This window comes from Urtica dioica, chromosome 1 (genome assembly GCF_054948205.1).
Source record: "Urtica dioica subsp. dioica isolate 48M chromosome 1, U.dioica_male_clone48M_v1_H2, whole genome shotgun sequence".
In the NCBI taxonomy this organism is placed as follows: domain Eukaryota; kingdom Viridiplantae; phylum Streptophyta; class Magnoliopsida; order Rosales; family Urticaceae; genus Urtica; species Urtica dioica.
The window spans coordinates 21,211,578-21,283,666 of NC_142756.1; the positions used below are offsets into that span (position 1 = coordinate 21,211,578).

Below are 72,089 nucleotides of genomic sequence, written 5' to 3' on the forward strand. Positions count from 1 at the left end.
TTGATCTTCTTATCTTCCACAAGATCCCGAATAAAATGATGTCTGATTTCAATGTGCTTTGTCTTACTATGTTGGACCGGATTTTTTGAAATATTAATGGCACTAATGTTGTCGCAGATCAATGTCATGACATCTTGACCGACACCATATTCAGCAAGCATCTATTCCATCCAAAGTAATTGGGTACAACTGCTTCCAGCAGCAATATATTCAGACTCAGCTATGGACAAGGAAACGCAGTTTTGCTTCTTTCTAAACTAGGAGATGAGGTTATTTCCCAGATAGAAGCATCCACCAGATGTACTTCTTCTATCAACACTGCTACCTTCCCAATCAACATCATAATATCCCACAAGAGTAGAAGAGGTATCAAAAGTGTATAGAAGACCAAAATCAGCAGTTCCCGAAATGTACCTCACAATACAATTGGCTTGAGACAAATGACTAGCTTTGGGATTAGCTTGGTAGCGAGCACAAACCCCAATAGAATAGGCTATGTCAAGACGACTGTCAGTGAGGTAGAGAAGACAACCAATGATGCTTCTGTAAAGACTTTGATCAACAGATTCACCAAGCTCATCCTTAGTGAGTTTAACATGAGTAGCGGCGGGAGTTCGCTTATGAGATGATTTTTCCAAACCAAACTTCTTCACAATGTTTTTAGCATATGTACTTTGAGAAATGAAAATACCATCATCCATTTGTTTGATCTGAAAACCTAAGAAAAATTTAAGCTCACCAACCATGCTCATTTCAAATTCAGATTGCATTTATCGCACCAAAAGGTCCACCACCTTGTCTTACATTCTTCCAAAGACAATGTCATCAACATAGACTTGAGCGATCATGAGGTTTCCTTCCTTATTCTTTATGAACAAGGTTTCATCAACTCCACCTCTGGTATAACCATTATGCACAAGAAATTGAGTTAGTCTTTCATACCATGCCCATGGTGCCTGCTTAAGACCGTAGAGGGCCTTTCAAAGCTTGTAGAGATGTTGGGGCAAGCAGGGATCTACAAAACCTATATGCTGGGCAATATAGACCTCTTCATACAAGTACCCATTGAGGAAAGCACTTTTAACATCCATCTGGAAGAGTTTGAAGTGGAGATGACAAGAGATTCCAAGTAAGAGTCTGATGGCTTCAAGACGAGCAATAGGTGCAAAGGTTTCATCAAAATCTACACCTTCCACCTGTGTATAACCCTGTGCCAGAAGTCTAGCTTTGTTTTGAGTTATATTGCAATGCTCATCAGATTTATTTTTAAAAATTCACTTAGTTCCAATAATATTAACATTATCTGGTTTAGGAAGTAACTCCCAAACTTCATTTCTTTCAAAGTGAACAAGTTCCTCTTGCATACGACTAATCTAGTATTCATCATCAACTGCCTCATTCACATATTTAGGTTCAATTTTTGAAACAAAGCAGAGATTACCAATCATTTCTCGATAGCTTACTGGAGCTTTTGGGCGAGTGCGCATACCCTCTCCAATATCACCAATCACCTCCTCAACATGATGATTTTTCTGAACTCTCCTGGAGGGAACTCTTCTTTCTGGTGAAGATTCTATTTCCCCAGGGGAAGGCTCTTCATCAGGCACAATGTCATCCACCTTCTCACCAACATCTGTCCTGACATCTATGCTACTAGAAAAAACTTCATCCTCATCATCAGCACTTTTGGAATCATCAGAATTGTCATTAACAACCACATTTATAGATTCCATCTTAGATTAAGTGCGTTTATTAAAGACACGATAGGCCCGACTATTTTTGGAATACCTGAGAAAGATAGCTTCATCACTTTTGGGATCAAACTTTCGGCGAGGATCCCGATCAGCAAGGATGTAACACACAAAGTCAAAAACATGGAAGTACTTAACATTTGGCTTTCTCCCCCTCCATATTTCATAATGAGTGACAATAGTAGCTGGACTAACGGTGACTATGTTATGAATATGATAGGCCATGTTGAGAGCTTCAGCCCAGAAGTGAAGAGGAATGTCTTTGGCAAGAATCATCACTCGAGCCATTTCTTAAAGAGTGCGATTCTACCTTTCAACAATCCCATTTTGCTGAAGGGTGATGGGGGCAGAAAATTCATGAGCTATTCCTTATGCAATACAAAAGTTAGTAAAACTCATGTTTTCAAATTCCCTCCGATGGTCACTTCGGATTCTGACCACTTTGCCTATGCTTTCTCCCTTTTCTCTTTGCACTTGCATGCAGAAAGCTTCAAACACAGCAAAAGTGTTAGATTTCTCACGAATAAAATCAACCCAAGTATACATGGAGAAGTCATCCACACACACAAACACGTATATTTTTCCACCAAGGTTTTCTACCTACATCGGTCTCATCAAGTCCATGTGTAGAAGTTCTAAAACTCGTGAGGTAGTAAGATGTTGCACCATCTTGTATGACTTCTTAACTTGCTTTCCAGCTTGACAATCACCACAAATTTTTCCTTCAGCAATCTTTAGCTTAAGGAGACCGACTATAGCCTTGTCAGAGACAATCTTGTGCATGCTTCTGAGGTTCATATGGCCGAGTTTTTGATGCCATAGCTTAGCTTCATCTTCCTTGGACAAGAGACACTTAGTGATTTGAGAATTTTTGATCGGAGACCACATGTAGCAGTTGTCTTGAGACTTGGTTCTTTTCATAAGCTCATCATGTTCCTCATTTATCACAACACACTCATTAGAAGTAAAATTAACACGTAAGTTCAAACCACAGAGTTGGCTAATACTAATAAGATTAGCAGTGAGGCCTTCAACTAACAAGGCTTCTGTTAAGCAGGAAAAACCAGGATAATTAAGCTGACCTTTTCCAATAATCTTGGCCTTCACTCAATCACCAAATGTAACATGGCAATTATAGTAAGGTTTTATGTTAGGCAAAAGGCATGAATACCTATCATGTGACGAGAGCAACCACTGTCAAAATACCAATCGTTACCAGTGGTGGCACGCAGGGAGGTGTAAGCAATGCTGGCGCGATATGACATATTTTTCACTCTCAATTCCATCTGAGAAGAGGGGGAACGACTAGGTTGAGCTTGCCTGTGGGAGGATTGATGCCGATGAAGATTCCTCCCATATAGGCGATAGCAAAAAGGCCGAATGTGACCCCTACGTCCACAGTGATGGCAGACCTAACGAGGTTTGTTGACAAGAGACCTGGTTGATCTATGAGGATGTAACTAGTGCTGATTCCTGAAAATTGTCATGACCAGATGTCTGAGACATATTGCGCGGCATCAGGGCAGTAGACTTTTGAGGAACAAAAGTAGTCTGAGACGTGGAGGTAGTGTGAGTATACACAAGACCCTTCATGTTCCTCAGAGGCTTTCCAACTGTGAGAATTTCATCAAGTCTATCGGTGCCAAAGTTCAACATCTTGAAAGATTTTGTCATCTTTCCAAGTTCTCCATTTAAGCGGCTGACTTCGTGCTTTAGATCAACAATGGTCTCTAAGAGCCTCGTCTTATATTCAATAAGAGTCAGGATAAGAGCACTTTGCTTGTCAAGGACCTGAGACTCTTCAACCCATTTAGTATGTAGGATATTATAAGCATCATTCACATCATCATCAAAAAGTTCATCATCGATAACAATTTTCTTAGAGGAACCTGCAATATAATCAACACAATCAGAGTCATGAGTCAGAATAGAAGCTGTGAAAGCAACAAAAATGCTTATCTGGTCAGAGTCACTATCTTCTTCTTCCTCGTCAGAAAGATGGCATTGTAACCCTTTTCCTGCTTTTTCAGGAAATTAGGACATTCCTTCTGAATATGCCCAAAGCCTTCACACTCATGGCACTGTATACCTTTCCCTTTTCTAGCAGTGTCGTGAGAGCGTTCACCACCTTTGCCATTTCTGTGAAAATTTCCATTCTTCTGAAACTTTTGCTGAAAGTTTTCTTTCACATTTGAGGGACATTCTTCCCGGTCATCTGGCTGAATCTCTTCATAACCCTGCCATAGTTTTTGGCCAACATAGCAATTGTACCATCAATTTCCTTATCTGAGTCAGAGTATACCTGCTCCTTCTGATCATGAATAGAGCTTTTGAGAGCCATTCCTTTGTGTTTCTTCTCAATCTTGGGAAGAGATAGCTCGAATGTCATGAGGGATCCCATCAATTCATCAAACTTCAGAGTCTTAAGGTCATGAACCTCCTCTATGGCAGTGATCTTCATATTGAATATTGGGCTTAATGCCCTCAAGGTTTTTCTGACCAGGTCTTCATCTGTCATAGGTTTGCCAAGAGAGTAGGACTCATTTGCGAGATCTCGAATACGTGTTGTCGCTCGTTTTCAGACAACTATTTAGGAGCCCTAAACGGTTCAACCCAAGGCCGGACCTAGTGGTCGCGTTCGGGCCCGAGCGTGTCGGACTTGGTATCCCAAGTCGTCTCTTAGCTGTAGATGAAGCTCACCTCGTCTCGGTACCTGAAAAGCACCAGAGAGCGCGTGAACTACAAAGGGGAAACAGAGGGGTTGCCTCTGTTTACCTCTCCGACGCTCAACATTAGTAGGGTTGAGGTAGATTGTAGAGAGTTTAGGTGTTTAGAGGCCGAGACTTGAGAGAAACGAGCGAGGTACGAGTTAGACAGCGTTTTAGTACTCAAATTTCGGATTACCTGGACCAGAGGAAGGACCCTGGTATTTATAGGCGACCAAAGGGGCGTTTTGGGCATCCCCTTGGCCGAAGGCCGGCTCTGAGCCGGCCATGGAGGCGAAGGCCGACTCTGGGTCGGCCATGGCCGGGCGAAGGCTAGCTCTGGGTCAGCCATGGAGGCAAAGGCCGGCTCTGGTTCGGCCATGGAGGCGAGGCCGGCTCTGGGTCGGCCATGGCCGGGTGAAGGCCGGCTCTAGGTCGGCCATGGAGGCGAAGGCCGGCTCTGGGTCGACCATGGCCGGGCGCAGGTCGGCTCTGCGTCGGCCGTGGAGGCGAAGGCCGGCTCTAGGTCGGCCATGGCCGGGCGAAGGCCGGCTCTGGGTCGGCCATGGCCGGGCGTCGGCTCTGAGTCGGCCGGCCGAGCGCCGGCTCTGAGTCGGCCATGGCCGAGCGCCGGCTCTGGGTCGGCCGTGGCCGAGCGCCGGCCCTGAGTCGACCGTGTGCCGAGGGAATCCTAGGACGGCCGCTATCGTGGCCGTCGCCGCTCTACCGGGCCGAGACGGACCGGTAATAAGACGCACGTTGAAGTCGGCAACAGATTCATCTTCGAACATGGTGAGCGCTTCAAAATTCGTAGTGATGTACTGAAGTTTTTGCTCGCGTACTTTAGTGGTTCCCTCATAAGCAATGGAAATGATTTCCCAAGCTTCTTTGGCACTCGTGCAAGTGTTTATAAGCCTGAAAATATTTTTATGAACCCTATTAAAAAAAGCATTGAGAGCACGAGAATTACCCAGGGTTGCCACATCTTCTATGGGACTCCAGTCCTTTTCAGGTTTGGGACCGGTCACTGCCCCTTTATCATCAACAGTTATAGGGGCTTCCCAACCATGGATCACAGCCTTCTAGGTCTTGTGTCTAGGGATTTCATAAAGGCACTCATACGAGCTTTCCAATAACCGTAGTTGGTTCCATCAAGAATTGGAGGACGACTCACAGACACTTCTTCTCTGGAACTATCCATCTCTCGTAAACAGAATAAAATACCCAGGAAACCACCAAAAATCTAGGTGCCTGCACTGATAGCAATTGAAATTTTGTTTGGTTAGAGAGACAAGATGTTGTTGTCGGTCGTTTTCGGAAAACCCGAGACGCCAAGAAGGCACGTCGCTCAAAGGGCCGATGGTCAGGCCGGAGGTCCTGAAGAGCGGCAAATCTTCAAGCCCTCGCACAAACTCCTGACTCCTCGAGTCGAGCTTCGCTCCTCGAGTCGAGCCTTGAGTCAATCTCCTCGAGTCGAGCTTCGCTCCTTGAGTCGAGCCTTGAATGGTTCCTCGAGTCGAGCCTTTAATTGTTCCTCGGGTCGAGCCTCGAGTCATTTTCGAGTCAAGCCTCGAGTCATCCTCGAGTCACTCCTCGAATCAAGTCGCTAGTCGCTCTCGCCGGGCCGAGCCTTGCTCCTCGAATCGAGTCACTCTCATCAAGTAGAAAGCTTCATATTTCACGTGAGAAGAATGACATTCGAAGGCCCGCAAGAACCCGGCCAAGACGAGCCGTCCATCACGCACACAGCGCGCTACGCCGGCCGGCCGTGCAGCAGACGGCGCGCCGCGCCATACAGGCGCGCGCCGCGCGCTCCATGCGCCTGGTGACCCTCGCGCCGCGCCCGGTGACACGCGCGCCGCGCCCCTTGCGCCGCGCGCCGCGCGTTGTGCGCCGCTCTTTGTGCGCCGCGCGCGCCGTGCGCCTCCACTTGATGGCATGCGCGATCCTAGTCCCACATGGACGAAAAAGGGACCTTCTAAGGCTCCCAAACACCTATAAATACCCTCTCCCCTTGAGGGGAAAAGCCATCCCAAAATATCCAATAATTATCTTCATCTCTTATCGACAAGCTCGATTTCTCTGCTTCTCTGGATGCCACATTTGGCCTGAAGCAGGTTCTCTTCCCTCTCCCTCGTTCTCAAAGGTCCCGAAGCACTCACGGGAACTTCCCGGACGTCGCTCCCTTTGACCGAACGTTCTCCGGTGCTCAAGCACGCCCCTAGGGTTCTCAACTAGAGCTACCCTTGCGCGTCTAACACGCTAGACGCGTACGCGATCTCCGAAGTTCTGAGACGCTGCCGAGGACTCCTCGCGCCCCGTTTCCTTCGTCGAGCACGCCTCTTCGCCAAGGCTCCGTGCCTCATACTGCGTCACACACGCTTGAACTACGTTCTGACCTGATCCCACGCACGGGTACGTAGGCAGCCGACAACCAAGGCACGGTCACCCATCCTCCTCACCCCCTACCTCTCCCGAGAGGCGGGTTGATCGGAGAGAACCCTAGCTCGAGACTATCGAGTTCACACTCTTGGCCCGGGTGCGATCACTTGGTCCGGCCTTGGATCGAACCGCCCGAGGTTTTAAATAGTTGTTCATTTTCGTGCGACAACATTTTGGCGCTAGAAGGAGGGGACTTCCCGACCTATTCAGCCCGAAATCCCTTCTATTCATCTTCTTCTTTTCTTCTGCGAACTCAACCTTCTCGAACTTGAGAAACGATGAGTAGCCAATCACCCGTACGTTCTGAGGGCGCAAACAACCCCGAAAACGTCGCTAAAACCAAGAAATACTTCTTACGCTCCCGAGCGCATGGTGACGAAGAGTCGCTCCACGAAGAGAGCTCGACCCGCTCACCATCTCCATCTCCTGATAGCAGGGACAACCGCATCACGGAGTTGGAGGAGAGTATCCGCCGACTGAAGGCGAGGAACGCAAGGAATCACCGCCAACTGGCTGCGAAGCAACCTATGCGTGACACGACGATCCCCAACGGGGATCCTGAGAACCTCAACGAGGAAAGCCGCGACCCTGATTATGAGGATACTGGTGACTCGGAGGATGTCGAGACTTCTCTCACGAAGGACGGGGGACTCCCCGCCGTGTTTGAAGCCGGTCCGTCGAATCCCTTACCCCGAACAGGCGATGCGCCGGTAGCTTCTCAAGAGGGGAATTCCCGACGTTCGGCCCTCGACCGACTAGGTCCGAGGGAGAATGTTGCGGAAAGTCAGGGCGCGCGGAGAGCGCACCGCCGCAAGCAGAGCCGGCGCCTCCGTACGGCCAGCCCTGATCTTAGGGACCACCTCACTGCTCAACGCATTGGGCGTGGCAATGATCTGAGAGAGCGACTAAGCTCTAGACCCAACATCCCGCTGGCAGCCCCAACTAACGGGAACCGCCGCGCAGGACAGGGGTCTAACGAGAGGCTGCACGTGACTCCTCCCGATCAAGGGGTTACTCCAACGACCGGTCTCGATGTGGTCACTATGATCCACAACCTTCGAAATGAGGTACGAGATCTCCGAGAATACGGAATAGGTGGAAGTGCCTACGGAGTCGTTGAGGAGAACTCATCGCCTTTCACTACTCAGATATTGGCTGAGGTTTGTACGGGGAATTTCAAGCTCCCGAACCTCGCTCCCTATGATGGGAAAGCAGATCCTGCTTACCACATCCAGCACTATGAAACCTGGATGACGATGCAGGGTGTTTCTCCTGGTGCCATGTGCCAAGCCTTTAGTTTGACCCTCGCCGGACCCGGCTTTGAGTGGTTCAAAAACTTAAGACCAGGAAGCATCCACTCGTTCAAAGACCTGAAGGACATGTTCCTGGCACGGTTCGCTACGTCTATGGTCCAAAAGAAGACCAAGATGTACCTGTGGTCAATCAGGCAAGAGAGTGGCGAGTCTCTTAGACGATACCTCGCCCGATTCACAGAAGAGTCAAACAAGGTCGACCGCTTTGACGACAGTGACGCGATTGCCGCTATCATAGAAGGCTTGCGCACGAGTGACTTCCTCAAGTCTGTCGTCGGCCGTGTCCCTTCCACCATGGCCGAGTTAATGACTCGAGCTAAGACCTTCATGGGAGTCGAAGACTATCTCGACGGCCGCAAGAGCACTAATCAAAGCTCTCGCCGTCGAGAAGAACCTATCCGCGAGCAGAACGAACCTCGTAAGAGGCGAAACAAGGGGAACCAGGTTTCTAGCAACCAACCCCCTGTACCTCAGAAACCGCGACTTGCGGAAAACTTCAAAGGGTACTCGTCGTTCATGCCGCTGAACACGGCGCCGGAAAGGATCTTGGCTCTGGCACGTGACAAGTTCACGCCCCCGGCTCCAATGAAGAAGGATCCCGCAACTCGCGATCGGTCCAGGTATTGTGAGTTCCATCGGGAATATGGTCATTTGACCTCGGAATGCTACAACCTCAAAAGGCAAATCGAGGCTCTGATCCAACGGGGCGAGCTGAAGGAGTTCGTGTTGCGCATGATTGGCGCTGCGGGCCCCACCGCGAACAGACAGCAGTCTGGTCAAGGAGGAGGAGCAGCCGCCTCTGCCAACCAAACCCCGGCTACTGCCAACGCCAACCCACAACTGCACGTGGTAACCACCATACTGGGAGGTCCACAAGATGGGGATTCAGCCCGTCAACGGAAGAAATTCCTTAGGGCCGTGTCTCAGGAAGACGCTGCTATGCACGTCAACTTCACATATGAAGAACCTCCGTCCGTGCCTCACGAGACGATGTATTTCACCAATGAAGAGGCCAAGCGAGTTGTGCATCCGCACAATGACGCGATTGTGCTCAAAGCCCAAGTGGCCAATAACTTGGTAAAAAGGGTTCTCATCGATAACGGCAGCGCTGCCGACATAATTTTCAAGTCCACCCTAGAGCGCATGAAGCTCGGGGGGCTGCGCCCGACTCCGACCCAAACGCCATTGTTTGGGTTCACTGGGGAAAAGGTTATGACCGAGGGCATCATCGACCTGCCGGTCACCTTTGGGACCCCTGGAGGAATCGAAGCCGTTCACATGGTCCCATTCCTAGTGGTCGATCAAGAGTCGCCCTACAACTTAATCATCGGGCGACCCACGTTGAACCGGCTAAGGGCAATCACTTCCACGTATCACCTACTGGTGAAGTTCCCCACCGAAGGGGGAATTGGCATCATGGCTGGAGACCAATCCCAAGCCAGAATATGCTACGTGCAAGGAGTTGATGGCAAGTCCGCGGGAAAAGCGGTCAACACAATCTTCCAACTGGAAGACGATTACCCATGCAACCTAAGGGATGCAAGGAAGTTCGGAGAACTTGACCCCCGTGATGAAATCGAAAGACTTAAAGTGGAAACCTCTGATGATCTTGTGCCAATCGTCCTGGACGAGTCAAAGCCTGATCAAGTTGTAAAAATCGGCACCCGACTTCCACTCGCCATCAAAACTCAGCTTACCGCCTTCCTTAGGGAGTTCAAGGATGTTTTTGCATGGACTCATGCGGACATGCCCGGAATCGATCCCGAGGTAATAGTGCACCGACTGAACGATGACCCAAAGGTCGCCGAAAAAGTGCAGGCTAGACGAACGTTCAACCCAGAACGATACCTGGCCATAAATGAAGAGGTCGAGAAACTCATCACCGCAAACTTCATTCGAGAGGCTAAGTACCCCAAGTGGGTCGCCAACGTGGTAATGGTAAAAAAGCCCAACGGGAAGTGGCGAATTTGCATAGATTACAAAGATCTTAACAAAGCCTGCCCTAAGGATTGCTTTCCACTCCCGCGCATCGAACAACTGGTGGACGCCACTGCCGGCCATGAACTCCTAAGCTTCATGGACGCCTATTCAGGCTACAACCAAATTCGAATGCACGAGCCCGATCAAATTAAGACGACCTTTGTCACTGATCGAGGTCTCTACTGTTACAAGGTCATGCCTTTCGGCCTTAAGAACGCGGGAGCAACATACCAACGCTTGGTAAATCGGATCTTCGCCGATCAAATCGGCAAGACGATGGAAGTGTACGTGGACGACATGCTCGTTAAGGGCCTGCTGACAACTAATCACGTACGCGACCTTAGGGAGATGTTCACAATCCTCCGCCGATATAAAATGAAGCTCAACCCCAACAAATGCGTATTCGGGGTTGAATCCGGAAAGTTCCTCGGTTATATCGTCAGCCGACGAGGCATAGAAGCGAACCCGGAAAAAATCAAGGCACTCCTTGAAATGAAGTCGCCAAGACGAGTCAAAGAAGTGCAAAGCCTGACCGGTCGGATTGCCACTCTGACACGCTTCGTGTCTAAAGCCACCGACAAGTGTCAACCGTTCTTCAAAGCTCTTAAGAAGACGGACGGCTTTGAGTGGACGGACGAATGCGAAAGTGCCTTCCAAGAAATGAAGGCTTACTTTGGGTCCCCACCATTCCTCTCTAAACCGAAAGAGGGCGAGACGCTGTACGTGTATCTCGCCGTCTCTGAAAGAGCAGTAAGCGCCGTCCTTGTCCGCGAGGAGAACAAGGTCCAATGGCCAATCTACTACGTAAGCAAAGCCTTACTCGACGCGGAAACACGCTATACCGAGATTGAGAAACTTTCTCTGGCTCTCGTAACGGCAGCTAAGAAGCTACGACCGTACTTCCAAGCTCACCCAATTGCGGTGCGAACTGAGCATCCAATCGGTAAAGCTCTTCAAAAGGGAACGTCGACTCGCATGGCGATCTGGTCCCAAGAATTGAGCGAGTACGGGATTGAGTTCCACCCAAGAACGGCTATAAAGGGGCAGGCCTTAGCCGACTTCGTGGCAGAATTCTCCTACGCTCCCGATATGGGAAGAGCGGAAACTGACTTAAACGATAACGAGCTAACTCGGAAAAGGAAGGTAGACCCAACGGGTCCCATCTGGGAGTTATACGTAGACGGTGCATCTAATGCTCGGGGGGCTGGCGCCGGAATAATCCTGATTAACCCCGATGGGGAAAAGCTGCGATATGCCCTCCACTACGGCTTCCAAGCCTCCAACAATGAAGCTGAATACGAAGCGCTCATTGTAGGGATAGAGCTAGCACAGAAGCTCGGCTCCCATAACCTGCGAATACACTGCGACTCGCAGTTGATCGTAAACCAGGTTAAGGGAGATTACATCGCCAAGGAGCCCAACATGGTCGCGTACCTGGCTAAGACGAATTCCAAACTCGATGCCTTCTCTTGGTTCGAGATTCACCAAATCCCAAGAGAACAAAATTCGGAGGCTGACGCGCTTGCTCGCCTCGGATCTGGCATCGACGAAGACGGATTGGGGACCGTGCCCATTGAATCTCTCCCACGACCATCCGTCTCCCGAGACGAAGTCGGGACCATAGAAGTGGCATCTCAGCCCACTTGGATGGACTCAATTGTCGAGTTTTTGCGAAGAGGGGAACTCCCCGAAGACCGCAAGGAAGCCGATAAACTGAAGGCCTTAGCATCCAAATACACGCTCCGTGAGGGCACGCTCTATAAGCGCGGTTACTCGACACCGCTGCTCCGATGCCTCGATAGCGTTGAGTCGACCAAGGTCCTCCGCGAAATCCATGAGGGCATCTGCGGAAACCACGCCGCTGGAACTTCCCTTGCGCTCAAAGCGCTTAAGCAAGGCTATTTATGGCCCTCCATGAAGCGAGATGCTTGCGAATAGGCAAGGCGTTGCGATAAATGCCAGCGCTTCGCGGAAATTCCGCGACAGCCCCCGACCCCGTTAAGCAGCATCGTTGTCCCACGTCCCTTTGCTAAGTGGGGCGTGGACATCATTGGCAAGCTCCCTAGAGCGCCAAGGCAATACGAGTACGCCATTATCGCCATCGACTACTTCACTAAGTGGGTAGAGGCCGAGCCGCTTGCCAGAATAACTGAAGCAAACACGACGAACTTCATCTGGAAGAACATCATATGCAGGCACGGTATCCCCGCCTCAATTGTGACCGACAACGGGGCACAATTTGACAACGCGCGAGTAAGAGATATCTGCGATCAACTGAAAATCAGCAAGACCTTCTCCTCGCCGCGACATCCTCAGGCCAACGGCCAAGTCGAGGCAGTCAACAAGACTATCAAGAGTAACCTGAAAAAAGAAGCTCGAAGACAAGAAAGGCGCCTGGGCCGATGAATTACCATTCGTCCTATGGGCGTATAGGACAACCGCGCGAAACGCCACCGGCGAGACGCCATTCTCCCTTGCATATGGGGTCGAGGCCGTGGTTCCAATTGAAACCGAGATACCCACGTTCCGAGTCGACACGTTCGACGAAGCGGAAAACAACGAGGCCATGCGCCTTGAGTTGGACCTGATCGACAAAAAGAGGGCGGAAGCATTCCGACGCCTCGCCGCACAGAAGCGCAAGGTCGAAAGATACTACAACTCCAAAATCAAAAGGCGAACCTTTGCCGTCGGAAGCCTCGTCCTCAGACGGGTATTCCAAAACACACAAGTCCAAGGCGCCGGCGTCCTAGGCCCAAACTGGGAAGGCCCTTACAGAGTCCGCAAAGTCATTCACGACGGGACATATTACATCGAGCACACGGACGGGACTCCGATTCGCCACCCGTGGAACGCGGAGCACTTGAGGCAGTACTATCAGTAGCTAGCGTCCCCCGCTTTTTTATCGCTTTTATTTCCATTTTCAATAAGGCCTACGAGCCAATGTTTTAGGATTTAAATTTTCTCGCAAGTTTTTTTCGCAAAAGTAATAAAACTCAAGTTTTCCATTTCAATTTCGTTTTATGCAAGTTTTCTGGTTATCAACAATTAACTTATAACCCAAAAAACTTGGGGGGGCTAGCTATGGTAAGGAAACTCTCAAAAGAACATGCTCCACCAAAAAAAAATCGTAAGTCGCGTAAAGGCGCAACCCGTAAGACGCCTACATGGCGTAACCTAAGACGCCTACATGGCGCACGTAAGTCGCGTAAAGGCGCAGCCCGTAAGACGCCTACATGGCGCAACCTAAGACGCCTACATGGCGCACGTAAGTCGCGTAAAGGCGCAGCCCGTAAGACGCCTACATGGCGCAACCCAAGACGCCTACATGGCGCACGTAAGTCGCGTAAAGGCGCAGCCCGTAAGACGCCTACATGGCGCAACCTAAGACGCCTACATGGCGCACGTAAGTCGCGTAAAGGCGCAACCTGTAAGACGCCTACATGGCGCAACCTAAGACGCCTACATGGCGCACGTAAGTCGCGTACAGGCGCAACCCGTAAGACGCCTACATGGCGCAACCTAAGACGCCTACATGGCGCACGTAAGTCGCGTAAAGGCGCAACCCGTAAGACGCCTACATGGCGCAACCTAAGACGCCTACATGGCGCACGTAAGTCGCGTAAAGGCGCAACCCGTAAGACGCCTACATGGCGCAACCTTAGACGCCTACATGGCGCACGTAAGTCGCGTAAAGGCGCAACCCGTAAGACGCCTACATGGCGCAACCTAAGACGCCTACATGGCGCACGTAAGTCGCGTAAAGGCGCAGCCCGTAAGACGCCTACATGGCGCAACCTAAGACACCTACATGGCGCACGTAAGACGCGTAAAGGCGCAACCCGTAAGACGCCTACATGGCGCAACCTAAGACGCCTACATGGCGCACGTAAGTCGCGTAAAGGCGCAGCCCGTAAGACGCCTACATGGCGCAACCTAAGACGCCTACATGGCACACGTAAGTCGCTTACATGGCGCAACCCAAGATGCCTACATGGCGCGATTTGAGACGCCCACGTGGCACAATCCGGCACACGTAACACACCTACGTAGCATGGCTGACTCGCAGTTGAAAATACTTAAGAACGCAAACCATCCAAGTGACTGGCGTGTTTGAAAAAGTATCCTGCCGAGATAAAAGGATGGACAAAATCATCGACACAAACAAGTGACCGTCCATGCATGCCATAGAAGACAAATGTGCGAAAACACTCATAAAAATAAATGAATAACTCCTCATAAAAGAAAGGGGCAACTGCCTCAAAACCAAGAAAGCATGCGCTAAGACAAGTGCGCTAAAGGGAAATATCCTAGTAAGCAAGCGCTAAGACAAGTGCGCCGAACGGAAAAACCTAAAAAGCACGCGCTAAAACATTTGCGCAGGAAAAATAAAGAAAGAAAACGGTCACTCGGCGGGATCGTCACCCCCAGGGTCGGCCCCGTCGAGTGGTGGGAAAAGCGAGTCGAAGAAGTCGAAGGTGACCCCCCGAGAAACATTCTCGGCAGCTGTGGCGTCCCGACACTCCACCGCCGCTGCGTGCCTTGCCTCCTCGACTCCGACATCAAAGTCGTCCTGAAGGTCGGACGCAAGCTGCTCCGCCGCGGCTTTCTCCTCGGTGACCCGAACCACCTCCTCCGCCAAGGAATCGTGCTTACGCTCCGCACGAACACGGGCAGCCTCACTCGATGTAAGATGGCCCTGAAGAATGCCAACTTCTTCCGTGCGCGATTCCAACTGACGTCGAAGGTCCCGCGCTTCGCTCCGGAAGACCTCCGTCGATCGAGTCGCCACTTCAAGGGCTTGACGTTCCGTCGTTAACTCCTCAGCCATCTTCGCCACCGCTGCCTGAGCACGGTCGCACTTGCCGCGGGTAACTCCCAATTCCACGCGAGCCTCCTGAAGCTGCTTGCGGAGACTCGCAAACTCCGCCTTTGAGTGAGAACCTCGCTCGGCGTGGGCCAGCTGAGACTTCGCTTGAGCAAGCTCCTCCTGGGCGCGACTCATCCGCCTGATGAGGTCGTGAAGGATCTTCTCGCCCCGGGTCGCTCGAGCAAGCACCTGAGAAGGCAAAAAGACAGTTTAGCAAAAGACAGATTCATCGCAAACGAGGCAAGGGAAACTCACTCTCTGTGCATCGGAAACGCCGTGACGAAAGAACTCCACGTCACTGCTGGCCACAACGCTCTTCCACATCTTCATCGAAGATTGAGCAAGGCCCAGGGAACATTCCCCCCTAACCTCCGCGGCCTCCACGTCGACCAATGAATTCACGCGCTTAGAGTCCGAAGACGTGTCTGGCAAAGCCGAGGAGGAAGGTCGCTTCAAAGAAGCGCGAGGACCGTTCTCCGCCCGATGATCGGTATCGAGCCTCTCCCGTCCATCCCGCGCAGCAATCCGACGACGAACCGCCGCCAACGACTTCGGGTCCCGGGAAGCCTTCGCTAGACGAGCCCGAGCCCTCGCCCTAGCCGAAGAGACTGCAAAAGTGACAAAGTCAAAACCCTAAGCTAAAAACAAAAGCAAGAAGCACGAAACGTCAACATACCTTGAGGATCGCCGCTCGAGAGAGATGACGCGGCACTTGGGGTACCCTCGGTCCGCTGAGGAAACGGCGGGAACCACCCAGTGGAAGCCATCAGCTCAGGAGAACGAAATCGTTCAACGGCTTTCCGAGCCTCCGACATTCCCCGGATCTCCTTCACAAAGTCGAGATCGTCGGCCCCCTCGTTAGCGGGAAACTCGGACAAGGGGCCGAACCGGAGCGGGGCGTCACCAAAAGCCTCCGCCGAGACCCACACCCACGGTCGTCGATTGTACTTCTCTGAATCAATGATCAGCTTAGTATTCCGTCGATCGCGGGCCACAAAGAAACTGGGTTGCCCGGGCGCAGGGAAGACCGCGATGAGATTGCGAAAATCACTCACGGTCATTACCCGCTCGGTCTGGCAATGCCATTCCATATGGCACATCGCCACTATGCGGTAGAATGCCGGGCTCATCTGACATGCGTGCACCCCCAGACGGGCGAGAAGCTGCTGAATGATGGGTTGAAACGGCAGCCGCAGCCCGCAGTTAAGACTCGCAACTGAAACTGCGGCAAAACCACGACGAGGCCGGAAAGGACGGTCGTCCTTTAAAGGACGGAGAAGCGCCACGGACGACGGAATGGCAAAAGCCTCCCGGAGACCGACGAATGTCCGGTAGGTAAGCGTGCTCGAAGCATCGACCCCCGAACAATCGAAGTCCTCGGGAGCAGCAAGGCCCTCCTCGGGATACCACTCCGTCCTAGCAAGCGACCTCGCCGATACCAACGCCTCCGCGTCAGGGGTCTCGGGCTGAGAATCCCCTGGCTCCACGGAAGGGTCCCTGCCCTCCGACACGACCGCGGCAGCTGCCAACGGTACCTCGGGACACTCCGATGCGAGGCCTTCGGCCCCCGGACATGTCTCTGACTCACCTCCGGGATCTTCAGACTCGGGACCAAAGTCGTCCACGCAGTCTATCTCGTCGAGAACCGACTCTAACGGAGTCACCGCATCCGCGTCCGTAACATCTCCCGGCACGCCTTGAAAGCCCAAGTCGGGCTGCGGCACGTCGAGGCGAACTTTGTCACGGACCCCCCCGCCAACTAAGTTGATCACGAGGCGAGGGGCAGGCTCCCCGGACGCGGGACGATCAAACTCCCCGCCTGTACCGCGCCCAGTTGGCGCGCACTCTTCGAGAGGCTGAGCAGCGGGCACGGTCGCACCCAGCTCGCCTTCCTCCAACCACTGCTCTACTCCGCTTGGATTTTCTTCCACGTGCAGAGGAACTTCCCTTAATCCCGCGAAGAGATCGTCCTCTGCGTGTTCAGAACCCTGAAACAAGAGAGAGAAATCAATCTCGGGACTCTCAGCTGAGAAAAGGGGAGGGACACCCATAATGCAAGCGTAAAAGAAGAAAACAAGCGTAAGAAAAGAGAAAAAATAAAGTGAGGAATAAAGGGAAGGGGAGAGGTCTATTTATAGACTTCTAGGGAGGTATGAGTCGAAATCCTACTCCCACAAGGAGCAAAATCGGAGTAGGAACTCCAAAAAGTCGGAGTTCTCCCGCGCGAAGCGAACCAGCCCCGCGCACGGGGCGCGCCGCGCGCCGAGCCCGCGCGCCGCGCGGGTCATGCAGCACAGACCGCGCGCCGCGCCGTCCAGGGCGCGCGCCGCGCGGCCACCCCCTAAAAAAAAAAAAAAAAGAAGAAAGAAAAAATAGAAGAGGAAAAAACTTTCCTCGGGGCCACAAGGCACGGGAAACATTTTCCTCAAACACCCAACTAGAAGAACAAAAAGTTCATCGCTGGGACGCCTCCCGAACGACGAACTTGGGGGGCTAATGTTGTCGGTCGTTTTCGGAAAACCCGAGAGAGGCCAAGAAGGCACGTCGGTCAAAGGGCCGATGGTCAGGCCGGAGGTCCTGAAGAGCGGCAAATCTTCAAGCCCTCGCACAAACTCCTGACTCCTCGAGTCGAGCCTTGAGTCAATCTCCTCGAGTCGAGCTTCGCTCCTTGAGTCGAGCCTTGAATGGTTCCTCGAGTCGAGCCTTTAATTGTTCCTCGGGTCGAGCCTCGAGTCATTTTCGAGTCAAGCCTCGAGTCATCCTCGAGTCACTCCTCGAATCAAGTCGCTAGTCGCTCTCGCCGGGCCGAGCCTTGCTCCTCGAATCGAGTCACTCTCATCAAGTAGAAAGCTTCATATTTCACGTGAGAAGAATGACATTCGAAGGCCCGCCAGAACCCGGCCAAGACGAGCCGTCCATCACGCACACAGCGCGCTACGCCGGCCGGCCGTGCAGCAGACGGCACGCCGCGCCATACAGGCGCGCGCCGCGCGCTCCATGCGCCGCGCGACCTGCGCCGCGCCTGGTGACCCTCGCGCCGCGCCCGGTGACACGCGCGCCGCGCCCCTTGCGCCGCGCGCCGCGCGCCGCGCGTTGTGCGCCGCTCTTTGTGCGCCGCGCGCGCCGTGCGCCTCCACTTGATGGCATGCGCGATCCTAGTCCCACATGGACGAAAAGGGACCTTCTAAGGCTCCCAAACACCTATAAATACCCTCTCCCCTTGAGGGGAAAAGCCATCCCAAAATATCCAATAATTCTCTTCATCTCTTATCGACACGCTCGATTTCTCTGCTTCTCTGGATGCCACATTTGGCCTGAAGCAGGTTCTCTTCCCTCTCCCTCGTTCTCAAAGGTCCCGAAGCACTCACGGGAACTTCCCGGACGTCGCTCCCTTTGACCGAACGTTCTCCGGTGCTCAAGCACGCCCCTAGGGTTCTCAGCTAGAGCTACCCTTGCGCGTCTAACACGCTAGACGCGTACGCGATCTCCGAAGTTCTGAGACGCTGCCGAGGACTCCTCGCGCCCCGTTTCCTTCGTCGAGCACGCCTCTTCGCCAAGGCTCCGCGCCTCATACTGCGTCACACACGCTTGAACTACGTTCTGACCTGATCCCACGCACGGGTACGTAGGCAGCCGACAACCAAGGCACGGTCACCCATCCTCCTCACCCCCTACCTCTCCCGAGAGGCGGGTTGATCGGAGAGAACCCTAGCTCGAGACTATCGAGTTCACACTCTTGGCCCGGGTGCGATCACTTGGTCCGGCCTTGGATCGAACCGCCCGAGGTTTTAAATAGTTGTTCATTTTCGTGCGACAACAGATGTCGCACACAATGTATAAACAATGTGTCCGACAACCTTCTTAACACAGACAATGGATAATCAACAAGAAGTGTGATAAAGAAAAGTCAGCCAATATGGTTAACCAGTTCGGTGCAATGTCACCTACGTCTGGGGGCTCACAGCCAGTGTAAAGGAATTAACTATCACGTAGTCAATAGTACAAGTAAGGTCTTATATGATTACAACAACAAATCAAAGCCATAGAAACTATTACCATGAGTGAGTCCCAAGTGCAAGGACTCCCCCTGAATTTGAGACCCTTCTCAATTCTACTCTTCAAGCAAACCCCAATGTTTGGAAGACTTCAGTCTTCAAGGGTCGTGAATCTTCAATCACGTAAGCACAGAACCCAAATCACTGAAACACTCAATCTTCTTGAATAGTATTTGATGAATAACATTGCTCAAAACAATCCAACTAGTTTCCCAATCCGCCAATCTTGCACGTCTAGGAACCCTAATTGTTTTGTCAAAAGCGTCAAGGCTGCTAAGGGTGGACCACTCGGCTTTTATAGCAACCATACAACTCTGGATGTGAATCTAGGGTTTCCTTACCCATACTCGCAATAATATCACTCAATAAAGTCACCAACGAGGCAATCTGGGAAAACCGGAAACTTGCCAAAATAACAGTCTGCGCACAAGAAGAAGGATGTCTTAACAGAAGCTGGAACATGATGACCGACATCTTTTCCCACAGCTTGCGGTAGAAAATAAAACCAACTTGTATCGTAACAACATATGTTATAGGCAAGAGGTGTAACAGATAAATATTTCCACCCAATATGAAAAACGTAGAAATTCATTACTGACCATATATACCATAGGATTCAAAACAGCCCTCAAAAAGCAATTAAAAGATTCTACTAAAGTCGCGTATTTCATTATACTGGCTTATAAGAAGAGAAAAAAGAGTAAATTACCTAATGAGCTCAAGAACTAGATAACGAGAAAGGTTTTATCCAAAAAAACCGATAAAGAGAAAAGGTATGTCACAGTTGCAAAGTATAGACAAGTATAATTATAATCATAATAGCAATAATAATAATAAAACAAAAATCTTTACCCTGAATTGATGCTGTGAACTTCAACATTGACATGCCCCACAATATCCTTAAGGGGAATGAAACTTGAAGTGTAAGCAATAGCTTCAAAGTCTGATCTTGTTGACCTGTAAAATTAGTACAACAATATCTCACGAAAATACACAGACTCCGAGTACAAGAACTCTGAGTACAGAGATGATTTAGGTAAGACTTTCTCTTTATACAGACGAATCTAATACAAGAGAGCAATGTTTTCTAGAGGTTCTAAGTATCAATCAATCAGTGATCTCCCTCCTAAAGTCCTCTGCGAGCTCCTATGTATACTTGTCTGGTGTAGCTTCGTGGTTGTGGGTTTTGACGGTTATTCTGGGGAACGTGGGGTGATCAATCCCACGTTCTAGACGGTTTTTTAGGTAACTGTCAATTCCCTCTCGTTGAGGTGGACGGTTACACGATTTCTGAACCGTCAAGGTGCGCGTTTAAGCATTTGAAACATGTTTTCTTTTGGTTTGACTAGTCTTTGACCCACGATCTTCTCTTCTCTCCGAAGTTCTGATCGGTAGGTTTCGTTCTTAACTTATGAATGGGTCGTTCCTTTTGAGTGCTAGGTTTTGCATTTTGCTCGGGGTTCCGAGTACCCTACTCGGTGTCTGACTATTTTATCCCGTAACAGCAGCCCTCCAGTTTCTTAGTATTTTCAGCAAAAATGGTAAGGAACTATTTCGGTTTAACAGATTGCCGCATTCATCTTTGATTGTTCGTCTCGGAATGACCCGAGTAACGTTCTACATTTTTATCTTTTTGTAGGGTATCGCACGACGTCGTTTACCTTTGGTGATATTGAATCATCGCGTCGCTTCGCTTTGACGGTCAGATCTGCTTGGCTTCTTGGACAAGCTTAATCCAAGCCGTTCGTGTGGTCTTTATATAAGGCTTCTCCTAAGTTTTTGGATTCATTCCACGTTTTCTTCTAAATTTTACTCTCGGAGCGTTCTCGGCTTGATCTGCCTATTCAGACTGTGCTCTCAGCTCTCTCGTTTTTTGCTCGGATCTTCCGATCTTCAAACTCGCGGGTAAGGCTTCTTCATCATTAATCCGATACATTTCTTTTTTTTTTAGACTGTTATTCGGTGATCTGTATTTTCCTTTACTTCTCGTACTCGGACCCTTCGGACTTCAGGGATCATAGTTTTTGACTTCCTTAGGGACATGGAAGGACTTGCGCGTCCTGACCTAAGTTTTGACCCTCGCGTCGTTGGACGATCGGAGCCTGATCCCGATAGTGTTATCTTGTCGGATGGGTCCACGTTTCCTTTCCTCAGGAGTCGCGTTTGGTATCATGTCCCAGAGATCGGATGGGACCGCCCCGTAATGGCTTTTGATGAATCATGTGTGTATCCCAGTCCTGAGTCCGAGGGGGTTGATAACGAGGAAAAGGTTTTTGATTCGTCTTCCCTGTCGTGTAGGGAGACCATGGTTCTGGAGATATCGTCTTCGTCTGCTTCTTCGAGGGGAAGCGAGTCGGAGTCCCGAGAGACGATGAGTCCTTCCCTTTCGCGCGAGTATTCCCACGATGCTCCAGGCCCGAGCGGGAGGACTTTTGTGGTTGATCTCCCGGAGGAAGAGGATGAAGCCTTGGTTTTTGAACGGAAAGAGGGCCAGTTTACGGCCAAGGTTTGGACTTCTCGGGTTACCGAAAAATATATACAAGAACTGAGGGAGGAATTTGAGATAGCAGAAGGAATTATCATCTCGGGGACTTTAGAAAATGAGAGGGCCGATCAGCCTCCTGCCGGGAAGATAACGTTCAACAAGGCGATCTTGAATGTGATCGGAGGATTACCGATGCATCCTCTTATTTCTCAGTTCATTTCTGACCTGGGTTGTTCTCCTACTCAGCTCGTCCCCAATGTGTATAAGATTTTTGTTGGGATGGCTGTGCTATGGGCGAAAGTTTACGATCGGCCCGTCACTTTACAAGATTTTTCGCAATATTATCCGTTTAAGTCGGCTCCCGGCCAACATGGTTATTATTATGCTCGGGCCCATGATGACCAATCTAGGGTGGTTACTCGTCTTCCTTCCAGCCAGAAAAATTGGAAGGATTACTTCTTTTGGGTTGAAGGGAATGCCTCTTACGAAAGGTGCCCCAGAATAGCTTCGTTCTCGGAACTGGGTGTGACTCTGGTTCAACATTCTTATTTGATAAACTGGACCAGATTTGTTGTTCTGGTTTCCTCATATATTTTATGTTTGGTTCCAGGGTCCCTTCCACTATATCCCGAGGACGAGCGACCACTCCACTCGGAGATCTTTGACATTTCGGAGGCTGATCGGTCGACGTTTGTGTTGTCGGACCCAGACTTACTCGATCAATACTATTATTATCCCTACTCGAGTGAGCATTCAATTCGTCTTTTATCAAATCGCATATGTTCCAATCTTTTCTCGTTCTTACTTTTTGTTTCTTAGTAGAGATTGCACAGATGGCGAAGAAGAGACCCGCTCCCGAACAGGTTCCTCCTAACCCGAAACGTACTAAGGCTTCCAAGACTTCGGCTGCTAGTAAGCGGGCGACCACGTCTGCTTCAAAAGTTTCGGAACTTCCGAGTTCTTCTCCGGTGAAAAGCCTGATCGAACCTTCTTCTGCATCCGACCACCTGAATTCGATCGTTACCTTCCTTCGTGAGCATCTTCTTGCCGAGAAGGTCCAAACGGTTCTCGGGTCTGAGCCTTTAGAGAGGCTTAACCAGGTCACCGACTCCGCGGTTTCGGTACTTTTTTACTCACCTAGTCGGTATCTCTTATTTTTCCTTGACAAATTTTGTAACTGACATTTTGATGACCACATGTTTTCGTTGGTGTGGTCGGCCTTGTCGGACTACTAGGCTCCGAGCTCACATCTTTGAGACAACAGAACGATCGTTTTCTCAAGGAGAGGGATGCGGCCAGGGACGAAACAGTGAAGACCCGATCGGAGCTCACGGAGCGCACGCGAAAATTCCAAGCAGATCTTGAGGCTGCTCGTTTAGCAGCGGTGGAAGAGTACAAGGCTTCCGAGGATTATCGCAACATGCGCGATGACCTTTATACCGCCGGGATAAACGATGCCGTTCGGATCCTCGGCCCGAAGAATCCTACTCTGGATACTACGGATCTCGATGAGGATTCGGAATCAAGAGCTAGTGATGACGTGGATGGAGGAGGCGACCAGGAGTAGAATTTTATTTTCTTTTGCGTTCTAATTTCTGTTAACCCGCTCGGGTTTTGAACAATCGATCCGTGGTCGGATCTTTTATTATGTAATTTTTGTTAACCCGCTCGGGTCTTGAACAATTGATCCGTGGTCGGATCTATAATCCATGTTAATTTATCTATGTTTCTGACTTTGGCGAAAAAGAATAAAAAGTATTTATGAACTTAGGCAAAATAAAGTATAACTAAGTATATTTCCTTTAAGTTTTCTAAACAACTGTTTGCTAATTATTCTGCCGCCTAGTTTATTTAGCCATAATTTATAGAAACCATGCGATTTAACACCGAGTAGAGAAACGAAAGATAAATAACTTCTGGAAATCACAAGTACGTGCGACCAAGCCGCTTTTTGAAATTGCAAACACAATACATGCGACCAAGCCGCTTTTTGAAATTGCAAACACAATACATGCGACCAAGCCGCTTTTTGAATGTTTAAAAATTAAAAAACTTAAACGTAAAATCGGCGAAGGTGCTCGGCATTCCAAGGGTTTTTCTCCATATCACCGTTCAACTGTTGTAGTCGGTATGCCCCGTTTCCGAAGTCTTCTCGGATGATGTAGGGTCCCTCCCAGTTTGCGTTGAAGGCTCCTTCCTGGTGGATTTTGGTGTGGAGAAAAACTCTTCTGAGGACTTTGTCACAGAGTTTAAAAAATCTTGGTCGGACTTTCCTGTTGAAATACCGAGTAACTTTTTGTTGGATAGTGAGATTTCTTAATCTGGCTTTTTCTCTTTTTTCTTCTAGCAAGTCTAGGCTAATTTTTAGAATGTCGTTGTTTACCTCTGTCGAGTAGTTTTCTCTTCTCACTATTGGTATCACGACGTCGGTCGGGATGGCCGCGTCAGAACCGTATGCGAGGGAGAAAGGCGTTTCGCCAGTTGCGGAGTGCTCGGTGGTTATGTATGACCAGAGGACTTCTTGGAGCATATCCACCAACTCTGACTTCTGGTCGCCTAACTTCGTTTTTAGGCCGTGTTTTATTGTTTTGTTGACGGCCTCCACCAATCCGTTGGACTGTGGTCTTACTGGAGTAGAAAAAACCTTGTTAATGCCATATTTTTCACAAAAACTTTTGAAGGAATCGCAGTCAAACTGAGTTCCGTGGTCGGATACAATTTTGACTGGCATTCCAAAACGAGTGATAATATTTTTCCATACAAATTTCTCAATTGCATGAGCTGTTATTTTATTTAAGGGCTCGGCTTCAACCCATTATGAAAAATAGTCGATGGGATTGCGTACCTGCATCCACCTCGGCATGTTGGCAAAGCTCCGATCAAATCTATTCCCCATTCTGCGAATGGGATCGGGCATGAGAGGGAGATGAGTGGATTAGGAGGAAGCCTCGGGATGTTAGAGAACTTCTGGCATTTGATGCATTTTTGTGTCATGTACCGAGCGTCGGCCTTTAGTGTTGGCCAGTAGAGTCCTTGCCGGATGATTTTTTATGCCAGTGCTTCGCATCCGATGTGACTTCCGCATATCCCTTCATGGATTTCTTTGAGAGTGTACTCAGCTTCGTCTTTGTCTAGACATTTGAGGAGAGCCTGAGAAAATCCTCTTTTGTAGAGATTTTGGCCTTCTAGGAAATACCGAGCAGCTCTGAATTTCAAGTTCCTAGCCTCATTTTTATCTTCGGGCAGAGTACCGTGCTGCAAGTACTCCATGATCGGAGATTGCCATGACTTTCGTTGGTCGACCTGAAGCACATGGAGAGTTTGCTCAATGCTAGGTTGCCCAATCTTGATGACTGGGATTGACTCTGAGTCGGATCCTTGGGTGGCAAGCTTCGCTAATGCATCGGCCTCTTCGTTCATGGCTCTGGGGACTTGGGTGATTTCGCAAAGTTCGAATTTGCTTGCCAGATTTGTGGCTTTCTTGGCATATAGCGACATCTTTTCGCCTTTTGCTTGAAATTCAAATTTCATTTGATTAACAATTAACTGAGAATCCGAATATACTTTGAGCTTTTTGATTTCTAAATCTTTTGCTATTTGTAGCCCATGTATCATAGCTTCGTACTCAGCTTCATTTTTTGAAGCATTGAAATCGAATTTTAAAGAGAATTTTACCTTGTCTCCTTCTGGGCTGGATAGCACAATCCGGACCCCGGACCCCTTTTCGTTGGCCGCTCCGTCCACGTACATGTCCCAAATTGGGAAATCAACTGGTCTGTATGTGAATTCTGCAATGAAGTCAGCTACTGCCTGTCCTTTGATTGCTGGTCGGGGGCTGAAGCGTATATCATATTGCGTCAGCTCGATCGACCATTTCATTAGCCTTCCAGACACATCAGGTTTTTGCAGCACCTGGCGTAGCGGGAAATTGGTAAGGACTGTAATCGGATGTGCGAGGAAATAGTGTTTCAGCTTCCGAGAGGCGGTGATGAGGGCGAAGGCTAGCTTTTCGATTTCCGGGTATCTTCCTTTCGCCTCGTTGAGACGTTGCGAAGTGTAATAAACCGGGATCTGGTGCTTTCCCTCATCCTTGACTAGCGCTGAACTCACTGCATGCTCCGATACGGCTAAGTAAATTTCTAGGGGCTCTCCTTCCTATACTTTTCTTAAAGTAGGAGGCCATGCCAAATGCTCTTTTAGAGACTCGAAACTCTCATCGCATTGCTTGGTCCATTCAAATTCCTTGGAGCCTCTGAGCGCATTAAAGAAGTGAATACTCCGATCGGTTGACCTCGAAATAAAACGGCTTAATGCAGCTATGCACCCTGTCAACTTTTGCACTTCTTTTATGTTCCGTGGTGGTGTCATGTTCCATAAGGCTGTGATCTTCTCTGGATTTACTTCGATGCCTCGCTCATGAACGATGAAACCTAAGAATTTACCTGCGGAGACACCAAATGTACATTTTAGAGGATTCAATTTCATGCGATATTGCCTTAAAAGTTCGAATGATCTTCTAAGATCGTCCGTATGTTCATTTATTTTTCGGCTTTTGACTAGCAGATCATCAATGTATGCTTCCATCGTAATCCCGAGTAATTCAATCTTTGATATCTTGCTCCAACATTTTTTAACCCAAAGGGCATTACTGTGTAACGGTATAGTCCTCGGTCAGTTATAAATGCCGTGTGATCCTGGTCGGGACCATACATAGGGATTTGATTGTAGCCAGAGTAGGCATCCATGAAGCTTAGAATTTCATGGCCTGCTGTGGCGTCTACTAACTAATCTATTCTCGGCATAGGGAAACTATCTTTTGGGTAAGCCTTGTTCAGATCCGTAAAATCTACACAAGTTCTCCATTTCCCGTTAGGTTTCTTGACCAGGACGGGATTGGCTACCCATTTTGGATATTTAGTTTCTTTTATTGATCCGTTAGAAATTAGCTTATCTACTTCTTCTTTTAAGGCTATATACCTTTCGGAGTTCAAAGCCCTTCTCTTTTGTCTAATGGGTTTTTCTTTAGGATCTATATTTAACCTATGACACGCTATTTGGGGATCTATCCCCGTCATGTCGGACTGTGACCAGGCAAATATGTCTAAGCTATTAGACAAGAGAGTAATTAAATTATTTTTGGTCCCTGATTCAAGATATTTTCCAATCTTGAGCTTCTTCTCAGGTTGTTTTGGATCCGGAGTGATTTCCTCGACTTCATACCCTGGGCCAATCTCTTCTCGGCTCGGAAGGCGTGGGTCGAAATCCGAGTCGATCATCATAACTTTGTGGACATCTTTGTCCTGACTCTCTTTGAGGTAATTTGCATAACAACTTCTTGCGATAGCATGTGTACCGACTACTTCACCTACCCCGTGCTCGGTAGGAAACTTTATTTTCAAATATTCCACAGAAGCGATAGCCCCAAGGGACTGCAAGGTTGGCCTGCCAATGATCGCGTTGAACGAATATTTTCCGGGGACCACCACCCATGTTGTGTTAGTGGTTTTACTCCTCGGGCTCTCTCCTACAGTTATCGGGAGTGAGACTACTCCCTTAGGCTGGATTGAGTCTCCTGTGAAACCATAGAGATTTTCAGGAGAAGGAGCTAATGCGTCTTGCTTAAGACCCATTTTGTTGAAGGTGTCTTCATAGAGCACGTCGACGGCACTCCCAGTGTCCACCAATATTCGGTGCACATTCCTGTTACCGATAAGAGCTGATATGACCAGTGGATCGTTGTGAGGAAACATCACCCACCGAGCATCCTCTGCTGTAAAGGTGATAGGCTCCGTGCTAGGCTTGGCTATCTTGTTAGGCCTTTGTTCGGCTGTGAACAAGATTTGTCGGGGGCCCGCGTAGGCCTCTCTTACATAGCTCTTTTGAGCGCTCCTTGAAGTTCCTCCCACATGTGGTCCTTCGACTATGAGCGAGATTTCAGCATATGCTTCACCTTTTTTATCCTCTTGATCCCCGTGCTCGGCCTTGAATTTCTTCAGTGCTCCTCTTCGGATCAGAGCTTCTATAGCTTCTTTGAGGTTGAAGCAGTCTGCAGTGCGATGACCGATGTCCGCGTGGAAAGCACAATATTTTGTTTTATCTCTCTTTGAGATATCTTTCTTGATCGGCCTTGGCTTAGGGAAATCTTCTTTGTCCTGTGTAAGACTGAATATCTCCTCTATCGGGGCATTGAGTTTGTGATATTTATCAAACTTACTGGAAAAAGGCTTCGGAGGTCCTGCTCCAGATCGGCTCTTCTTTGGTGGGCGGTTATCCTCAGAATGTCGCTCCTTGTGCTCTTCTCGGTAGCTCTTCGGTGGCTTCGCTTTTCTTGCCGCCAACCTTGCTTCCTCCGCGTTGATATACTTCTGAGCTCTCTTCAAGAAATCGTTGTAGTCCCATGGACTAGTCTTCTGAAGTGACCACCAGAACTCAGATTCTGTTCGGACGCCGGAGGAGATCCCGAAGAGCTTAAAGTCTTTGTTCAGATCGTCAACTTGAAGAGCTTGCTCCGAATAGCGATTAATAAAATCTTTCAATGACTCGTCGTGGGCTTGTCTCACTGCTAGCAGCCTTTCTTTTGGAGTTTTTCCCGAGCTGGAGCCGACAAACTGTTCCATGAATTTTCTGGATAACTGCTTCCAGGATCCTATGGAGTTTGGCTTTAGTTTTCTATACCACCTTTTGGCTGAGCCAGTTAAAGTGATAGAGAATGCTCTGCACATAACTTCTGGTCCGGCCCCTTGCAACAGCATCCAAGAAGAAAAGGTGTCTAGATGGTCTCCTGGGTCGGTCTTTCCATCGTATACTGGGATGCTCAGCATCCTGAAACGATCAGGCAGCGGGTGTTCTAACACGCGTGATGTGAAAGGGGAGACAGCTTCTCCAACTTTCGGGATCGACTCCTTCTGACCTAGGGCCACTTCTTCGATTCGACGCTCCAATCTTCTAAAATTTGTTTTGTTGGTGCTCGCGCTGTCTTCAGTTTCTGAGCTTACCATGCTATTTCTGAAAGTGTTTGAATGACCTCTGTCCATAGTGGGCTGGTACCGATCAGGAATCTTTTCCTGACTGGACTGCTCTTTCTTGGATTCAGAGTCATCTTCCATCCTCTCATACCGATCTTTAGCATGTTTCCGAGATTTCTTAACCTGCGGATCCTGCCCGACGGGTTCTTTCCCTGATCGGTGTGAGGGTTCTTCATCTGGGATCACTACCGCGCTTCGCAGTGTGACTTTCTTTGCCTGCAGCCTTCTCTTTAGCTCCCTGTTATTCGCCTCTAAGACCGAAAGACGCTCTTGCATCTGTCTGAATTGTTCTTCGAGACTAGGTTCTGGGAGAAGTTCAGCTATTTCCTCCAGGGTGAGAGGCAAGGTGCGATTGTGATGTTCTATCTCCGTCTCCTGGTTGGGGACAGTAATCGGGGTGGATGAGCTAGCCATATTCTTCAGCTGTGCCCCCTCCTTCTAGCGCCAACTGTTGACCTGTAAAATTAGTACAACAATATCTCACGAAAATACACAGACTCCGAGTACAAGAACTCTGAGTACAGAGATGATTTAGGTAAGACTTTCTCTTTATACAGACGAATCTAATACAAGAGAGCAATGTTTTCTAGAGGTTCTAAGTATCAATCAATCAGTGATCCCCTCCTAAAGTCCTCTGCAAGCTCCTATTTATACTTGTCTGGTGTAGCTTCGTGGTTGTGGGTTTTGACGGTTATTCTGGGGAACGTGGAGTGATCAATCCCATGTTCTAGATGGTTTTTTGGGTAACTGTCGATTCCCTCTCGTTGAGGTGGACGGTTACACGATTTCTGAACCGTCAAGGTGCGCGTTTAAGCATTTGAAACATGTTTTCTTTTGGTTTGACTAGTCTTTGACCCACGATCTTTTCTTCTCTCCGAAGTTCTGATCGGTAGGTTTCGTTCTTAACTTATGAAAAGGTCGTTCCTTTTCAGTGTTTAACTCTTAGGTCTATTTTACCTGAGTTCGGTGCTGGGTTTTGCATTCTGCTCGGGGTTCCGACTGTTGTCAATGGTGCCCACAAGAAGAGTAGTAGTGTCTATCTATGTACATTTGATGTCATAGTCTTACGAAGACTCTTGCTTGTAATTGCCTATCTATTCATTAATAAAGTTGAAACATTCATTCATTCTTTCTTTGTTTGAAGCTTTATGATAAAACCTTAGTGTTTTAGTCCATAAACAAACTTAACAACTTACGAAGAGACAAATGTAGATTTGCATGAACAAACTCTTCGTAGTTTGCTTAAAACGATATATTCGCAATCTTAGGGTCAAAGGACTATTGACCTCAGTATGATTGTTAGAAGAATCTATGATGTCTGGTTATGAGGCATTGAGAGTTGGGGACTCTATAGTTCTTCTAAGTATCTTCCGAAGGTACTGAATTGACCAGTGCACTTCTAGAGACAATATAAGAACAAACCATTTAACCTCTTATGTCTCGAAGTCACTATGTATGAATTGCATCATGCTTACCTTAATCCTGAAATGAGACATGCCATTTCACACCTTAGTATTCTCATTTGAGAAAGTCAAAGTTCGGACTCACTATGTGATTCCGAACAAGGCCTATTGGTGAAGTACTAAGTTGTGAGTCTGTCATGAGTAACTTTGTGAAGTTCTCATAGATATGGAATTCATGTACAAGATTGCTGAAATGCAATGTATGTCACCTCATGCTTTGTTCCTTGGAGTGTGAATAAATGAACTGGCCAGTGTCCAAATTGAGTCCTGACTCTTTTGGATGAAACAATGTGACTTGTTAGCTCCTCGTCAATACATTGTTTCTAACTTATTCACAAGCGACAAAGGAGTTGAGGAAATAACAGCTAGAAGGGTAAAATGGTAATTTAGTAAATCCCGACTAGCTGATGACATTCATGAAGGGTAAACATAGATAATATTCAGTGGATCCGCTCATCATAATTAGGTCGAATTCTTGAGTAGAAAACAAATTCATTTGAACCGAGAGATTTTCAGTGTCAGCTCTTTAGTGGAGTCAGTTGGCATTAAGCTAAACTTGGAAAAGGTTTGTGAACTTTTGAGTCCAAGTGTTTAGCTCAAGCTTTGTTCATTTGGGTCCATGAGGTCACTGTCACGAATCACATCGATAGGAATAGTTAAACTAGAAGCTAAGTCAAAACAAGAACGAGACAAGTTTTACGAAAATTGTCAAAAGGGTATTTTGGTCCTTTTGGACATAGGACGAAATGAATGTCAATAAATTATTTTTGACATTGTCATATGATGACAAATGAAATAAATATTACTCAGCCATATTAGTGTAATTGGGCCTTGAGGATTAATTTCATTTCATAGAATTTTACTTGAAAATTCTTAATGGGCTTTTTTTTATGTTGTCATGAACAAATGAAGAAACATCTAGAAGCTCCTTCTAGAAGCTCAAATTTCGTCCAACCCAAGGAAAATAAGGCTGAATTTCGTTCATGCCATAGTGGGAAAGAGAGTTTATTTTGTGCATTGATGTATGAAGATACTTGCCAAAAGAAAAAGAGGAAACAAATTTCCTTTAGAAGGAAAGTGCATTTTCGGCCAACTAAGAGAGAACAAATGAGGAAACAAATCCAAGGACTTGCATGACATGTCATGAACGTCCAACATGGGTAGAAAAGAGGAAATAAGATTTGCTCATGCCTCTCCTATAAATAGAGGCCTCATTCCTCTCATTCTAGTCATCCCACATAAGTTAGAGATTGAGAGACTCTCTCTCTAGACATTGTTGGCCGAAAATCCTCTCTCTCTCTCTCACTAGTTTATTTTCGATTTTTTCTTGTCTTGGCACCTAGGTCCTCACTCGACCTAGTGTTTAGCTCTGCGACTTCGAGACTCGTTCTTAAGTCGTAGTGTTTAAAAGTGCCCACTCACTGATTCCTTCTTTTCGAGTGATTTAGTGATAGAAACTTTCGTGGTTGCTCGAGGTGCCGAGGAAAGAAAGAGAGACGTGCTGCGAGGGGAGACGAGCGTTGCAAACTTTCCACAAGCTTCTTCAAAGTTCAAGCTTCAAGAAAGGTTAGTAAACTTCTAGCTCATATTGGTTTTTAATTACATGTACTTGCACTTGTCTAGGTTAGTAAAAACTGTTTTACTTGTAAAAGAAAATTTTTAAAATTCCGCCGCTTACCGAAGCGTTAATTATTTTCTCAAACCCTAGATCGATTCCAACACCGACTACCCTACTCGGTGTCTGACTATTTTATCCCGTAACAGATCTAATGCCACGAAACTTGATTCGTTTGAATTTCAGGCCTTTTAACCAGTCATAGTAAATAAATATACCGTGGTCACGATGGAGCATCACTAAGGCTTTGTTGTTTATGCAACAAACTAATTTCATATACATCATGTGATCTCGGAATTGGTCAAAATCAATGGAAAACAAGTTAGTTCAAGACTTGGGGTTCCCATTTTCATTCATCACCCATATATCCACATTAGTAACCGGCGAAGTAACGTGCATGTAAAGACGGCTTCGTCGAACTCTTAGGGTCGAACCATGAAAGAGTGACAGTTCATCTCGCCGAAACGGAAGAGGGTGAACTTGAAATCGCTCCTCATTCAAGTAGAAAGAAACCACACTATGATTCTCATTGTTTTCGTCCTTATCTCTATAGAGAAGCCAATGAAGTGCTCCATCTAGATAGACCGGGGAGCATAAGAATCCTTGCTCGGTTGGCCATGAATCGAGCTTTCTCCGTGATTCTGTCCAGAGCGTGTGTATATCAGCCACTTCAACGTACCCAAATTCAGGATAGTCTCTACGCTGACGTAGTACCCTAATAACCTTGTACCCATTGTGCTCTGGACTGAAACCAAACCCAAAAGCTTTCCGGATAGGATTACAATCTTTCCAAGCAGTCTTTGGAAGATACGTAAACTCGCCGGTGACCGGATTGCAGACCACAATTGGGTGTTCAAAACTGAGCTAAAACACCGACGGGATCGGGTCAAGCAAAGCAATCCATTGCACGAATTGACGACCTCGTACGTGTGATCACTGGAGGAATTCAACTTCATGATGTTCTTCCTTGAGGTTATGACACAAAACATCACATTGTCGATGTTGACATTACCCAATCTGTTGAACATATCTTGGGCATTCCTCAATGGAATCTTCAGTCTTGCCGTGACCATTGTACTGAGTCGACATTGTTTACACTTCTCTTTACTAGCTACGCACCGTTAATAACCCGATCTAAGCTCGTTGTCCTCAAATAAGTAGAAGCTTCTCGAGATTCTGTCGTTGTCAATGTCGCGGATCAATGTACATTCTTTTCCAAGTGCGAATTGAGTCCTAGCAAATTCACAATCAGAGATTATAACATGCCAAGTCTTGCACACAGACTTGCACATCACAATACTCTCTGTTGGAAGTTCCAGAAAGATTTCGACGAGTATGGTCGAAGGAAGATTGGAAGATTGGATATGGAAACACCAGACAATTGGATTTGTTCATCTTTACTGTTGTGTGGTTGGGTCGAGCAAAATTTTGACGTTCTACGCGTCTTCATAGTCGTTCGTTCCATATTTCTTAAGAAACACATCCGGAAACTTAAAAAACACACACTCAGCATGATCCAAATTAAACGAATTGTCAAAGACAAACCACGTTAGAGAGAAGGAATGGAAATACTATCTAATATCTACACCATGTAATGCTACAAATCTGCACACACTATCAAATATTTACAGCATATAGCTTTATATACCTTAGGCATCGTGATACATCCTAACAACCGAGTTATATGATGCTAAATAATAGAAACAGCCTCTGAACTAAGACATTGAACAAAACAACAATTGCAAATTTCTCTACATCTGAAATACAACCAATTATCAGACTGAACGAACTCTCTTTAACTTAATCCAAAATTCAAATAAGAGCAAACATTTAAAGATAATAAACATAAATCCGTCAATAACTTAAGCGAACCTTAAATCAATAATCAATCTAATTTTGAACACGGAAAGTAAGGTAAAAAATGGAAGATGTGAAAGGACTCTGAAATTTGAATCGAAAAAAGAAAAATATAAAATAAAAAAGATCAATAGTTAAACGTGTGAGGATGAATAATGAAATCTTATTTTGAATTAATTAACCTTTAAATTCCCCTGCTCTGTGGTCTCGGCTGAAGGATTGCAGAGTCGACGCTCAAGGATTAAGCACAAGATAGGCATATTTTTGGCCAAAAGATACTCATGAAAAGAGATTTTATTCCGTAGGGGCACAAATAGAATGTATATATGTATAATCAATTTACAATGTTTAAGAGTTCTTTTTATTTCTATTAATGTTAGCGTAGTATATCAAAAGAGAATTTTCAAAAATTTGGTAAAATTATACTAGACAATTTATGCACACAACTAACACATTATTTTTTTAAATTAAAAAGTAAAATAAAAATTCAAAATAAAACTTTATGTTAAAAGAAAAAATAGCATCTTAGTATCCAAAATAAACTATAATTGATGATATTTAATTATTTTTATAAATAAATGTATTTAAACTTCTAGTTGATGTAAATAGATTATGTACATAATATAATAATTAAATTTTTTTAAATTTCAAACTAATAATTCTTATTAAATTTATTTCTCAAAATATAAACATTAAAACACTTGATATTATTATGAAGAATAAATGACATGCTTGCCACCTCAATTATGGCACTTGTAAACGAAATGGTCCTCGAAGTAAAAAAATATGTTTTAAGCGTATTCAAACTTTTTTCTCACGTGATGACTCGAATGAGGTCAATTATCGAAATACCCTTGGCTGCTAATATATTGTAATATTAAAAGGAATTATTTGAAAAATAAACGTTTTTAAATGGAGTAAATATTAAAAAGCGTGATATATAACCATAATTCTCGAATCGTGTTTCATTCTTTGTCGACCTAGGTCTTTTTCGATGTCGTAGTTTTTCGTCAATCCCAATCAGAAATCCAAAGTCGTCGTCAAGCTGGTACTCTCAAGAATCATTCATCATGGTTTCATCATGGTCAGTGAATGTTCAACGTCGAGTCGGACGAGATCACGAATGTCACCAAGCATCGGCGGAGATGGGTCAGCTGATGTTCATCGTGGACGTCCGCCGATGTTTTCATGTGGACTGATCTGCGTTGAATGCACTTCTTGGATGGATTTGAACCTGGGAGACAATTTTTTCGGTTGTCATAATTGCAAGGTTAGGCCTGAATGTTAAGATCCCATGGTAAGTGTTATTAGTTGTACTTATATTCGCGATTTCGTTTGTTATTAATGCTTTCAGAAAGGTAGTGACAAAGGTCGTGGGTTTTTGGAATTAATAGACACGCTAATGTGTAAAAGATTGATTCAAATCATTCATGGGCTTTTGAAAAAAATCAATAGGTTTGAAAAGGAGTTACAGGATCAAATTATTCCGGGATTGCATACTCTTTCACAGCTTCCTTGAAAACACTAGAATTTGGAAAAACTAATCTCAACTTCAATGTCGGACTCCTCATGTCAGTATCTTCTCTGAATGCTAGGAACCTTGGTAACTTTTTCTTCAAGTTTCTCTTATCTCTGAATGTATCTCTTTCATATGAAACAGGAGTAGCCTCAACTTCATCCTCCTTGTTGAGTAATAAACTCTCCCACGTCAGCATCAATGTCGTAGTCACTGTCATCACTATCATCTTTGTTATCGCCCCGTCCCGGGTCGACCATGTCCGAAAAAGCCCGGAGGAATCTCACCCGGCCAATGGCAGAGTCATGCTTGAAAAGGCCGAGAGGCCTCACCCGGTCAAAGGTCGGGTCACGTCCGAAGGGCCAAAGCCTATTCGCCTGGCAAATGGCCGGGCCATGCTCGATAGGGTCGAAAGGCCTCGCTCAGCCAATGGTCGGGCCATGGCGGAGAGGCCCAAGGCCCCTTCACTCGGCCTGCGCTCGGCCAGCGCTCGAGAGGCCGAGGACTCTTCACTCGACCTGTGCTCGGCCAGCGCTCGGGAGGCTGAGGAATCCCTCGCTCGGCTAGCGCTCAGCCAGCACTCGGGACGCCGAGAAGTCTTCACTCGGCCAGTGCACGGGAGGCCGAGAAGACTTCACTCGGCCAGGCCCTCGGCCAGTGCTCGAGAGGCTGAGAGGTCTTCACTCGGTTGACCCTCGAGGAGCACTCGGGAGGCCGAGGATCACCTCACCCAACCTCCACTCTGCCAAAGGGTCTTCAAACCACCCCTTGGTCGCCTATAAATACAAGGGTCCTTCCCTTGACCTAGGTAATCCAACTTTGAGCTCTAAAACGTTGTTGAACTCATAATTCACTCCTTTCACTAATCTTTGGCCTCTAAACACTCGAACCCTCTTATCCACCTCAATTCCTCTAATGTTGAGCGTCGGAGAGGTAAACAGAGGCAACCCCTCTGTTTCCCTTTAATATATTCTCGTTTACCCTGTTTTCAGGTACGACGACGACATACATCACCACCACAGTTGCTAAAGTAGACTTGGGATACTAAGTCTAAGACGCTCAAAGCTCGAACGCGACCACTTGGTCCAGCCTTGGGTCGAACCGTTGCGGGTGTTAAATCGTTGTCCGAAAACGAGCGACAAAATTTTGGCACTAGAAGGAGGGGATCTCTCAACCTTGGAGACGCATTCTCTCTACCATTTCATATTTTCTCTACAACAACCAAAGACTCTCGCTAGATGAGTCATGTGCCAGCAACCTCCGCTGGCACTCGAGCGAGTAGCTCGAGGTACGGCCTCCGGAGCCTAGAGCATCGCATAGGAGAGCAGCCTCGTGACCACGAGAGCCAGCCCCAGAAGCCGGCCATCGACACCGAAACCGTTCTCCGAGAGGATACAGCCCAGAGGCTCGCCGAGCTCCTAGACCGGCCGGGTGTGGATGGCACGCTCATCGCCTACCTCCTCGGCTAGGACGTCGAGGGTGGTCCCAACCACGACGACTCCGACCCTGACTAGAAGGGGGAGTCAAGAACAGGCGAGGCAACCCATAGCCTCGTGCGCTCTCTTTCCAAAAGGACGAGGAGGCCACGGCCGGGGCGGCACCACCGACACAACAGTGCTCGCGCTCCCATTCTCGAGGGCCTGCTCCCTCGGTTTCAAGAGATGGCCATACATGGCCCCTCGCCGGGGAGAGAGCCACCCCCGGCAATGATGGGGCTGACAACCGAGACATTTGCCGGACGGCCCAACCAAGGGCCGTCTCGCCCCGCCAAGCGCAAAGTGGGGATCTCAGAGAACACTTAATGCCTAAGAGGAACTCCCGAGGCGAGGACCTCCGTTAGAGGCTCAACTCCCAAAGGGACGTGCTGCCCGCTGCTACATTGAGCCAGGCTTAGGCCAATGTTGGGGACAAAGCGTCCAAAGAGGGCCTACAGGTGACTCCCGTGGTTCCGGCCATCAGCCCTGCTAACGGGCTCAACATGGTGACAATGATTCAGAGCCTCCAGAATTAGATCGTCGAAATGAGGGAGTCAGGGGGCCAAAGACCTTACGTCGTCATAGAAGAATACTACTCGCCCTTCGCCGCTCAGATCCCGGCGCAACCATGCGTCGAAAACTTCAGGCTGCCCTCTATTCCTCCATATGACTGGCGAACGGACCCGAACGTCCACATCCCGCACTAGAAGACGTGGATGTCCATGCAGGGGCAGTCTAATGCCATCCTGTACCAGAAATTCAGCCTGACTCTTTCACCGTGTCTGGGTTTGAATGGTTTAGACGTTTGAGGCCAGGAAGCATTCAGTCCTTCCGGGAGGCATTTCTCGCTCAGTTCGCCACTCTAATGGCGCTGAAGAAGTCGAAGACGTATCTCTTGTCCATCTGGCAAGAGAGAAACGAGACCTTGAGGCAGTATCTCGCCCACTTCACCGAGGAATTCCACAAGGTGAAGGGATTCAATGACAAAGATGCCATCACAGCAATCATTGAGGGAGCTCGCACGAGCGACTTCCTCAAATCCATAGTTGGGAAGGTGCCAAGGGACATGGAGGAGCTCATGGCAAGGGCCCGCACTTACATGGGGATCGAGGACTACCTCGATGGCCGAGATGGCCGAAAAGCTAGTGGACAAGGTGATCGTCGTCGCGACAACCAAGACGGAGATTGCCTGATTCTCAAAAGAGGAGGAATAAAGGAGGCCAGGCCCCTAATGATGGCTCCCTTCCCCGGCCGAGGCCTTCGCATGTCAACAGCTTTCGAAAGTTCTCGGCATTCACCCCTCTCAACACCCCGCAAGAGTGGATCCTGGCTTTGCACCGCGACAAGCTAGGAAGCCCTGCTCCTCTAACAAAGGATCCCATAAAGCGGGATCGAAGCAAGTTTTGTGAGTACCACCAGGATCACGGGCATCTGACGTCCGAATGTTACCAGCTCAAGCGTCAGATTGGGGCACTCATCCAGGATGAGAAATTGAAAGAATACATCCTCAGAATGATCGAGACGGCCACAACGAACGGGGAACGGTCGTTGCAGGAGAAGAAGGGTCAGACAACGGTCACCGTTACTGACCGAACCGCAAATAATGAACCAGAAAGCTCACAAATGCACGTTGTGGGCTCAATTATGGGAGGACCCGAGCTCGGGGACTCAGGCACGCAAAGAAAGAAGTATGTGCGGGAAGTCTCTTGGGGGAAGATAGCCCATCACATCAACCATACGTACGAGGTTCCACCTCCGATCCCCTTCGAGTCCATGTTTTTCACCAACCAGGAGGCGATGAATACTACATCCACACAATGATGCGATAGTCAGCTCAGCGCCGGTCGCTAACAACCTCGTCCGAAGAATCCTGATTGACAACGGCAGCTCGACCGACATCATTTTTAAATCAGCTTTGGATAGGATGAAGCTGACCGGGCTAAGACCGACCCCGATCTCAACCCCTCTCTTCGGCTTCTCCAAGGAAAGGGTGATGAAGGAGGGTACCATCGACCTCCCGGTGACCTTTGGGACTCCTGAGGGAATCGAGGTAACACACATCGTGTCGTTCCTTGTGGTGGATCAACCGTCTACCTACAACATCATCGTGGGTCATCCCACTCTTAACTGGCTAAAGGCCATAACCTCCACCTACCACTTGATGATGAAATTCCCGACCGAGAAGGGAATCGCCATAATGTTGGGAGACCAATCGATGGCGAGAATGTGCTACATTCAAGGGGTGGAGTGAAAAATGAAGGGGAAGATGGTGAGCACCATCTATCAGCTGGGAGACAAGTTCCCCTGCAAGATTAAGCAAGGAGGCACCGTTGGTGAGTTGGACTAGAGGGACGAAGTCGAGTGTCGGAAGGTGGAGACACCGGACGACCTCGTTCCCGTCGTGTTGGACGACTCCAAGCCAGACCAGGTGGTCAAGATTGGCGCCCAGCTCTGGACCGAGGTCCGACTCAGCCTTCCTCCAAGAGTTCAAGGATGTCTTCGCGTGCACACACGCTGATATGACGGGGATCGACCTCGAGATAATGATCCACCGCCTCAATGACGACAAGAGGACAACCAAACGCGTCCAACCGAGGCGAGCGTTTAGCGGAGAGAGATACCAGGCCATTGGAGAGGAAGTTGATAAACTTCTCGCCGCCAACTTCATAAGAGAGGCAGAGCACCCCAAGAGGGTGTGCAATGTTGTAATGGTGAAGAAGCCCAATGGGAAGTGGCGGATCTACATCGACTACAAGGATCTCAACAAAGCCTACCCAAATGATAGCTTCCCTCTCCCGAGGATCGAGCAACTTGTCAATGCCACGGTGGGTCATGAGTTGCTAAGCTTCATGGATGCCTATTCAGGGTACAATCAAATCCACATGCACGAGCCGGATCAGATCAAGACCACCTTTGTCACGAACCGCGGATTCTACTATTACAAGGTCATGCCCTTTGGCCTCAAAAACACGGGTGCTACGTATCAAAGGCTGGTGAACCGGATGTTTGCCAACCAGATTGGCAAGGCAATGGAGGTCAACGTAGATGACATGCTAGTCAAGAGCCTCAAGGTCCACGTTCACGTCCGAGACCTGAGGGAAATGTTCACGATCTTGCAGCGGTACAAGATGAAGCTCAACCCCATCAAGTGCGCCTTCGGGGTTGAGTCCGGCAAACTCTTGGGCTATATGGTGAGCCGTTGTGGGATCGAAGCCAATCCCGAAAAGATCAAGGCAATCTTGGAGATGAGATCGCCCCAGAAGGTTAAAGAAGTACAAAGCTTGACAGGCAGGATCGCCGCCTTGAACCGGTATGTATCCAAAGCCACCGATAAGTGCCAACCATTCTTCAAGGCATTAAAGAAGACGGACGGGTTCGTTTGGATGGAGGAGTGCGAGAAGGCGTTCCACGAAATGAAGGCCTACTTTAGCTCCCCTCTGTTCCTTGCAAAGCCTAAGGACGGCGAGATCTCATACATCTACCATGCAGTTTTCGATAGGGCCGTGAGTGCGGTCCTTATACGTGAAGAAGACAAGGTCCAATGGCCAGTGTACTACGGAAACCTGATACCCGGAAATTGAGAGATTGTCCCTCGCTCTTGTCATGGGCGCGAGAAAGTAACGCCCTTATTTTTAGGCATATCCTATCATGGTGCGCACGGGACATCCGATAAAGAAAGCTCTGCAGAATGGAACGTCTTCGTGGATGGCCACCTGGTCACAGGAATTGGGTGAGTACGGAATCGAGTTCCAACCAAGAACTGCCATCAAAGGGCAGGCCCTCGCCGACTTTGTGGCGGAGTTTTCATGTACACACCAGCTAGGCAAGGGCAAAGAGAAAGAAGGAGACAAGGAAGACAATGACAATGACCATGATGGATCGGCAAAGAAGAGGACCAACGACCCGATAGGCCCGATCTGGGATCTGCATGTGGACGGCACGTCAAACGCCCGGGAGGCTGGCATCGGCGTCATACTCACAAATCTTGATAGGAAAAAATTGAGATACGCCATGCGATTCGAATTCAAGGCCTCCAACAACAAGGTATAGTACGAAGCTCTGATCGTTGCCTTGGAGTTGGCGAACAAATTGGAAGTCTGGAACCTACGCACCCATTGCGACTCACAACTTATTGTGAACCTAGTGGAGGCGAACATGATCACATACCTATCCAAGACGCAAAAGAACCTCGAGGCTCTTTCGTGGTTTGAAATAGTCCAAATCCCTCGCGAAGCAAACATCGAGGCCGACGCCTTGGCACGTCTCGTGTCAGGGATAGACGAAGATAGGGAAGGCAACGTCTCGATAGAGGTACTGACCCGACCCTACGTCTCGAGAGGCGACGTAGGAGTGATCGACAACGTGCCGCCGCCATCATGGAGGATGTTGGAATTGATATAGAGTTAAGAAAAAATGTAACGCTTCGAGCAAGCGGCAGAATTTAAAAATTTTCTTTAAAACAAGTAAAACGATTTTACTAACCTAGACAATGAGCAAGTACATATAAATTAAAACTATTATGAGCATAAATGTTTACTAACCTTTTTAGAAGCTTGAACGTTGAGAAGCATTCAGAAGGTTGAAACATTCGTCTCCCCTCGCAGCACGTCTCTCTTCTTTCCTCGGGAACTCGAGCTACCATGAAAGTTTCTATCACAAGAATCACTTAAGAAAGAAAGGAATTAGTGTGTGGGCACTTTTAAACACGACGACTCAAGAACAAGTCTTAAAGTCGAAGAGCTAAAACACTAGGTCAAATGTGGACCTAGGTGCCAAAACAAAAACGAAAAGAACTTAGAGAGAGAGAGAAGGGAGTGGGCGGCCACAAGGTCTAGAGAGAGAAGCTCTCAATCTCTAACTTATGTGGAATGAGAAAAATGAGAAGAATGAGGGCTCTATTTATAGGCAAAGTTTTACCTTCAATAAGGTAGTTTCCTCTAATATAGAATATCACATATTCATGAGCAAATATTATTTCCTCATTTTGCACCTCATGGACGTCCAAGCTAGTCTTCTAGAAGACCTTGGATTTGTTTCCTCTTTTGTTTGCTCCTTGTTGGCCGCCCAAATGCATTCCTCAAATAGGAAATTTGTTTCCTCTTTTTTTTTGGCAACTATCTACATATTAATGCACAAAAAAAGCTCTCTTTCACACTATGACATGAACGAAATTCAGCCTTCTTTTCCTAGGGTTGGACGTGCAAGGCTTCTAGAAAGGGTTTCTAGATTTTTCTTCATTTGTTCATGACAACATAGAAAAACCCATTAATAATTTTAAGCTAAAACTCCATGAAATCAAATTAATCCTCAAGGTCCGATAAACTCTTCATGGCCGAGTGTTTTAAGTTTCATTTGTTATCATATGACAGTGTCAAAAATATTATTGACATTCATTTCGTCCTATGTCTAAAAAGACAAAAATACCCTTCAGACAATTTTCGTAAACCTTGTCTTGTTCTTTTTTTGACTTAGCTTATAGTTTAAGGTCATGGATCCAAAAGAACAAAGCTTGAGCTAAAATACTTGGACTCAAAAGTTCACAAACCTTTTCCAAGTTTAGCTTAATGTCAACTGACTCTACTAAAGAGTTGACACTGAGAATCTCTCGGTTCAAATGAATTTATTTTCTACTCAAGAATTCAACTTAATTGTGATGAGTGGATCCACTGAATATTATCTATGTTTACCCTTCATGAATATCATCAACTAGTCGGGATTTACAAAATTACCATTTTAGCCTTCTAGCTGTTATTTCCTCAACTCCTTTGTCGCTTGTGAATAAGTTAGAAACAATGTATTGACGAGGAGCTAACAAGTCACATTGTTTCATCCAAAAGAGTCAAGACTGAATTTGGATACTGGCCAGTTCATTTATTCACATTCCAAGGAACAAAGCATGAGGTGATATACATTGCATTTCAGCAATCTTGTACGTGAATTACATATCTATGAGAACTTCACAAAGTTACTCATGACATCTTCATAACTTAGTACTTCACCAATAGATCCTGTTCAGAATCGTATAGTGAGTCTGAACTCTGACTTTCTCAAATGAGAATACCTAAGCTATGAAATGACATGTCTCATTTCAGGATTAAGGTAAGCATGATCCAATTCATACATAGTGACTTCGAGACATAAGAGGTTAAATGGTTTGTTCTTATTTTGTCTCTAGAAGTGCACTGGTCAATTCAGTACCTTCGGAAGATACCTAGAAGAACTATAGAGTCTCCAACTCTCAATGTCCCATAACCAGACATCATAGATTTTCATAACAATCGTATTAACATCAATAGTCCTTTGATCCTTAGATTGCGAATATATCGTTTTAAGAAAATCATGAAGAGTTTGTTCATGCAAATCTACGTTTGTCTCTTCATGTGTTGTTAGGTTTGTTTATGGACTAAAGACTAAGGTTTTTTCATAAAGCTTCGTACAAGGATGAATGAACGTTTCAACTTTTATTAATAAATAAGCAATTACAAGCAAGAGTATTCATAAGACTATATGACATCAAATGTATATAATTAAAGATTACAACTCTTCTTGTGGGCACCATTGACAACCAACTCCCACTTGACTCAAAGAAGATGTATGTAGACTTTCATGCCTACTCCCTCTCGATGTTGGTCGAAGACCTTGTTCGCTAGGGCCTTGGTGAATGGATCTGCCAGGTTGTCCACCGTTGCGATCTTCTTCACTTCCACGTCTCCGCGCTGCACGATCTCTCGAATCAAATGGTATTTCCTCTCAATATGTTTAGAGCGCTTATGGCTTCGAGGTTCCTTTTAGTTAACGACAGCCCCACTATTATCACAATAAAGGGTCATGGGCTCGTCAACGTTTGGAACAACTTCCACATACTTAAGGAATTTTCTAAGCCATACAGCCTTTTTGGATGCTTCACAAGCAACCACATATTCTGCTTACATTGTGGAGTCAGCAATGCAAGATTGCTTAATACTCCTCCACACAACAACTCCACCATTAAGGATGAACATAAATCCCGAAACGGATTTCCTGGAATCCTTATCCGCTTGAAAATCGGAGTCGATATATCCCGTCATAGTCAGGTCAGTACCTGAATATGTAGGCATCAAGTTCCTAGTTCTTCGAAGATACTTGAAAACATTCTTAACAACAATCCAGTGCTCGGGTCCAGGGTTGGATTGAAAACGGCTAACTACGCCAACCGCGTAACAGATATCAGGTCTAGTGCAAAGCACAGCATACATGAGACTTCCTACGGCTGAGGCATAAAGAATTTTTCTCATGTCCTCAATCTCTTGTGCAGTCTTGGGAGACTGGTCCTTAGAGAGTGAGACTCTATGCCTAAAGGGTGTTTGGCACTTCTTGGAGTCTTGCATCGAGAAACGATCCATCACCTTATCAATATAAGATGCTTCATAGAGTGACAAGGTCCGGTGTTTCCGATCTCGAAAGATTTGAATCCCCAGAATGTACGCGGCTTCTCCTAGATCCTTCATATCGAATTGCTTTGCTAGCCAGACCTTAACCTCAGATAATTTACCTACACCATTACCTATGAGTAATATATCATCGACATATAGTACCAGAAACTCAACTTTACCTTCGTGCATTAACTTGTAAGCACACGCTCATCTATTGACTGCTCAAAATCGAAGCTCTTTACAGTTTCATCGAATCTAATATTCCATGACCTAGATGCTTGCTTTAATCCATAAATCGACTTAAGCAACTCACAAACCTAGTCTGTTGACCTTCTTCCACAAAACCGTCTTGTTGAGCCACATAAATGTGCTTGTCAAGATTGCCATTCAGGAAGGCCGTCTTGACATCCATTTGCCAGATCTCATAGTCGAGAGCTTCAGCTATGGATAGAAGTATGCGGATGAATTTAAGCATCGCGACTGGCGAGAAGGTTTCTTCATAGTCAATCCCTTCTTGTTCGGTATAACCCTTAGCCACAAGTCGTGCATTGAACGTCTCGACGTTCCCATCCGGACCCCTTTTCTTCTTGTATATCCACTTACACCCTACCGGTTTAATCCCTTCAGGAAGGTCTACAAGTTTCCAGAATTTGTTGACATACATCGAGTGCATTTCAACTTTCATGGCGTCAATTCAAAGGTTTGATTCAGAACAAGCCATTCCTTGGCTATAGGAAATAGGGTCATCCATGTCTAAGACGGCTACAAGAGTGTCAGGCTTTTGAGTAGCCCACCCACTACATCTAAGTACTACTTGACGAGATTCTGATGAGTTAGGTTGTGTTTCAGTTGGGGTAAGAACAGTTCTTACAGATGAGGTAGAAGCTTCCTCACCCAACTTTTCTTCAAGCACAATTTTGCTTCTAGGTTTTACATCTTTCATAAAATCGTCCTCAAGGAAACGAGAATTCGTGCTAATTAAAGTCTTATTGTCCTCAGGACTATAGAAAATGAAACCTTTGGTTTCCTTTGGATATCCCACAAACAATCACAATTATGACCTACTAGCCAACTTGCTAGTCTTTTGCCTTAGCACATGTGCAAGGCAACCCCAAATTCGGATGTGGCCCAGATTTACTTTACGGCTCGTCCATCGTTCATAAGGAGTACCAAGAACCGTTTTAACCGGAACTTGGTTCAGAATGTAAGCGGCTGTTTCGAAGGCATATCCCTAAAAGGAAAGAAGGAGTGATGAGTAACTCATCATTGATCTAACCATCTCCATAAGTGTTCGGTTTCTTCTCTTTGACACTTCATTTTGTTGAGGTGTGCCAGGTGCGGTAAGTTGAGAAGCGATACCTTCTTCTTTAAGAAAGTCATCAAACTCTCCAGACATATACTCACCTCCTCGATCAGATCGAAGGGTTTTGATCACTTTGCCAGTTTGCTTTTCGACTAAAGCAATAAAGATTTTAAATACGTTAAAGGTCTCGGATTTATGTTTTAGCAAATAGACAAAACTGTATCTTGAGTAATCATCGGTGAAGGTAATGAAGTATTCGTATCCTCCCCGCGCTTGTGTACTGAGCGGACCACATACATCAGAATGTACAAGTTCCACCAGCTCAGTGGCTCTTCGACCCTTAGCTGAGAAAGGTCGCTTAGTCATTTATTCTTCTATACAAGATTCACAAGTATGAAATGAACCTATTGTAGAGGCTTGGAGTGGACCGTCCATCACAGTTCTCTTAATCCTGTCTAGATCGATATGACCAAGTCTTAAGTGCCAGAGATATGTTGAGTGTTTTATATCGGAGGAATCAAAAAGTTTGATCCTTTTTGGCTACCTAACTAGATCATTATCTATTTCGGTGTCTAATAGAGAACGTTGAGTGTGATAGATGTAGAAAAGAGCATTCTTCATACATGCATCAGTGACAAAAGAATTATCAGGAAATGAAATACGAATTCCATTCTTAATGAACTTTAAACAATAATCTTGCTCAAGAAGACGAGCAATAGATATTAAGTTCTTCCCAAAGGTAGGAACAAAATAAACATTATTCAAGTTTAAAGAGCGGTCTTCAAAAGACAGCGTCACGGATCTCACAGCCTTCGTAGATACCAGGCTCCCATCACCCCGCCATTTGAAACAGAAGTCGCCTTCCTCTAAGCTTTTGGTTTTCTTGAAACCAGTCAAGGAACAACATATATGGTTACTAGCAGCGGAGTCAAGAATCCACGTTGATACATTATCAGCTACTAAGCATGCTTCATTAATTAGTACAGTACTATGTTCCTTTGCTTTGAGATAGGCAGGACAGTTCTTTTTCTTGGCCTTGCGAGGTCTCTTCTTAGATCCAGAGGCGGAGGCTTTGTGCTCAGTAGCATGTGCCTCTGCTTGATTCCTCTTTCTCTTAGTGAGACCTACAGTAGTGTGAAGCTCCTTTATTAGCTTGGTAACAGTGTACTCTAGCTTTTTTATGGAGTAGTTCAGCTTTTGATGATATCAAAAGATTCGGGGAAAGTTTCCAAGATCATATCTATTTTTGTCTCCTCGTCAATCTCAGATCCTAGGATTTCCATCTCATTCAGGTAACTAATGATCAGCATCATATGGTCCCTCAGAGGAGTCTCAGCCTTCATGCGACAGTTCATAAACAATAAGACTGCTTGTTGCCTTGCCTAACGCCTTTGCCCTCCATACATCTCATGGAGATTGTAGAGCATGTCGGCAGCAGTCTCGATGTCATGATGTTGTTGTTTCACCATATTGTTCATAGATGCTAAGATATAGCACCTCACAATCTCATCGGATCAAAGCCAGGCCGCTAAGGCGTCTTTTTCCTCTTGAGTCGTATCATCATTCGTTTGAGGAGGACACGGGGTGGTGAGTACCCGCTTGTGCTTGTTAATGGTAAGGATCCTATTGAGGTTACGTTTCGAATCTACGTAGTTTTCGTTTTCGAGTTTGTTCGAGGAGAAGATGATTGAGAGATGGTTGAGAGACGTGTTGCTTAAATAAGTTGAAACAAGTATATGATTTAGTCTTTGGTTTAGGGTTTAAGTTTGTTTAAGACTTGATAAAATCTAAAAGTGTTATAAACCAAACGATAATTTACTCCCTCAAGAGAAGGCCGCAAAAAATCTCCATTTATAAGTAAATGAAACATCATTAATGCTTAGCCAAGATGTCAATACACCAATTTTGACTAGCCACCTTTTAAATTTGTTTGATCACTCACATCCTTTAGCAGAGCCTCAAGGGAGGATTACTAGGGATTGAGTCTAAGTGTGCAACCAACCACTTAGTCCAAAAGATCAACTTTGAAAAACAATCCCCCAAGAGGAGGCCTTGTCTTCATCGTCTCACTCTCAAACGTAGCTCATTGAGTAATGATCGAAGCAAGAACGTCATAGAGTACTCCCATTGAAGAGAGGGCCACAAGAGTGACTCTTAGTCTCACTTTAATTGCTTCTTTCATTAGTGTTGGGGATCGTGGGTTACAAACAACAAGTGTAACCCTCTCACTTAGGTTTTGGAGTTGGTACATCGACTCTTATAAGTTCGGAAACGGATTTCCTAGTTATAGAGCGATAGAGTGGACAACTAGAAAAGAATCCTAGAGGTTCATGTTCAGAGCTGTGTTAGTGCATAAAGGCACAAGGTACATACTCAGATCTTTTCCTATTCTCTATTCGGGAAAGTGCATGAGGGAAGTGTGAACTTTAACTCACTCGAACACTTGAAAGTTTGAGATTACACATCTTTATTTTTCGGATTATCTACGAGGAGACGTCCCACTCAAATTTTTAAGAGCATATAGATTTTGAACATATGTAATATAGATATAGTTTTGAAAATATTTTGAAAACTTACTTAATTTGGATGACAAAATATTTTTAAGTTTGAAAACGAAAACGGTTTTTCAAAATTCAAACTAGTTTTGTAAAAATTCAATTTCAATTTAACTTTCAAAAATCAAAACATCTTAATCTTTCACATTATGTTTATAATCTTATATAAAAAACATTTTTTCTCAAGAAAGTTTTCTCATTAGAGTTCTATAACTCATGGTAGTGGGGCTGAAAATCCGGATTTCTAATAACAACTGGACTTTCGGAACAGCCGCGCACCTTAGAGTAAAATCACCATAACTGGCTGCTCCAACGTCCTTTTGACCTAAAAATAATTGCATTAGAAAGAGGACAGACAGACCTTTAATTTGATTCAAGAATCATTATATTTATAATTTTGAGTTGAGAGTTATGCCACTTTTACTGTGGATTTTCTCGAGCTCGAAGAAAACTGGAAATAAGTAAAGGTCGGACTTTGAGTGCGAAAAAAGAATCGAGTGTGTTGTCGCTCGTTTTCGGACAACTATCCAGGAGCCCAAAGTGGTTAGACCCAAGGCCAGACCAAGTGGTCTCACTCCGGCTCAAGCGTGTCGGACTTGGTATCCCAAGTCGTCTCTTAGCTGTAAATGAAGCTCACCTCGTCTAGATACCTGAAAAGCAGTAGAGGATACGTGAACTACAAAGGGGAAACAGAGGGGTTGCCTCTGTTTACCTCTCCGACGCTCAACATTAGTAGGGTTGAGGTAGAATGTAGAGGGTTTAGGCGTTTAGAGGTCGAGACTTGAGAGAAACGAGCTAGGTACGAGTTCGACAGCGTTTCAGTACTCAAATTCGGATTACCTGGACTAGGGGAGGGACCCCGGTATTTATAGGCGACCAATGGGCATTTTGAGCAACCCCTTGGCCGAGTGGATGCACTTGGCCCGGCCATTGGCCGAGGAAAACCTTGGGCCGGCCAATGGCCGGGGATAGCATAGGCTCGGCCATTGGCCGAGGATGACCCTTGGGCCGGCCAGTGGCCGAGGATAGCCTAGACTCGGCCATTGGCCGGGGCTGGCCCTTGGGCCGGCCAATGGCCGAGGATATTGGGCCGGCCATTGGCTGAGGCTGGCCCAAGGGCCGGCCAATGGCCGGAGCAAGCCGCCGGGGCGCGTCTGATCGTTGTTTCGCCTTTGATCGGCCGTGATCGGGGTCGGGCCGATAACAGAGTGTAACAGAATGTTTTTGGAAATTGTTAAAGCTTTTATTTGTGTTTTATTAACATGGTAATAATATGGTATAAAATAAATAACAACAAGCATAAAAAGAATCAAGTAAATAACAACAAATATGGCTTTGATACCATTTGTTTGAATTGATCTAGGGTTAAGAAAAAAGTTTAACGCTTCGAGCAAGCGGCGGAATTTGAAAATTTTCTTTAAAACAAGTAAAACGATTTTACTAATCTAGACAAAGAGCAAGTACATATAAACTAAAACTATTATGAGCATAAATGTTTACTAACCTTTTTAGAAGCTTGAACGTTGAGAAGCCTTCGGATGGTTGAAACGTTCGTCTCCCCTCGCAACACGTCTCTATTCTTTCCTCGGGAACTCGAGCTACCATGAAAGTTTCTATCACAAGAATCACTCGAGAAAGAAAGGAATTAGTATATGGACACTTTTAAACACGGCAACCCAAGAACAAGTATCAAAGTCGAAGAGCTAAAACACTAGGTCAAATGTGGAACTAGGTGCCAAAACAAAAACGAAAAGAACTTAGAGGGAGACAGAGGAGTGGGCGGCCACAAGGACTAGAGAGAGAAGCTCTCAATCTCTAACTTATGTGGAATGAGAAAAATGAGAAGATATAAGGGCTCTATTTATAGGAGAAGTTTTACCTTCAATAAGGTAGTTTCCTCTTCTATAGAATATCACATATTCATGAGCAAATATTATTTCCTCATTTTCTACCTCATGGACGTCCAAGCTAGTCTTCTAGAAGACCTTGGATTTATTTCCCTTTTGTTTGCTCCTTGTTGGCCGCCCAAATGCATTCCTCAAATAGGAAATTTGTTTCCTCTTTTTCTTTTGGCAAGTATCTACATACATAAATGCACAAAATAAACTCTCTTTCACACTAAGCTATGAAATGACATTTCTTATTTCAGGATTAAGGTAATCATGATGCAATTCATACGTAGTGACCTCGAGACATAAAAGGTTGAATGGTTTGTTCTTATTTTGTCTCTAGAAGTGCAGTGGTCAATTATGTACCTTCGGAAGATACCTAGAAGAACTATCGAGTCTCCAACTCTCAATGTCCCATAACCAAACATCATAGATTCTCCTAACAATCGTATTAAGATCAATAGTGCTTTGATCCTTAGATTGCGAATATATCGTTTTAAGCAAACCATGAAGAGTTTGTTCATGCAAATCTACATTTGTCTCTTCATGTGTTGTTAGGTTTGTTTATGGACTAAAGACTAAGGTTTTATCATAAAGCTTCAGACAAGGATGAATGAACGTTTCAACTTTTATTAATAAATAAGCAATTACAAGAAAGAGTCTTCATAAGACTATATGACATCAAATGTACATAATTAAATATTACAACTCTTCTTGTGGGCACCATTGACAACAGAGGACAAAACTCGTGGAGTACCTCAAGCGATGGGTCATTCTCGACAACAAGAAGGAAGCGAGAAGCTTGGCGCCAAAGTACACCATGAGAGGGGATACCCTATTCAAGAGAGGTCACTCAATGCCGTTCCTTCGGTGCTTGAATGGCGTCAAGCATAAAAAATACACGCCGTGAGGGGGCGTGTGCGGGAATCACGCCGCCGGACAATCCTTAACTCTGAAACTCCTGAGACTCGAGTACTTTTTACCAACCTTGAAAAAGGACTCCCACGAGTGGGCCGGAAAGTGTGAAAAATATTAGAGGTTCGCTCACGTCCTCTGCCAAGTGCCCGCGCAACTATGCTCGATCATCGTACCTCGACCCTTCGCGAAGTGGGGAATAGACATCATCGGCAAACTGCCTACGACCCCACGACAATACATGCCCGTGATCGTAGCAATCGATTACTTCACCAAGTGGGTAGAAGCGGAACCATTTACGAAGATCACCGAAGCGTATACGACTAACTTCATCTGGAAGAACATCATTTGCCGCTTCGGGATCCCGGCATCAATTGTGACCGACAACAGAAAGTAATTCGACAACGTACGCGTCCATGAAATATGTGAGCATCTGGAGATTAGCAAGACATTCTCCTCCCCTTGACATCCACAGGCTAAAACCAAGTTGATGCAGTCAACAGGACAATCAAGGAGAACTTAAAGAATAAGCTAGAAAAAAGAAAGGGGGCTTGGGCCGAAGAACTTCCTACAGTCTTATGGGCGTATCGAACGACCGCACGGAACGCGACCGGCGAGACCTCGTTTGCCCTCTCGTTTGGCATTGAAGCTGTGGTCCCTGTCGAAACCAAGCTCCCGACAATCCACATCAATGAATTTGAGGAAACCGCCAACGACGAGGCAATGAGGCTTGAACTAGACCTCATAGGTGAGAAGAGGGCAGACGCATTGACCCGCCTTGCTACGCAGAAGGGGAAGGTCGAGAAGTACTACAATTCCAAGGTCAAGCTTCTGAAGTTTTCCGAAGGAAGCCTCGTCCTCAGACGGGTGTTCCAAAACACGAAGTCCCACCTGGGAAGGCCCGTATTATGTGCGCCGAGCCATACGTGGCGGCACCTATGAGCTCGAGAATCTAGAAGGGCTCGTGTTCACTCACCCGTGGAACGCCGAGCATCTGAGGCAGTATTACCAGCAAAGCTTGCCCTAGGCTCTTTTCGTTCTCTTTTTTCGATTTCGTTAATGCCAATTTCAAGTTTGAACAAGGTCAACGGCCATGAGATGTAATTTTATTCTCCTTTGCGTAATACAAGACTATCGGATTACGTTTCATTTTCCCTTTTATTTTACATTGCTATAATTTCTAGTCTCCTCTACGAGTACCCAAGAAACTCAAGGGGCTAACATGGATACATCATCCGCACGACGTCTCCGCACGACTCCAAAAAGGCAGTCCACTGTACAGCATCTTCACTCTCTCGGTGGCCACCTACACATCCGCTGACAACGAGTCGCGCTCCCTCCTTGCCTGGACTCGAGATATCTCGCTCGCCGAAAGGCGGGCATGGACGATCTTTAGCTCCTCGTCCCAAGTGGAGAGTGTTGCATGAAACTTCTTCATCTTTCCCAAGAAAGTCTCGGCCGACTGCTCCGCTTTCTCCAGAGAAGCTTGCTTGTCCACCCGTAGTGATCTCTCGGCTGCAAGCTCCGCACACAAACGGGCTGACTCCTCGAGCGCCTACCCCAACTCTTCCTCAAGTGCTTGAAACTCCTGGGAAGATCGAACCCCCACCATGGCGGCGGCATGCTCAGCCGCGGCCTTCTCCGCGTCGTCCTTCATCTTCCGCATCCGCCGCAGCATGTCTCGAAGAATGTCTTCGCCGTGCGAGCATCTACGGCGATAATGGGTCCATCACAATAAACATGGTAATAAGCAAATAAGAGTCAAGAAGCGAGTTATACCTTGTGGGCATCACTGACCCCGTTCTTGAAGTACTCCATGTTGCTCTTAGTCAAGAGTCCCTTGAATTCTTTCAACGAAGAGTTGGAGATCCCCTGCGAGCACTGATCCCTCAACTCGGCCACCTCCACTAGGAGCATGGAATCCTCATCGTTTCTGGCCCCCGACACATGAGTGCGCTTCACATGAGAGGGAGAGTTGAGGTTGACCGATGATGATAGTCGCTTGCTGGACGAGTTCACCTCCTGTCGAGAACGCGTGGGCGACCTATCGAGAACGGTCGCATTTCGAGAACGAGCCACGATAGCGGCGTCACCAGAGGGCTGTGTTGTCAATGGTGCCCACAAGAAGAGTAGTAGTGTCTATTTATGTACATTTGATGTCATATAGTCTTACGAAGACTCTTGCTTGTAATTGCTTATTCATCAATATAAAGTTGAAACGTTCATTCATTCTTTCTTTGTTTGAAGCTTTATGATAAAACCTTAGTCTTTTAGTCCATAAACAAACTTAACAACTTACGAAGAGACAAATGTAGATTTGCATGAACAAACTCTTCGTACTTTGCTTAAAACGATATATTCGCAATCTAAGGGTCAAAGGACTATTGACCTCAGTATGATTGTTAGAAGAATCTATGATGTCTGGTTATGAGGCACTGAGAGTTGGAGACTCTATAGTTCTTCTAGGTATCTTCCGAAGGTACTGAATTGACCAGTGCACTTCTAGAGACAAGATAAGAACAAACCATTTAACCTCTTATGTCTCGAAGTCACTATGTATGAATTGCATCATGCTTACCTTAATCCTGAAATGAGACATTTCATTTCACACCTTAGTATTCTCATTTGAGAAAGTCAGAGTTCGGACTCACTATGTGATTCCGAACAGGGCCTATTGGTGAAGTACTAAGTTGTGAGAATGTCATGAGTAACTTTGTGAAGTTCTCATAGATATGGAATTCATGTACAAGATTGCTGAAATGCAATGTATGTGACTTGGCCAGTGTCCAAATTGAGTCCTGACTCTTTTGGATGAAACAATGTGACTTGTTAGCTCCTCGTCAATACATTGTTTCTAACTTATTCACAAGCGACAAAGGAGTTGAGGAAATAACAGCTAGAAGGGTAAAATGGTAATTTAGTAAATCCCGACTAGCTGATGACATTCATGAAGGGTAAACATAGATAATATTCAGTGGATCCGCTCATTATAATTAGGTGAATTCTTGAGTAGAAAATAAATTCATTTGAACCGAGAGATTTTCAGTGTCAGCTCTTTAGTGGAGTCAGTTGGCATTAAGCTGAACTTGGAAAAGGTTTGTGAACTTTTGAGTCCAAGTGTTTAGCTCAAGCTTTGTTCATTTGGGTCCATGAAGTCACTGTCACGAATCACATCGATAGGAATAGTTAAACTGGAAGCTAAGTCAAAACAAGAACGAAAATTGTCAAAAGGGTATTTTTGTCTTTTGAGACATAGGATGAAATGAATGTCAATAAATTTTTTTGTGACAAGGTCATTTGATGACATGCATCACTCGGCCAAAATTAGATTTATTTGGCCTTGTGGATTAATTTCATTTCATAAGAATTTTATTGAAAATTCTTAATGGGCCTTTTCTTATGTTGTCATGAACAAGTGAAGAAAATTCTAGAAGCCTTTCTAGAAGGTCATAGGCGCCCAACATACCCAAAGAGAGAGAAAATATTTTGTGCATAAATGTATCAAGATACTTGCCAAAAGAAAAAGAGGAAACAAATTTCCTATGCTTGCCATAAGGAAATTCGGCCACACAAGCAAGGAGAGAGCAAGGAATAAAAGAGGAAACAAATCCAAGGTGTCATTAAGGCACATGTTGGCCGTGTGACTTGGATGGGAATGGGCAATAAAGATTGCTCATAAAGGCTTGGAAAATAAGAGGAAACTACTTCTTTCAAAGGCCAACCCTTCTCCTATAAATAGGACCCTAATTCCTCTCATTCTATTGATTCCACATAAGTTAGAGATTGAGTGCTTCTCTCTCTAGAACTTGTGGTTGCCGAACTCCTCTCTCTCTCTCTTTCTAGTTTATTTTCGATTTTTCTTGTTTTGGCACCTAGGTCCTCACTCAACCTAGTGTTTAGCTCTGCGACTTCAAGACTCGTTCTTAAGTCGTAGTGTTTAAAAGTGCCCACTCACTAATTCCTTTATTTCGAGTGATTTAGTGATAGAAACTTTCGTGGTTGCTCGAGGTGCCGAGGAAAGAAAGAGAGACGTGCTGCGAGGGGAGACGAGCGTTGCAACTTTCTAAGAGCTTCTCAAAGATCAAGCTTCAAGAAAGGTTAGTAAACTTCTTAGCTCATATTAGTTTTTAATTACATGTACTTGCACTTGTCTAGGTTAGTAAAAACTGTTTTACTTGAAAAAGAAAATTTTTAAATTTTCGCCGCTTACCAAAGCGTTAATTATTTTCTTATACCCTAGATCGATTCCAACAAATGGTATCAGAGCTATGGTCAAAGATTAGCATGTACATGTATTTAAAATTATGAGCTTGAAAATCGTTTTCGAAAGTTTACTAATTTTGTGACAAGTTAGAATTGTTATCTTAGATTTTTTTTTAATTTATTGCTCATGCCTTTAAATTAAAAATCATGTTGATTTTCTATAAGTTTGGGATGTTTTTAAAACACATTAGAATCAGTTCTAAAAGTTTTTAATTTTTTATATTGAAAAACGTGTTTTCAAGGTTTGAGAAATTTCGAGTAAAATTTTGTGACTAGTTTTCTTGTCTTACTAGTTTCTTGCTTTTTACTTGAATCGTTTTATTCTTGTTGTTATTTCTTTTATGCCTTGTTATTACCTTGCTAATAAAACACAAATAAAAGCTTTAACAACCTTCATAAAACGTTCTGTTACACTCGATTCTTTTTCGCACCTAAAAAGGACCAAGCTTTAATTATTTCTTTTTCTTCGAGCTGGAGTAAACCCGCATTAAAAGTGGCATAACTCTCTGCTCAGAAATCGAAATTTAATTATTCTTGAATCATATTAAAGCTCTGTCTGTCCTCTGTCCAATGCCACCGGTTTCGGCTCAAAAGGACATCGGAGCCGCCAGATATGGCAATTTTAGTCCGATGTGATCGGCTGTGCTGAAACTCCAGTTTTTTAGAAATCCGGATTTTCAAACCCACTACCATGAGTTATAGAACTCTAATGAGAAAATTTTCTTGAGCAAAAATGTTTTTCATATGGTTATAAACATGATGTGTAAGATTAAAATGTTTTGTTTTTGAAAGTTTAATTGAAATTGAATTTTTACAAAATTAGTTTGAATTTTGAAAAACTGTTTTCACTTTCAAACTTGAAAATATTTTGTCATCCAAATCAAATAAATTTTCAAAATGTTTTCAAAACTATATCTATATCACATATGTTCAAAATCTATATTCTCTTGAAAATTTGAGTGGGAGGTCTCCTTGTAGACAAGCCGAAAAATAAAAAGATGTGTAATCTCAAACTTTCAAGTGTTCGAGTGAGTTGAAGTTCACACTTCCCTCACGCACTTTCCCGAAATAGAAAATAGGAAAAGATCGAGTATGTACCTTGTGCCTTTATGCACTAATACTGCTCTGAACATGTCGATCTAGGATTCTCTTCTAGTTGTCCGCTCTGTCGCTCTTTAACTTGGAAATTTGTTTCCGAACTTATAAGAGTCGATGAACCAACTCCAAAAACTAAGTGGGAGGGTTATACTTGTTGTTTGTAACCCACGATCCCTAATACTAATGAAAAGTGCAAGTGTCGCCGGACTAAGAGTCACCCTCGTGGCCCTCTCTTAAATGAGAGTGCTCAAGGGCGCTTTGCTCTGTTCATTGCTCATTGAGCTACGTCCGAGAGTGAGACGATGATGGCAAGGCCTCCCCTTGGGGGATTGTTTTTCAAAGTTGATCTTTTGGACTAAGTGGTTGGTTGCACACTTAGGCTCAATCCCTAGTAATCCTCCCTCGAGGCCCTGCGAAAGGATGTGAGTGATCAAACCAATTTACAAGGTGGCTAGTCAAAATAGATGTATTGACATCTTGGCTTAGCATTACTGATGTGTCATTTACTTATAAAAGGATATTTTTGCGGCCTTCTCTTGAGGGAGTAAATTATCGTTTGGTTTATAACACCTTTGGATTTTATAAAAGTCTTAATAAAACTTAAATCCTAAACCAAAGACTAATCATAAACTTGTTTCAACTTATATAGGCAATATGTCTCTCAACCATCTCTCTATCTTTCTTTCCTCGATCAAACTCGAAAACGAAAACTACGTAGATTCGAAACATAACCTCGACATCATTAACAAGCACAAATGGGTACTCACCACCCCGTGTCCTCCTCTGACGAATGATGATTCGACTCAAGAGGACAATGACGCCTTAGCGGCCTGGCTTCGATCTGATGAGATTGTGAGGTGCTATATCTTGGCATCTATGAACAATATGCTGAAAGAGCAACATCGTGACATCGAGACTGCCGCCGAAATACTCTACAATCTCCATGAGATGTTTGGAGGGCAAATGCGTCAAGCAAGGCAAAAAGCAGTCCGATAATTTATGAACTGTCGCATGAAGGCTAGGACTCCTGTTGGAGACTTTATGATATTGATCATTAGTCATCTGAGTAAAATGGAAATCCTAGGATCTGAGATTGATGGGAAGAATGTCATAGATGCGATCTTAGAAACTCTCCCCGCATCTCTTGATACCTCCAAGATGAACTACTCCATTAACAAGCTAGAGTACACTGTTACCAAGCTTATGGAGGAACTTCACACTGCTGTAGGTCTCACTAAGAGAAAGAGGAATCAAGGAGAGGCACATGCTACTGAGCAAAAAGCCTCCGCCTCTGGAACTAAGAACAGACCTTACAAAGCCGATAAAAAGAACTGTCCTGCCTATCTCAAAGCAAAGGAACATGGTATTGTACTAGATACCGAAGCATGCTTAGTAGCTGATAATGTATCAACGTGTATTCTTGACTCCGCTGCTACTAGCCATATTTGTTGTTCCTTGAATGGTTTCAAGAAAACCAAAAGCTTAGAGGAAGGCGAGTTATGTTTCAAATGGGGTGATGGGAGCCTGGTGTCCGCGAAGGCTGTGGGATCCGTGACGCTGCCTTTTGAAGACCGCACTTTAAGCTTGAATAATGTTTATTTTGTTCCTACCTTTGGGAGGAACTTAATATCCGTTGCTCGTCTTCGTGAGCAAGATTATTGTTTAAAGTTCATTAAGAATGGAATTCGTATTTCGTTTCCTGATAATTCTTTTGTCACTGATGCATGTATGAAGAATGCTCTTTTCTACATCTATCCCACTAAACCTTCTCTTTTAGACACCGAAATAGATAATGATCTAATTAGGGAGCCAAAGAGGATCAAACTTTCTGGATCCTCCGATCTAACAAAATCAACACACCTATGGCGCTTAAGACGTGGTCATATCAGTCAAGAAAGGATTAAGAGACTTGTGAGGGATGGTCCACTCCAAGCCTCTGCAATAGGTTCACTACCTACTTGTGAATCCTGCATAGAAGGAAAAATGACTAAGCGACCTTTCTCCGATAAGGGTCGAAGAGCCACTGAGTTGCTGGAACTGATACATTCTGATGTATGTGGTCCGCTCAGCCAACAGGCACGTGGGGGATACGAATACTTCGTTACCTTCACCGATGATTACTCACGATATGGGTTTGTCTATTTGCTCAAACACAAATCCGAGACCTTTAACGTATTTAAGGTCTTTAGGGCTTTAGTGGAAAAGCAAACTGGCAAAGTGATCAAAACCCTTCGATCCGATCGAGGTGGTGAGTATATGTCTGGAGAGTTCGATGACTTTCTTAAAGAAGAAGGTATCGCTTCTCAGCTTACCGCACCTGGCACACCTCAACAAAACGGAGTGTCAGAGAGAAGGAACCGAACTCTAATGGAGATGGTTAGATCAATGATGAGTTACTCATCACTCCCTCCTTCCTTTTGGGGATATGCCCTCGAAACAGCCGCTTATATTCTAAACCAACTTCCGTCCAAGACGGTTCCTGGTACTCCTTATGAAAGATGGACTGGCCGTAAAGTAAGTTTGGGCCACATCCGAATTTGGGGTTGCCCTGCGCATGTGCTAAGGCAAAAGACTAGCAAGCTGGCTAGTAGGTCAGAATTGTGCCTGTTTGTGGGAAATCCAAAGGAAACCAAAGGTTTCATTTTCTATAGTCCCGAGGACGATAAGTCTTTCGTTAGCACGAATGCTCGTTTTCTTTAGGAGGACTTTATGAAGGATGCAAAACCTAGAAGCAAAATTGTGCTAGAAGAAAAGTTGGGTGAGGAAGCTTCTACCTCATCTTTAAGAACTGTTCTTACCCCAACTGAAACACAACCTAACTCATCAGAATCTCGTCAAGTAGTACTTCGACGTAGTGGGAGGGCTACTCAAAAGCCTGACAGGTACATGTCTTATGGAGACTCTCTTGTAGCCGTCTCTGACATGGATGATCCTGTTTCCTGTAGCCAAGCGATGGCTTGTTCTGAATCAAACCTTTGGCTTGACGCCAAGAAAGTTGAAATGCACTCGATGTATGTCAACAAAGTTTGGAAACTTGTAGACCTTCCCGAAGGGATTAAACCCGTAGGGTGTAAGTGGATATACAAGAAGAAAAGGGGTCCTGATGGGAACGTCGGGACGTTCAAAGCACGATTTGTGGCGAAGGGTTATACCCAACAAGAAGGGATTGACTATGAAGAAACCTTCTCACCAGTCACGATGCTTAAATCCATCCGCATACTCCTATCCATAGCTGTAGCTCTCGACTATGAGATCTGGCAAATGGATGTCAAGACAGCCTTTCTGAATGGCAATCTTGACGAGCGCATTTACATGGCTCAACCAGACGGTTTCATGGAAGAAGGTTAAGAGACCAAGGTTTGTGAGTTGCTTAAGTCCATTTATGGATTAAAGCAAGCATCTAGGTCATGGAATATTAGACTCGATGAAACTGTAAAGAGCTTTGGCTTTGAACAGTCAATAGATGAGCCTTGTGTTTACAAGTTAATACACGAAGGCAAAGTTGTGTTTCTGGTACTATATGTCGATGATATACTACTCATTGGTAATGACGTGGGTAAGTTATCTAAGGTTAAGGTCTGGCTCGCAAAGCAATTCGATATGAAGGATCTAGGAGAAGCCGCGTACATTCTGGGGATCCAAATCTTTCGAGATAGGAAAAACCGGACCCTGTCGCTCTCTCAAGCATCTTATATTGATAAGGTAATGGATCGCTTCTCGTTGCAAGAATCCAAGAAGGGCCAAACACCATTTAGACATGGAGTTTCACTCTCTAAGGACCAGTCTCCCAAGACTGCACAAGAGATTGAAGACATGAGGAAAATTCTTTATGCCTCTGCCGTAGGAAGCCTCATGTATGCTATGCTTTGCACTAGACCTGACATCTGTTTCGCCGTTAGCATAGTTAGCCGTTTCTAATCCAACCCTAGACCCGAGCACTGGATTGCTGTTAAGCATGTTCTTAAGTATCTTCGAAGAACTAGGAACTTGATGCTTACATACTCAGGTACTGACCTGACTATGACGGGATATACCGACTCCGATTTTCAAGCAGATAAGGATTCCAGGAAATCCACTTCGGGATCTGTGTTTATCCTTAATGATGGAGCTGTTGTGTGGAGAAGTATTAAGCAATCTTGCATTGCTGACTCCACAATGGAAGCAGAATATGTGGCTGCTTGTGAAGCATCCAAAGAGGCTGTATGGCTTAGAAAATTACTTAAGTATTTGGAAATTGTTCCAAACGTCGACGAGCCCATGACCCTTTATTGTGATAATAGTGGGGCTATCGCTAACTCAAAGGAACCTCGAAGCCATAAGCACTCTAAGCATATTGAGAGGAAATACCATTTGATTCGAGAGATCGCGCAGCGCGGAGACGTAGAGGTGAAGTAGATCTCTGGCAGATCCATTCACCAAGGCCCTAGCGAACATGGTCTTCGACCAACTTCGAGAGGGATTAGGCATGTAGGACTACTCACATCTTCTTTGAGTCAAGTGGGAGTTTGTTGTCAATGGTGCCAACAAGAAGAGTAGTAGTGTCTATTTATGTACATTTGATGTCATATAGTCTTACGAAGACTCTTGCTTGTAATTGCTTATTCATCAATATAAAGTTGAAACGTTCATTCATTCTTTCTTTGTTTGAAGCTTTATGATAAAACCTTAGTCTTTTAGTCCATAAACAAACTTAACAACTTACGAAGAGACAAATGTAGATTTGCATGAACAAACTCTTCGTAGTTTGCTTAAAACGATATATTCGCAATCTAAGGGTCAAAGGACTATTGACCTCAGTATGATTGTTAGAAGAATCTATGATGTCTGCTTATGAGGCATTGAGAGTTGGAGACTCTATAGTTCTTCTAGGTATCTTCCGAAGGTACTGAATTGACCAGTGCACTTCTAGAGACAAGATAAGATCAAACCATTTAACCTCTTATGTCTCGAAGTTACTATGTATGAATTGCATCATGCTTACCTTAATCCTGAAATGAGACATGTCATTTCACACCTTAGTATTCTCATTTGAGAAAGTCAGAGTTCGGACTCACTATGTGATTCCGAACAGGGCCTATTGGTGAAGTACTAAGTTGTAAGAATGTCATGAGTAAGTTTGTGAAGTTCTCATAGATATGGAATTCATGTACAAGATTGCTGAAATGCAATGTATGTCACCTCATGCTTTGTTCCTTGGAGTGTGAATAAATGAACTGGCCAGTGTCCAAATTGAGTCCTGACTCTTTTGGATGAAACAATGTGACTTGTTAGCTCCTCGTCAATACATTGTTTCTAACTTATTCACAAGCGACAAAGGAGTTGAGGAAATAACAGCTAGAAGGGTAAAATGGTAATTTAGTAAATCCCGACTGATGACATTCATGAAGGGTAAACATAGATAATATTCAGTGGATCCGCTCATTATAATTAGGTGAATTCTTGAGTAGAAAATAAATTCATTTGAACCGAGAGATTTTCAGTGTCAGCTCTTTAGTGGAGTCAGTTGGCATTAAGCTAAACTTGGAAAAGGTTTGTGAACTTTTGAGTCCAAGTGTTTAGCTCAAGCTTTGTTCATTTGGGTCCATGAGGTCACTGTCACGAATCACATCGATATGAATAGTTAAACTGGAAGCTAAGTCAAAACAAGAACGAAAATTGTCAAAAGGGTATTTTTGTCTTTTGAGACATAGGATGAAATGAATGTCAATAAATTTTTTTTGACAAGGTCATTTGATGACATGCATCACTCGGCCAAAATTAGATTTATTTGGCCTTGTGGATTAATTTCATTTCATAAGAATTTTATTGAAAATTCTTAATGGGCCTTTTCTTATGTTGTCATGAACAAGTGAAGAAAATTCTAGAAGCCTTTCTAGAAGGTCATAGGCGCCCAACGTACCCAAAGAGAGAGAAAATATTTTGTGCATAAATGTATCAAGATACTTGTCAAAAGAAAAAGAGGAAACAAATTTCCTATGCTTGCCATAAGGAAATTCGGCCACACAAGCAAGGAGAGAGCAATGAATAAAAGAGGAAACAAATCCAAGGTGTCATTAAGGCACATGTTGGCCGTGTGACTTGGATGGGAATGGGCAATAAAGATTGCTCATAAAGGCTTGGAAAATAAGAGGAAACTACTTCTTTCCAAGGCCAACCCTTCTCCTATAAATAGGACCCTCATTCCTCTCATTCTATTGATTCCACATAAGTTAGAGATTGAGAGCTTCTCTCTCTAGAACTTGTGGTTGCCAAACTCCTCTCTCTCTGTCTTTCTAGTTTATTTTCGATTTTTCTTGTTTTGGCACCTAGGTCCTCACTCGACCTAGTGTTTAGCTCTGCGACTTCAAGACTCGTTCTTAAGTCGTAGTGTTTAAAAGTGCCCACTCACTAATTCCTTTATTTCGAGTGATCTAGTGATAGAAACTTTCGTGGTTGCTCGAGGTGCCGAGGAAAGAAAGAGAGACGTGCTGCGAGGGGAGACGAGCGTTGTAACTTTCTAAGAGCTTCTCAAAGATCAAGCTTCGAGAAAGGTTAGTAAACTTCTTAGCTCATATTAGTTTTTAATTACATGTACTTGGACTTGTCTGGGTTAGTAAAAACTGTTTTACTTGAAAAAGAAAATTTTTAAATTTTCTCCGCTTACCGAAGCGTTAATTATTTTCTTAAACCCTAGATCGATTCCAACAGGCTGCGCCCTCGAAAATCTTGCACGTGACCTTTCTCGCGCCATAGTACCTGCCACAAGAAACACGGAATGGTTAGAACAAGACCACAAACAAAAACGTTAAGTAATGCAATAGCATGAAAGCATCTAGTACCCCCCACGACGTGTAAACGGGCGGAAGAATCCCCCACCTCGGACTCGAGGTCCAGTGGGATCTCGTCACCGGGGGAAGCACAATGAAGCTGCTCGTCACTCGCCGCAAACCATGCGGTGGTCGCCATTAGGTCCCGAGACTCGAAGAGCATCCCTCTCCTCTTAGAATTCGAGGCGGCTGCGATCACACGTGCGAACTCAGAGTCATCGATGGCGTAGTCAGCCGGGAAGTCGGCCACGTGCCCAAAAACAAGAGGAGCCATCCTGAAAGCGAACTCCGAGACCTACAACCAAGGATATGGATACTTCTTTGCCACCTTAGTGAGAACGGTGAAACACTCGCGATGAAGGGCCTTGTAGAAGCCCGGTTTCCCGGGGAAATTGTGAATAGACACAAGGGTTCGGACATCGTCGGCGGTGATGGCCCTCTTCTTCGCTCTGTAAAATATCATATGGCACGCGGCCACCATGCGATAGAATGACGGAGACATCTGAGATTTATGTACGTTCAGTTGAACCAAGAGGTCCTGGATCATGGGAGGAAAGGGTAATCTCCGGCCCCCACGAAGACTCTCCTTATGAACGGCGGCGTACCCCTTATGGGGACGAGTCGGAAGATCCCCAGGTAGGGGTCGCAGAAACGAGACGGACGACGGGATGTCATAACGCCTCCTCAAGTTCCCAAAGCTAACAAGGGAAAGAGAGCTCGAGATCTCAAGACTCGAGCAGTCGAAATCGCCACAAATTGCCGATTCACCAATAGGAAAAGCTAAGGCCAGACTCTCCTTGAAAGCGGTCAAAGTACGTACCTCGGTCGCCAAGGGTCGAGGCTAAATGAACTCACCTCGATCTTTGACGCGTGAGACGTCCACTGGCACAACCGATTGATCCACATCGCGCTCCTCCGTGTCGGCCACGATAGCCGCCTCGCACTCCTCCACTGCGATCAAGAGGGCCTCCTCGCGCACACGTAAATTGAGCCCTGCATTTTCCTAATGCCCACGACCACTCGGTCCGAGCCCGACATCCACTCCATGCGTCGTGGAGCCAACCTTCGCCCGGAGCTCGTCGTGGAGCCCACCTCGCCCGAAGCTCGCATCGCTGACCTTGCCTCGCCCGAAGCCCACCTCAGCCAGGACCTCCTCGCCTGGCTCGGCCAAGGACCCTATCCCCTGGTGTAGTCCTCTTAGCTAGCGTGCCCTAATCGCGTGGAGCCTCCTCGAGGCGCGCCTCGCCCGGTGCCGACTCTCCATGGCCGAGAGCCTCGTCGGCCGGTGCAGCCCACTCGGTCGGTACATCCTGGCCACCTTTTCTCAACAACCACGTGTCCACCAAACCATGATCACTGCGGGGGACGCTGGCTGCCGCTCCCCCAAAAAAATCCAATCCCATCGTCGGAGAGATTGAGGATAGGCAAATAGAATTGATCCCAAAACGAGTCCAAATTCTCGTGGGAATCATGAAAACATATTGAAAAATCGTCGTTAGGGGACCCACTTGCTGACAGATGGCTAAGGGACCCCATCGACACGTGGGAAAAAAAACGTGCAAAAAACATAAAATATTATTAAAAAGAGAAAGACCTCTACCTCTTCGACGGTGCGACGCTCCGGAAAATCGGGAGTGGCACAAAGGGGCGTTTGAGTTTATCACACGGGCTTCGTTTGGTGAAAAACTCAAGGGACTAACGTTATTGGCCCGTCCTGGCTCGACCACGTTCGAAGAAGCCCGGAGTAACCTTACCCGTCCAATGGTCGGGCCATGCTCGAAAAGGCCGAGAGGACTCACCTGGTCAAAGGCCGGGTCACGTCCGAAGGGCCCAAGGCCTATTCGCCTGGCCAATGGCCAAGCCATGCTCGATAGGGTCGAAAGGCCTCACCCGGCCAATGGGCGAGCCATGGCCAAGAGGCCCAAGGCCCCTTCACTCAGCCAGCGCTCAAGAGACTAATTGTCCCTCGCTCGGCCAATGCTCGGCGAGCACTAGGGAGGCCAATGAGTCTTCAGTTAGCCAGCGGTCGGGAGGCTGAAGAATTCCTCGCTCGGCCAGTGCTCGGGAGGCCAAGAAGTCTTCACTCGGCCAGTGCCCGGGAGGTCGAGAAGACTTCACTCGGCCGGGCGCTCGGCCAGCGCTCGAGAGGCTGGGAAGTCTTCACTCGGTCGACGCCTGAGGAGTGATCGGGAGCTCGATGCTCACCTCACCCAACCGCCACTTGGCCAAGGGATTTTCAAACCACCCCTTGGTCGCCTATAAATACAAGGGTCCTTCCCTTGACCCACGTAATCTAACTTTGAGCTCTGAAACGCTATTGAACTCATACTTCACTCGTTTCACCCATCTTTGGCCTCTAAACTCGAACCCTCTTATCCACCTCAATCCCTATATTGTTGAGCGTCGGAGAGGTAAACAGAGGCAACCTCTCTATTTCCCTTTGATAGCTTATCGTTTACCCTCTTTTCAGTACGACAACGACAGACATCACCACCACAATTGCTAAGGTAGATTTGGGATACTAAGTCTAAGACCCTCAAAGTCCGAACGCGACCACTTGGTCCGGCCTTTGGTCAAACCGTTGCGGGTGTTGAATCGTTGTCCAAAAATGAGCGACTACAATCTTCACTATCAATCATCTTTCCTTTATTCTTTAATCATGCCAAGCCAATATCAACAGCTTCACCATCTACTTCGACTTTGTCTTCGCTCAGCTCAAGCCTGTTTAGGTGGCTCTTCTTCGGCATCTAACAGATACTCTTCATATTGATCACCATCATCTAGATTATCCCAATCAGTATCTGGTTGACATTCATCATCACCGTTTAGTTCTTCCTGAACTTGCTCATCGCCATCAGCTTGCACTTGAACTTCCTCGTCACCATTTACTTGCTCGTGAACTTCGTTAATACTATTTACTTGCTCGTGAACTTTCCCATCACAATATGCTTGCACTTGGACTTCGTCATCACCACTTACTTTTTCTTGAACTTGCTCATCATCATCAGCTTGCACTTGAACTTGCTCATAACCATCTGCTTCCTCTTTAACTTGCACTTGCTCTTGCTCTTTAACTTGCACATCACCATCTGCTTGCATTTGCTCATCACCATCTTCTTGCACTTGCTCTTCAACTTGCTCATAACCATATGCTTACACTTGAGCAACTCGAGTCTCTTCTTCTACAACACTATGCTCTTTTTCGAGTTGAGTGTCATCTACATCATCCTCAACCATACCAAAACTAGCTTCTTCGTGAACATCAATTTCCTCTTGAGTTGCAACAAGACCAGTGTCTTCATTCTCAGGCAGGATAAGTGGGGTCGTAATTGGATGATCGCAGTACAATTCCACTTCCCATGATGATTCAAGAACCTCTTATATCGCTTGCATCAATGACTCATCATCAGTAATCATCCCCTGTTTCCCGTCTCGAACATGCTTCAAGAAATACACAGCACTAGCCTAGTACCCTAGATCCTTCATCAGAACTCCATCTATCACTGTTATAGAGATTTTGTCTAATCTATGTTGATCAAACGCGCTTCTGTCCCACAAACGTATGCAGCACTCTTAAATGCTATAGGACCCCCATGGGGAAATTTCATAATGAACTTGTCAAGTAAATCATCTGCAAAGAGACCATAAATACTAAACCCTAACATAAGAGACCTAAATTTTATGAATACCTTACAAGGTAAAAACATAATCCATAACCAAATGAGAAACACACAAAAAATAAAAAGGTAAAGTTTGGCTTTAGTCTATGGTCCCAAAACCCCGGTCCAAATGTCTTTCTTTATTTTTTACCATAACATCAAGGGGTCCTATTTCATGCACGAGATGTCGACGACGATTTCGACTTTGTCGGACTTTTCTTCGCATGGGATTTCATGTAATATACAAACTTTTTTTACGCTCGACTTGTGAATTTGAATAAAATAAACGAGTTTTATTTTTAATCAAATTCTTGTTGCACATGAGACGTCCTTAAATTTTAAATATCTTGGAAAAAAATAATAATCATAAATATATTTAAGGTCGATGAAATTTCGGAATAAGGATATTCGAGTAAACCCGATATTGTTTCCGAATAAAATTTATTCGGATTGTAGTCGGAGACTTAAAATGTCAAGAGTGAAAATAAATTCCGTAATCCCTTAAATATATTTAAGATAACGGGAATTAATAAGAAATTCTCGGTTATTTTTTTTAAGGACGAGTTTGAGAGGATTTATTTTGAAAGGACTTAAGTGCAACAAAGTGAGGGACGAGTGTGAAAGAAAAACTTGATGAGGGGATTGTTTAGAGGAGGACGTGTGGCCCAATGGAAAGTTGCCTCTTTTGGCCACTCTCTCTCTCTTCTCTTTCTTTCTTCTTCTTTCTTTATATTCTCTTTTTCTTCTTCCTGACCGCACGCGAGCTTCACCTGCAAAAGAAAAAAAAATTCGGCAACCACAACACTTTGAGAGCAATTCCTTCCGGCCGACCAAAGCACATCACCACCCTCTCTTCTTCTCTTCTCCTTCTTTGCTTGCGCTCGGCCAGCACCCCCACCACCACCGAGCCGTGCGCGCACCACCAGCCGAGAGGAGAGAATCGCCGCACGTCTCAAGAGCTCCGGCAAGGAGCTACAACAAGGAAAAGAGAGGGTAGACGGTCTGGGTAGCTCAATTCTTCAAGGAAGGTAGGAATTTCATGGCTGAATTGAAGAACTAGAAATTAGGGTTCATTGATTTGGGGGTTTTTCATCTGAACGTGGTTGATGCTTTGTGATGAGATTTGTGCTCGGTTTAGTGTTGATTTTGGACTGAATTCCTGTTTTGATTATGGTTTGGACGAGTTTTATGTGTGGAACGTGTTTTGGCCGTGTGTTTGTTTTGCTCAGCCGTGTGGTGTGAGCTGAGATTCTGGGTTTGTGATGTATTGATTTTGTTTGAGGCTATGATGATGATCTCTTGGATTTCTGAAATTTCTTGAGTTGGATTGTGTTTTCTTCGGCCGTGAAATTCATTTGGCCGTGTGACTTGTTCTTCTGCCGTGTGTTCTAAGGGGTTGATTGTGATTTGTTATGGTTAAGTTGATGCTCATATTTGTGAGGGAATTTCTGGTTGAATTAGGAGGCTATGAGGATTTTTGGAAAATTATGGAAATTGATTTGGAAATGGTTATGGCCGTGAGTTATTTTGGTCTTGAAATTTTTATTTGACTCTTGTGATTTTTGGCCGTGAGCCATATTGTGATATTTGTGGCATGGAGACGGTTTTGTGATGTTGAGTTATTCTGGGTTGTTAGGGATTTTGAGACCTGAGAATTGATTTGAGAATTGAATTTGAAATGTGGATTTAATGACAAGTCTAAGGATTTTGTGACAAGTTAGTTTGGTTTCGTGTTCGGTTGTCGACTTGATTGGGCTCGGATTTTTGAGTCGAGATGTCGTATTTGGAATTTTGGAAATTGATAACAGTTGGATTTAAGGAATTAACTCGATGTCGGATTCCGTAGTTTGATGACAGATTTGGACAGACTAGCGGGAACCGGATGAGTCAAAGGCGACGAAGCCGGATTTTGAAGTTTTCAAGAATAGAGTTATCGAAATTAAAGCTCAATTAACTCTTCTTTTGACGTTTCGACAAGTGTCAAGTATCACGGAGAACGTGAAAAGCAAGACATCGTTAAAGTTGTCGAAATTTCTGTCGAGTTATTTCAGGTAAGTGTGGAGACATAAGTCAACTACTTACCAAGGGAATAATCCTGTTTACGTGCATTTACGTGTTAATAATTAAAAGAGTAGGAAAAGCCTTAAAAGACACAAACACCAAAGATTAAGGTTTCGGCCACTCTTTTTGGAAAATTTAGTTGGGTTTATACCCATAGGTTCAAATGCTAACTTGAACTAGCCACGTTGCTACTTTGTTGTAGTTAGATCCCTCTGCTAACCATAGAGTTAAGCTAGATCTGAGGTGACATGAGAGCATGTTAGACTCTCGCATTCGAGCCGAGGGTAGAAGTACCGGGAGTCATATCTCGAGTCTTCAACTTAAAACACTAACAAGCATAAAAGGGAAATGATAATTCTTTCAGGATTTAACCCGAGTCGCTCTCCTGTAAGTAGCATAGGTGTGTACTCTGAGTGCTACAGAGTACCCGAACCTTAAAGAATTGATGTGTCGATGGTACCAAAAGGAATTGAGCCCTGACGAGCTATGAGGGCCTGGGGGATGGCGCTGAGTGTTGTTGGCCTGTCTAGGGCCGACGGGAACAAGGGCATCTCTTCGACCCACATGGCTAGTACGAGGTCTTGGGCGGCGAAACCCTGACTCAACCAGGAGCCAGCCCAAAACAATGGCCAAATCAAAGCCCAGCCATGGGCCGAGTCAATGGCTCACTCAGCCATTGGCTGGGTCAAATGGCTCACTCGGCCATTGGACAGTCCACGCGGCCAATGGCCGAGTGAACCCTTCAGCCACCAAGGCAGTTCACTCGGCCATTGGCCGAGTGAACCTTCCAGCAGTTCACTCGGCCAATGGCCGAGTGAACCCTCCAGCCGCCAAGGCAGTTCACTCGGCCATTGGCCGAGTGAACCTTCCAGCAGTTCACTCGGCCAATGGCCGAGTGAACCATCCAGCTGCCCCTGCAGTTCACTCGGCCATTGGCCGAGTGAACCTTCCAGCAGTTCACTCGGCCAATGGCCGAGTGAACCATCCAGCCGCCCCTGCAGTTCACTCGGCCATTGGCCGAGTGAACCTTCCAGCAGTTCACTTGGCCAATGGCCGAGTGAGCCTCAGCCGGCCCAAGCTTTTCACTCGGCCAATGGCCGAGTGAACCTCACCACCATGTTCACTCGGCCATTGGCCGACCCAGCCACTCAATGGCCGAACCAAGCAAGTTCACTCGGCCAAGGGGGCTCCCAACCACCCCTTGGCTGCCTATAAATACAAGGGTCCTTCCCTTGACCCAGGTAATCCATTCTTGAATACTGAAACGCTGCCGAACTCGTACCTCGCTCGTTTCTCTCAAGCTTTGGCCTCTAAACACCCCTAAAACCTCTATACTCCACCTCAATCACACTAATGTTGAGCGTCGGAGAGGTAAACAGGGGCACCCCCCTGTTTCCCCTTTGTAGTTCACGTGTTCTCTACTCCTTTTCAGGTACTTTGACGAACTCAAGGGACATCCACAGCTAAGGGACGACTCGGGACACCGGGTCCGACACGCTCGAGTCAAGACGAGACCACTTGGTCCGGCCTTGGGTCTAACCGTCTTTGGCTCCTAAATAGTTGTCCGAAAAACAGCGACAACATTTTGGCGCTAGAAGGAGGGGCATCTCTCGACCTTGGCAACACATCCCCTCTACCAGTCTACTTCTCACTTCTACGACTCTCGAGAGATGAGTCGTAGCCCCGCCACCTCCGTGGGCGCCCGAGCGACGAGCTCGAGGCACGACCTCAAAAGCTCCGCGCACCGTCTCGAAGGGCAACCTCGTGATAACGAGAGCCAGCCCCGAGACCCGGCGAATGACCCCGAGGCCGCAGTCCGAGAGGACACGGCTCGGAGGCTCGCCGAGCTCCTAGACCGCCCCGGCGTCACCGGCGCACTCATTGCCGACCTCCTCGACTCCAACAACGTCGACGACGTCAACCTCGAGACCGACCTCGACCACCTTGCTCACGAAAGGGGACGCACGCGCACGCTTCCAAGGGGACACCCTCGGGCGGCCGCGCCGAGACGTCAACTTTCTTATGAGCACGCGCACGCGCCCTCGAGGGAACACCCTCGGGCGACCACGTCAAGGCGTCAAAACTCGCGCAATACCCGAGGACGCTCGGTCTCGAGGTCCCGAAAGGGACGCTCCAAGCTCACCGTCCGCGTCCAAAACCCTTGTGAAGGTGACAACGTCGATGGTCTCGGCCCCCGCCAAAGGCGTCGCCCGAATGACGCGCCCTTAACAAGGGTGATAGGGACGGCCTCCGGAGACTTGAGAGACCGCCTCAACTCTCAAAGAGAGAATCACGAGTTCGACTTGAGAGAAAAACTCGACGCTCAACGTGAGACCGCGATCGTCTTGGGGCAGCAACCACCCAACACTGATCAAGCACCCAACCAAAAGCGCGCGGCCACGCTTGTGATGCCGGCCGTTGGTCCCGAGTCACGAAGGAAACGGCGCCGGAAGGGTCAAGTCCCTAACGACCACCCTTCTCCAGCCCCGAAGCGATCCTTCGTCCCGCTCAACACAACGCTCGACCGGATCCTGAGCTTACGCCACGATGAGCTGGGAAGCCCCGCTCCACTCACAAAGGACCCCGCAAAGCGAGATCGAAGCAGATTCTGTGAATACCACAAAGATCACGGGCACGTGACGATCGAATGCAAGCAGCTCAAGAAGCGAATTGATTCCCTAATTCGAGTTGGGAATCTCAGGGAACTCGTTGCGTCTACTAGCAAGCCATGATGGTCGCGACTTCGACATTCACGCCCGAACTCGATCGGCTTCGTGATCACTTTCATTTCAAAAATGTAATTTCCTTTTTTCAAAGAAGGCCAAGTGCCATGGCAAACTGTAATGACCCCCTTATTGCAATAAAGAGTTATTTCACACACGAAAAAATGTAACGCATACTATTGTATACCTCTAACGCAAGAGTTTCTCAACCTTTGTCTCACAAACGCAAGAAACTCGGGGGGCTAACAGGGACCAACGCTCAATCAAAACGCTCAATCAAAAAACAATTCAACAACAACTCAAAAAATAAAAATAAGAGAGACTCTTCACATGTCTCCTCGGAATGAATTCGTTCCTCGAGCCGAGCTACGAGTCCGCGAGTCGACTGATACTCCTCACACCGACTCTTCACAAAACTCCTCGTGCAAGCTCTACGTGAGTCCTCGAGTCGAGTTCGAGTCCACGAGTCGACCAATACTCCTCGTGCCGACTCTTCGCATGTCTCCTCGAGATGAATTCACTCCTCGAGTCGAGCTCCGAGTCCGCGAGTCGGCCGACACTCCTCACGACGACTCTTCACGAAACTCCTCGTACAAGCTCTACGAAAGCCCTCGAGTTGAGTCCCGAGTCCACGAAGCCAACTAACCACTCCTCTTGCAGGCTTTACATGAGTCCTCGAGTTGAGTCCCAAGTCCACAAGTCAACTAACTATTCCTCGTGCAGGTTCTACATGAGCCCTCGAGTTGAGTCTTGAGTCCGCGCTCGCCGCCCAGCTCGTGGGCCGAAAGGCAACGAGTTACAAATGGGTTCAAGGCTTGCGTCCGCAGGGCGTATCTGGTCTAGCCAGCGTCCACGG

At 46.1% G+C, this 72,089-nt stretch overlaps 2 protein-coding genes across 2 annotated transcripts; one reads left to right on the forward strand and one right to left on the reverse strand.

The window, feature by feature from the left end:
- Window positions 1–24,646: 24,646 nt before the first annotated feature.
- LOC149407761 (uncharacterized) lies at window positions 24,647–25,096 on the reverse strand. Its single transcript, XM_089621829.1, has one exon. The coding sequence runs from the start codon at window positions 25,094–25,096 to the stop codon at window positions 24,647–24,649; it is 450 nt and encodes a 149-aa protein (XP_089477955.1).
- A 25,768-nt stretch (window positions 25,097–50,864) lies between these two features.
- LOC149407762 (uncharacterized) lies at window positions 50,865–51,727 on the forward strand. Its single transcript, XM_089621839.1, has 3 exons — window positions 50,865–50,938; window positions 51,127–51,459; window positions 51,697–51,727. The coding sequence occupies exons 1-3, from the start codon at window positions 50,865–50,867 to the stop codon at window positions 51,725–51,727; spliced, it is 438 nt and encodes a 145-aa protein (XP_089477965.1).
- Window positions 51,728–72,089: the final 20,362 nt, after the last annotated feature.

Bases quoted from the DNA above. Each gene is read 5' to 3' on its own strand.
- LOC149407761 (XM_089621829.1), bottom strand. From the start codon at position 25,096: ATGTCGCTATATGCCAAGAAAGCCACAAATCTGGCAAGCAAATTCGAA.
- LOC149407762 (XM_089621839.1), top strand. From the start codon at position 50,865: ATGCCCGTGATCGTAGCAATCGATTACTTCACCAAGTGGGTAGAAGCG. The intron at 50,939-51,126 runs GTATACGACTAA...TGCAGTCAACAG, and splicing joins TTTACGAAGATCACCGAAGC to GACAATCAAGGAGAACTTAA. The intron at 51,460-51,696 runs GTTTTCCGAAGG...GCCAATTTCAAG, and splicing joins TCCAAGGTCAAGCTTCTGAA to TTTGAACAAGGTCAACGGCC.